This window comes from Aedes albopictus, chromosome 3 (genome assembly GCF_035046485.1).
Source record: "Aedes albopictus strain Foshan chromosome 3, AalbF5, whole genome shotgun sequence".
Taxonomy (NCBI): domain Eukaryota; kingdom Metazoa; phylum Arthropoda; class Insecta; order Diptera; family Culicidae; genus Aedes; species Aedes albopictus.
In genome coordinates, this window is record NC_085138.1 from 372,025,794 (window position 1) to 372,097,882 (window position 72,089).

Sequence of the window (72,089 nt, forward strand, 5' to 3'; positions counted from 1 at the left end):
CTTGCAATTCGGCAGCATCGGTTGGCGCGTAACATTGCATCATGGTAAGGTTTCGAACCCGTGTTCTGAATCTGGTTACAATTATCCTCTCAATAATAGGTTCCCATATCATGGGCGCAGCGTGGGCGATGGCGAGGAGCGTGTTCACCTCGTAGGCCAGAGTATAGCAGAATTTGACCCGACGCCAATCTGTGTTCTCCAATGGCCAACGGACCTCGCTCAGTCCTAGGATCTCAAGCTTCATACGGATACATGATTAAAATCAAATCAATCTACTTTAAAAAATACATTTTTCCGAATGTCCCATAATACCCAAACTTAAATGAGCTCGACTCAATGATTCCTCTGCTGACAAATATTTTCAACAGCATTCAGTTGTTTTTCCCCCATCTACGTCGGCAAATGAAACCAGATGCCCTTGGGCGCTCTCGCTCCACTGCCCAAACATTATGGACATTATCTGCAGAACCACGTGCCATAGGATCATCATCAACAACAGCGAAACCCAAAAAGCATCCCAGAAAATGGACGATTGTTTTGGTAAACATGTTGCAAACAACTAGGACGTACCTACCGACATTATACAGAGGAGCTCATCAGCCAGCAGACTCAGCAAATCATTCGGACATTTACCGGTCAGCGAGCATTATCGGAGCAGCAGCAGCAGCACAGAAACATTCTGCACTACTAGGTACTGACTGACTGTGCGGTGCGGTGGTACTGTTTTCGACCTTGGCCAAATATCTTGCATGCTGCTGTTTTGTACGCCCGAACGACGACGACGACGGCGACGTCCAAATTATTTTGCCGTAGAAAACAGCTCACTTTGCAGTAAGGTTTCCTTTTTCCACCCGCGCCGCGCCGTGCAGCAACCCCTGCTCCGGGTGCGATGCGGCACGGGCGGCGGCGTTAGGATGCCATGTGCTTGGTCAAATTCAGTTTTATTGAAAATAGCCATCATCGCCACGCCACGCCACGCCAGTTTCGAGCTATTCGTCCACCCTGTTTGCTCGACGTTTGGTAAATTGTGCTTTAGAAAAGTATAGAAATCATATGGTCCAGTGTCATAAGAAGAACTAAATAATTAAACATATTTTGTGATCTCGTAAGCAATGATTCATTAATTCCGATTCGATTATCGCTACTTAGAATCTCTTATGAAAGATGGTATTATTTTCTGTATGTACATTATATCTTATTATAGCTCTAGGACCATTTTGGTAGGCGGGGCTATTTCGTGTATTTTTCGCTTTAACTCAGTCAAATTCACCAATCCGCAGAAATTCAACTTTTCATCAATTTTGGAGTCCGAGAACCTATTCAAAAATCCATTGATTGCTTTTATGAAAGAGAGTTTTTGAATCACCCCTCGTCGGATTTATTACGGAAGTTGTTGAGAATTCAGTAGGTATCAACATGAAGTTCTAAAAATCGAACTTTGAATTGATCAACTATATGGTTTAATTTATAATTTTTCGACTACGTAGTCTTTTAAGAACTAACTACGATCTATCCCAAGTAACATTTTTAGTTTTGTTCGGCTCTATAAGAGATCTGCATGATCAATTTTATTAAACTCGCAATAAAACTGATTTATACATCAAAATCTCTTGATAACCTCATTAAGAGCATCTTCCGGCTAAGTGGACCACTATCGGAGAGGTTGTGCAAACCGCATTAAGAGTAGCAATAAAACCGTTTTAAAACCTAGTGGAAAGATTTTTCCATTCTCGATTGTTGTTGTTTTTTTTTTTCAACAAAAACTATGACAGCTCAAGATGCCGAGAAGCTTCTTCGATGGCACGTAAAGTTCAGGAGGATACATCATTCTTAAGTAAAAAAGCGGTAATTTCAAAGTAATATTTCAGTAGTTATTGTGTTGCTAGGCTTAGGCGCATTCAATTTTACCGTGAAGCAGAATCATAAAATTAATGCGCTTCAAAAATGGTGAAAATTATCATCTTGGAATGAAAGAAATCAATTGGATAATTTAGTAAAACTATCTCGAATCGCAAGAAAACTCAGCTAAGAGAGTTTATTTATGTGAGCATGTTATGGAAATGGCGGCAAACTATAAATATATTGCTAATTTGAGCAAAATTAACTATTTTTCATTCATGTCAGCTAATTCTTCAATATGGCGACGACCATAATTGGCGAAAATAAAACGAAAGCAAGTTTACTTTTATGATGACCGCAATAAACCTTGCAGTGTCGTAGTTTCTGCTTTTCACCAACAGATGTCGTTACTAATCGAACGGATCGCCATCTGTTGAGAGTTTGAACAGTTTTATTGTGGTAATAATGGTTACCAGAAGGTTTACACATCGGAGAGTTTAGTTTACTCTTAAAATCTGGCTTTATGGATATCTTCAAGTATACTACATTTTATCAATGGTTTTCATAAAAGTAGTCATACAACTGTGAGTTTCAATTATTGCTGTGACAACACCCTAATAAAAATCAAACAAAACCAATCAGCAATAGAATTGTTACTTGGGATATTCTCTCAACGTTTCGACGTTTGGTGTGAGTTTTAGTAAGTATGTAAATACTTGTGTCGTTATTTGTCTTATGCTTTATGAAGATTTTCGATAATCTGATTGAAGTTCTCTTTGAGTTACGGAGATTTTTTTCTTCTTTTGCTTGGATTTTCTTGGAAATTTGGGGAAAATGCTTTTCAAAACCTGGAGAGGATTCTTTTCGCAAAGATCCGGAGAGGATTTGACTCTGTAACCCACATAGTTTATCTTTCCTGAAATTCTAATCTACGTCTTGATTGTGGAGAGGCTTTTTTTTAAAACCTTGAGAACCTTTTTTTGAAATTCTGGGAAAATTCACCCAAAAAAGAGAAAAGCATTTCTTATGATATATTGAGTTAATTCTATTCCATTTTCCTCGATTTTCCTGTGGGAGAATTTAATCCGAAAGATATAATTTCAAAGAGAATCCGAAAAGAAATTACACGGAAATCTTGAGAGTGTTTCTGCGAAATCTGAAGAGAATTATGCTGCAAATTCTCATCATAAACTGGAGATGTAGCTTCCCTAAAATCTGGGGGGGAATTATCAGAGAGGATTTTATCCACAATCGCGATAAGATTTGTTCTGCAATCCGTAGAGAATTTTCCGCAAACTAAAGAAGTTTTTTTAAGGGCCCATATAGCTGAGGCGGTAAACGCACGGGTATTCAGCATGACCATGCTGAGGGTGACGGGTTCGATTCCCGGTCGGTCCAGGATCTTTTCGTAAAGGAAATTTCCTTGACTTCCTTGGGCATAGAGTATCTTCGTGCCTGCCACACGATATACACATGCAAAATGGTCATTGGCAGAGGAAGCTCTCAGTTAAAAACTGTGGAAGTGCTCATAGAACACTAAGCTGAGAAGCAGGCTTTGTCCCAGTGAGGACGTTACGCCAAGAAGAGAGAGAGAGAAAGAAGTTTTTTCTGAAATTTCGAAAGATCTGTATAAAGTTTTTGCTGAATTCCGGAAATAATTTACACTGATATCAGAGTAGGATATCACATGAAATACGCTGAGAATTCTTTCAAGAATCCAGAGAGATTTTCTTCGAAAATTGAAGACCTTTTTTTCGAAACCATGAGAGAATTTCTTTCTAGATACGGAGAGGATTCTTTTTGAACTCCAGAGATGATTTTCCAAGAGACTGAGAATCAAGAGACGAACATATTTGAAATCTGTTCTCGGAAATCCGAAGTGGATTTTTTCCCGAAATTCTTTCGTGATCTTTCAAAATGTTGGTTAAAAATAAATAACAATAACGATTATCGCTATAATCTGGATAGGATTTTCACCAGAATACACAGAAAATTTCTTACAAAATCTCGAGAGAATTTTCTCTTCAATTCGAAAATTATTTCCTCCACAATCTGTAAATGTTTTTTTTTTTTACAAAATCAAAGGAGTATTTTCTTCAAAATCTAAGGAGAGTTTTCTATTCATTCTGTGAAAGAATTTCTTTACAATTCGATGAGGCATTTATATGAAATCTGGAGGAGGACTCTCCGAATTCCGAAGAGGTTTCGCCCCGAATTTGGGTATGCTCGGAATGTGAAGAAGATTTTTTTACAAAAAGAATTTTTACATTTTCTTCGAAGTCAGAAGAGGATTCAGCTTAAGATCGAAAAAGGATTTTTTCTCTAAAATTCAAAACTTTTTCTCCGGAAAATGGATAATCCAGAGATAATTTCGCCTGAGTTCTGGAAAAAGCATTATCCGAAATTTGGAATAGATTCTTTCCGAAATCCGGAGAGTATTTCTTCGGAAATCGAGAAATCTTTTTTTCTTCAGAATTTTCTCAAAACATTATTGCTATGAAATGGTTTTTCATCCTGCATTTCTCAGTAATTCTAGAAAATATTTCTCTGGAAATTCAGGAAGATTGCTCTGAAAATCCAAGGAGGTTTTCGTCAAAAATTCAGGGAGAATTTCTCCTGGGTTCCAGGGGAAATTTTTCCTTAAATCCAGGGAAGATTGCTTCAAAAACCCAAGGAAGTTTTTTTTTTTTTGGAAATCCAAAGAGGTTTTGTTCGAAAATTCAGGGAGAATTTAACCGGAGTTCCAGGGATGATATTGCCGGAAGGATTGCTCCAGAAGTCCAGCGAGTGGTTAAGTTATGCTTCTGCAAGCCTGAGCGTCTGTTCTCCAGGAGGAACGGATCACAACAGCGTCTATTCCCCATGGTAGGATGATCAACGTCCGCGGGACAGCTCAAGTGTGCACAATGTGTATATGTACAACCTAGATCTAGAACGAGTAAAGCGACCAGATGTCGTCTCAGCATACACGCAAAGTATCGAGGCAGCGTTGCCAGAAAAAAGCGAGATCAATGTGACAAGAATGTTGGAGTACAGCTATAGCAGTCGTGAATGACGTAGCCGAGAGCACCGTCAAGTACGTGGAACGGAGTCGAAGGAACGAAAGGTTCGTTGGCAGTGATTCTGGAAAAGAATAGGTATGTTGCACCAAGGAACCCAATAGAGATCGTGCAACGATTTTGACAGAAACGAAAACCGCAGATCCGCCTCGACACGGATGTTCTACCAGAAACTCAATGCATCCCACAATGACTTCGATTCGTGCCGCGAATCTAAATGTATAAGGATAAGGACGTAAGCCCGTTCACGAACGGACGTGAGGTGGTTGAAAGGTGGAAGCAGCACCTGAACATCGCGGAAAACGCGGCATTAGTGACTAAGTTCATAAGTACCCTAAAGTATTCTAGGAACGGTCATCTGGAAAAGGTTTGGAGAGGATACCAGCTTCCTGAAGCTTCGATTTAACATGCCGTAACGAAATTGCTTTCTACACCGATGACGTGGCACCTGCACCTCAGATCGATACGCTTCTTCGAGGCGAAAAATCAATCTCCTTCGCCAAACATCGGACCACACTTCGATTGTTGCAGAAGATGGGATTCGTATAGCTCCAACTTGAACATCTCGTCAACGAATCCACGCCACCAGTCTACTTCTTGTGTTACCATATATCCTGTGTCATGACTTTATTTTGGACCACCAAGAAAACATATTTTGGCCCACCTTATTAAATTTTAATTGTATGATGAAATGACGGCACATCAGCAAAACTTTACACATAGTTAAAACTACGTGAGAATTCTAACTTTTTTTTCGCTTATTGAGGCAGGGAATGTTAAAAAATTACGTAACGTTAAAAAATGAAGACATTTTGTTGCAATCGGCAGTTTTTATTGTAGTATGATGTTTCATAAAAAAATGTTACGGTAAACGTGAATTCATTAACTATATGCAATAGCTACTGCATGACGTCAGTCACCATGCATAAATTACGGAACGTCAAAGTAAGTGTGAAATGCTAGTGATTTTGTTTAATATAAGGGCATTCCACACATATTGTAATGAGTGGGAAGGCTATGAAAAATAAAGAAATTTCAATGGTACGAAATTTGTCAAACATGCATTAGATAACACATTGTCTCAGTCATCAACTAATTGCCGAGAAGGATAACTGTTCTAAACTGGATGACGGAATACCTGAAATTTTTAACTTGACGAAAAGTTGTTAGAACTAATCGAACCCATAACAATCTACAATCTCATTGTAAAATGAACGTATAACAACCCAGATCACGGGAGGTCCCAACTTATTCTATCTATCTGTTTTCAGAATACATTGCATTGGTATGAGTATTTTCTCCATTTAGAAGGAACTAGAGAGATGGATCTCACAGGTGTTCCAAAATATGTCCACATCTGAATATGTTGACCACCATGGTCCACTGCACGAAGTTATGCTGGCCTGCTTACTCTCACAGAAAATTTGACGTTTGAGAGGTGTCGACACCGCTCAAACGTCAAATTTCGTGTGAGAGTAAGCAGGCCAGAATAAATTCGTGCAGTAATCCATTTTAGTAAATATTAACGCTCCACCGAGCTTAAGAACAGTTTATTTTGAGTTCTAACAAGGCCCTAACTACATTCACGTGAAATAAATGTTCATTTGTAAAATTTAATATCTCTTCGAAGCTGGCTACAAATTTGTCACCTTCTTTGTTTCCGGTGCTTTTCCGTGCGTTTCATTGGAAGTGAAAACATTTTCTCTATTTTTGATACTGAACAGCATATTTATCTGACATCCAAAATGAAGGTTATCACATAGTTGAATACTTTTCTTGTTACGATAAAAAATTACCAAGATTTAGTAGAGATTATGTGATAATTATCATAAAACTCTCTAGGTGGGCCAAAATACACCCTAGTTTTGGCACGGTAAAGGCTGGGTATGCTGCGCAATTCAGATCCCATTGTGATCCACTAGCCTCTGCCCAGCAACTCCTATCCCTACCTCCACGCGGCACCGGCCGGAAACTATGAGCAACCTTAGGGAAGATCGGGTAACCAACCCCGGTGGGAACTTTGGTCGTAGGCTGACAGGGAAGGGGGGGGGGTTTGCTTCGGCAAACCTGAGCGTCTGTTCTCCAGGAGGAGTGGCTCACAACAGCGTCTGATCCCCATGTTAGGGGCGGCTGATCTACGTCCGAGTGCCAGGGAAGGACTCTAAGCTCAACTGTGCACTATGGTCCTCCGGAAAGTAGGGGGTTGGTGTCAGGCCCTACGAGCAAGCCGTAAAAAAACCATAGTAACGGAAAATCAGCAACAGAATAATACGAACCGAGACCAACGGAAAGGACCCCAGCGAACAAAAAGAACTTGCGATTGGAAACTCGGTACGTGGAACTGCCGATCTCTCAACTTCATTGGGAGCACCCGCATACTCGCCGATCTACTGAAGGACCGCGGGTTTGGCATCGTAGCGCTGCAGGAGGTGTGTTGGACAGGATCCATGGTGCGAACGTTTAGAGGTAATCATACCATCTACCAGAGCTGCGGCAACACACGCGAGCTGGGAACAGCTTTCATCGTGATGGGTGATATGCAGAGGCGCGTGATCGGTTGGTGGCCGATCGACGAAAGAATGTGCAGGTTGAGGATCAAGGGCCGACGCGAGTACGATCGCTGCCCAAGCCACGACGTCAAGATCATCATAGGAGATTTGAACGCTCAGGTAGGCCAGGAGGAGGAATTCAGACCGACGATTGGTAAGTTCAGCGCCCACCAGCAGACGAACGAAAACGGCCTACGGCTCATTGATTTCGCCGCCTCCAAAAATATGGCCATACGTAGCACCTTTTACCAACACAGCCTCCCTTATCGTTACACCTGGAGATCAACACAGCAGACGGAATCTCAAATCGACCACGTTCTGATTGACGGACGGCACTTCTTCGACATCATCGACGTCAGGACCTATCGTGGCGCCAACATCGACTCCGACCACTATCTGGTGATGGTCAAACTGCGCCCAAAACTCTCCGTCATCAGCAATGTACGGTACCGGCGACAACCTAGAGCGACTGAAGCAACCGGATGTCGCCTCAGCATACGCGCAAAATCTCGAGGCCGCGTTGCCAGACGAGGGCGAGCTCGATGAGGCCCCTCTAGAGGGCTGCTGGAGTACAGTGAAAGCAGCCAACAACGACGCAGCCGAGAGCACCATCGGGTACGTGGAACGGAATCGACGGAACGAATGGTTCGACGAAGAGTGCAGAACGGTTTTGGAGGAGAAGAACGCAGCGAGGGCGGTAATGCTGCAGCAAGGGACTCGACAGAACGTGGAACGTTACAAACAGAAGCGGAAACAGCAGACCCGCCTCTTTCGGGAGAAAAAGCGCCGCCTGGAAGAAGCGGAGTGTGAAGAAATGGAACAGCTGTGCCGTTCCCAAGAAACACGGAAGTTCTATCAGAAGCTCAACGCATCCCGCAACGACTTCGTACCGCGTGCCGAAAAATGCAGGGATAAAGACGGAGGCCTCTTGACGGACTGACGTGAGGTTATCGAAAGGTGGAAGCAGCATTTCGATCAGCACCTGAACGGCGTGGAGAACGTAGGCACGGGAGACCGCGGCAACGGAGGAAACGACGACGCCAGTGCAGCGGAGAACGGAAATGATCCAACTCCCACGCTGAGGGAAGTTAAGGATGCCATTCACCAGCTCAAAACCAACAAAGCAGCTGGTAAGGATGGTATCGCAGCTGAACTCATCAAGATGGGCCCAGAAAAGTAGGCCACCTGTCTGCATCGGCTGATAGTCAGGATCTGGTAAACCGAACAGCTACCGGAGGAGTGGAAGGAAGGGGTAATCTGCCCCATTCACAAGAAAGGCGACCATTTGGAATGTGAGAACTTCAGGGCGATCACTATTTTGAATGCTGCCTACAAATTGCTATCCCAGATCATCTTCCGTCGTCTGTCATCTAAAACGAATGAGTTCGTGGGAAGTTATCAAGCCGGCTTCATCGACGGACGGTCGACCACGGACCAGATCTTTACCGTACGGCAAATCCTCCAGAAATGCCGTGAATACCAGGTCCCTGTTCATCGACTTCAAAGCGGCATACGACAGTATCGACCGCGCAGAGCTATGGAGAATCATGAACGAAAACGGCTTTCCTGGGCCTGATTAAAGCAACGATGGACGGAGTTAGAAACTGCGTAAGGGTTTCGGGTGAACTATCCAGTTCATTCGAATCTCGCCGGGGACTGCGACAAGGTGATGGACTCTCATGCCTACTCTTCAACATCGCTCTGGAAGGTGTGATGCGAAGAGCCGGGCTCAACAGCCGGGGAACGGTTTTCACAAAATCCGGTCAATTTGTGTGCTTTGCGGACGACATGGACATTATTGAAAGAACATTTGAAACAGTGGCAGAACTGTACACCCGCCTGAAACGCGAAACAGCAAAGGTCGGACTGGTGGTGAATGCCTTAAAAAACAAAGTACATGCTGGTAGGCGGAACCGAACACGACCGGATCCGTCTGGGTAGTAGTGTTACGATAGATGGGGATGCTTTTGAGGTGGTGGAGCAATTCGTCTACCTCAGGTCCTTACTGACGGCTGACAATAACGTGAGCCGTGAAATTCGGAGGCGCATCATCAGCGGAAGCCGGGCCTACTACGGGCTCCAGAAAAAACTGCGGTCGAAAAAGACTCACCCACGCACCAAATGCGCCATGTACAAAACGCTAATAAGACCGGTGGTCCTCTACGGGCACGAGACATGGACCATTTTTTTTTTCCTCATCTGTAGAGCCTTTTAACCACTGCGTCCATTATTTAGGAATATTGTGGTATGACCCATATTTAATTTGGTGCTAATCGATTATCCTGTCACAATTGAGCTGTGATGGACATTGGTTGATATAGCACTCGATCCCAACTAGGCACAACTCGTTTTATAATAGTAGTTTACGCAACAAGGTGCAGAATGAAGATTTTTACAGCACGAGTCGTACATTTATCCAACGAGGCTTGCCGAGTTGGATAATTACGACGAGTGCTGTAAAAATCGAGTTCTGCACCGAGTTGCGTACAACGTTTTTTGCAAGTTCAAAAAATACCACTTGAGGATAGTTTTTAACAAAACTTTTTCATCAGACTGCACACTGATGTTCATAGCCATGATTAAGGAAGTCTGATCATAGCAGCTTATACTGTGGAGTTGTCACTATTTTTCAAATCTGCGTCCAGAAAGTATCAATAAGTTGATCAAAACTGAAAACAGTGCTGTAATGGTTCATTACGCAACGCAAATCAGTGCTGTAATGAACCATTACAGCACTGTTAATTTGGTGTGGGAAAGTAGGCCTTTTCCTGTCAGATTTGCGGGAGGTAAAATGGCCTATTACGATGAGAAGTTGCAAAAAGTCTATTACCCTGTTAGGATTACTTTGCCAAACTTCCAAGGGCTCTAATAACCCTTTTCCAAATATTGACAACCTTTGATTGGATAGCTCTCCACAGCTGCAGAGTAAATGTTCAGCGGTTTCGTTTTCACCTTGACAAAAACGACACTCAGATGATTGGATTTTTCCAATCTTGTGTAGATGGTACCTACTGGGGCAGTGACCGGTCATCAGGCCCGTTATTACCCTCAGGTCTCTCTTGTTTAAATTTAGTATGGTCCTGGCTTTTGCTGCACTAGGTCTTATAAATCTTTTTGCTTGTCTGGATGTATCCGTGGCATTCCAATTGGTTTCTACCATAGACATTTCCCATATTTTTAGTTTCGTCCTAAGAGTACACTCAGGAACTCCACAGAATGGTTCAGGGCCTACGAAGCTCGATGCAGCACCCTGTCTGGCTAGATTGTCGGCGTTTTCATTTCCCTGAATTCCGCAATGGCCGGGCACCCAGTATAATGTTACTTCGTTCCTACTGGCCAACTGCTTCAGAGAAAGAATGCATTCCCACACTAGCTTGGACTGGCAAGTGAATGCCCTTAGCGCATTTAGAGCAGCTTGACTGTCTGAGAAGATGCAGATTTTTGCAAATCTGTAATTTCTCCTCAGGCAAGTATTAGCACACTCTAATATGGCTTGAATCTCTGCTTGAAACACAGTGGGACTACATCCCATTGGTATAGCTTTACTTATACCTGGGCCAAAAACTCCAACACCAGTATTTTCCCCCATCTTAGACCCATCAGTATAAAATACAATAGAACCTGGACGTAAGCTTGGCCCACCAGAATCCCAAATATTGCGGCTTGGTTTAACCACATTAAAGGGAACATCATAGTTGGTCTTCGTTATCATCCAATCCTCTACTGTTTTAATATCTGAGTTTAAATTGAAGTCTTTGACGATCTTCAAATGTCCTACTAGATCACCTTCTAGCAGTTTGTTGTGACGCAGAAACTGCAGGGCACTTTTTGCCGCTTGCAGTTGAACAAATTGGTGCAATGGTAACATATTGAGAAGGGCATCTAATGCAACCGATGGTGTGCTTTTCATTGCCCCTGTAATTGATATACATGCAAGTCTTTGAAGCTTGCTTAGCTTCTTTTGAGCGGTTACCTCGATTGTTTTAGGCCACCATACAAGTGAAGCATATGTAACTTTTGGCCGGACTATTGCTGCATAAATCCAGTTTGTCATGTTTGGTCTCAGCCCCCAGGTTTTCCCCAAGGCTTTATTGCAAACCCAAAGGGCATTTGTACCCTTAGTTAATACCTTGTTTAGATGAGAATTCCAATTCAATCTTTTGTCCAAAGTTACACCGAGATGTTTAACTTCTTCCGAGAACTGAATTTGAACTCCATCTAAAGAAGGTTGGGTAAGATGTAATTTCTTCCTTCTAGTAAAAGGAACGATAACAGTTTTAGAAGGGTTTACGCTTAACCCCTCTTTCCTACACCATTTGAGAGTAACATTCAGCGCATGTTGAAGCCGATTTGAAATCGTAGTATCATATTTCCCACGTACCAAAATGGCCACATCATCTGCGTATCCTATCACCTCAAAACCTTGATTTATTAGCTTTTTAAGGAGTTCGTCCACTACCAGAGACCACAGTAAGGGCGATAGTACTCCTCCTTGAGGACAGCCCTTTATAGATCTAACAGATAGCTGCGCACCTCCTAGATCAGTAGAAATTTCCCGATCTTCTAGCATAGATATTATCCATTCAATAATGCGTTTATCCAAGCCCCTTGCTTCCATTGCTGAACGCATGGAGCTGTAGGATGCATTGTCAAATGCTCCCTCAATGTCGAGAAAAGCAACCACGGCTACTTCCTTGGCTTGAAGCGACTTCTCAACTTTGCTAACTAACGACTGTAGCGCCGTTATCGTAGATTTACCCGATTGATAAGCATATTGAAATTTACAAAGAGGCATTTCCACTAAACTTGTTGACTTAATAAAGTCATCCATGATTTTTTCCATAGTCTTTAACAGAACACAAGAAAGGCTTATTGGTCTGAAGGCTTTTGGAGTTGTTTTGTCCCGTTTGCCAGCTTTTGGGATAAACACAACACGAACCTTACGCCACGCCTTAGGTATGTGAGTTAACGTAATACTGGCTCTGAATATTTCGGTTAAGAGCGGACAAAGCGCCTCTTTTCCCTGTTGAAGTAAAGCTGGGAAAATTCCATCTTTCCCGGCGGATTTGAAAGGTTGAAAAGAACTCAGTGCCCATTCGATCCTCGACGGCGTGAAGATATCACAAGCTTTTTGATAGGCATTGGTCGACCATGCATGTCTTACCTTATCTGAGTCCTGTTCTTCATCCGAACAAGGAATCGACCCTGGGAAGTGAGTTCTCATCATGATTTCCAATGTTTCAGAAGAGTCAACAGTAAAACTGCCATCTTCCTTTTTAAGACTGCCAAGTCCATTTGAATGGTCTTTCGAAAGGACTTTATGAAGCCTTGCAGCTGTAGGAGCGTTATTGATGTCTTCACATACCCGTCTCCAATCCTTCCGTTTGGCTAGCCTCAATTCTCTGTTGTATTCTGTAAGGGCTTGTTTATACTGAACCCAATCAGATGTAACTTTTGCTCTATTGAACAACCGTCTAGATTTCCTCCTCAGTTCTGCCAGCTTATCATTCCACCAAGGGACATCCCTGTTGGATGACCTCTGTCGGATTGGGCAGCTAGCATGATATGATGAGATCATTTTATCAATAATCTCATCAGAGGCATTTTCCAACTGTGAAACAGACAAGATCTGCTCACCCACATAAGAATTTTCATTCATTAAATAGAAGCGATAGAGGTCCCAATTAGTTTTCTTTGGGTTTCTATAGCTTTCAATTAAATTTGATCCGGCTTTATAATCGAACCTGATATGTTTGTGATCTGACAGTGATTCCTCATCAGAAACATGCCAGTTCACGATCTTATCTGATAGCAGATAACTGCAAAGCGTAAGATCTAAAACTTCTTGTCGAATAGCATTAATAAAAGTGGGCGATTCCCCTTTATTGCATATGTCTATATTATTAGCCGAAATGTAATTCAGGAGATCCTCACCTCTTTTATTAATATCAGTACTGCTCCATATGGTATGATGGGCATTTGCATCACACCCTATAACAAATTGGGCGTTTATTTTTTTGCAATAATTAACAAAATTTACGACCAAAGATGGAGGCACATCATCAACGTCTCCTGGAAAATATGCTGATGCAATACATACCTCAGTTTTTCCCTGGATTGTTGGGACCTCCATTTTAATCGCAACAATGTCTCTTGTTGCGTAAACTCAGTAATTGGGACAAATTTTGTTCTCCTGCTTACTAAAATGGCTGTTCTTGGATTAGATTGACTTTCGTCATACAAGATACTACAATTCTGCGAAGAGCAACCCATTACCCTTCCATTATTTACCCAGGGCTCTTGAATTAATCCCACGTCTAACTGTTCTCTAATAAATCTTCTGCTGAGCACAGCTGAAGCACCCTTCGCGTGGTGAAGATTTATTTGAATAATTTTTATGGTACTCATTTTTTTTATTTACTATTTTTTATTGATAATTTATTAAAAAAAGAACATAATATAATTGGCGGGGCACTTGACATGGACCATGCTCGAGGAGGACCTGCAAACACTCGAAGTTTTCGAGCGACTCGTGCTAAGAACGATCTTCGGCGGTGTGCAGGAGAACGGTGTGTGGCGGAGAAGAATGAACCACGAGCTCGCTGCACTTGGCGACCCCAGCATCCAGAAGGTGGCCAAAGCCGGAAGGATACGGTGGGGATGTTGCATGAATGCCGGACAACAACCCTGCAAAGCTGGTGGAGCACAGAGAGCATGATGGTCTGACCAGGTGGAGCGTGACCTGGCGAGCATTGGGCGCGACCGAGAATGGAGAACGGCAGCCACAAACCGAGTATTGTGGCGTACTATTGTTGATTATGTCTTGTCTTAAATGTGATGTTGAACAAATAAATGCTTGTAATGTATGTATGTATGTAGCCTAAACCACTAGGCTAACTGGAGACCCCAGCCAACATGGATATTATTGCTAGAACATTTGTAATGATGGCAGAACGTGAAGCAGCAAAGCACTGCCATTGTAGTGAACCGTGGAGCCGCAGTTTCGGGACGAACCGCGCTTATTTGATCCGGACTTCCAAATCGATGAAGTACGCGGAACCAATCGGCGACGCGTTGAGAGAGGAACTGGCTATTCAGCAACGGGACGACGGGAGGAGCGATCTCTTGATGGACTGACGGGGCCTTGGACAGATGGAGTTACACTGCCAGAATCAGGGACGAGGTGGCGAGAGGAACGATACCTGGACGGGCTGACGGAAGGCCTTGGGCTGCCAGAATCGGACGGGCTGCCGGGAACGGGACGACGGGATGCACGATATCTTGACGGACTGGCGGAAGGGCTTGCACTGCCCGAATTGGACGGACAATCGGGAACGGGTCCTCTTGATACACGGCACTTGAGTGGCAGAACGGGATTGTATTCTGATGATTCGGACGGGCTATCCGGGAAGGGTCCTCGGGGAGTACGCTCCTTTGATGGATCAGGGGGACGTCTAACGGATAATTCAAAATCCACCGAGGTCTGGTCGCTTTCGTAGAACATTTTTTAAACACGTCCGTTGGAGTTGAAATATCTCACTGATGGTGAACAAACCAAGTACATGCTGGCAGTCCGAATCGCGAACGACAGGACAAACATAGCCAGCAGTATTACGATAGACGGGGACACTTTCGAGATGGTGGAAGACTTCGTCAACCTCAGATTCTTATTAACGGCAGACAACTACATTAGCCGTGAACTACCAAGGCGTACCATCAGTTAAAGTCACTGTGGGCTCCACAAGAACCTGTGGTCGAAAAATGTTCACCCTGACATACCATGTACAAAAGCGCGAGACCTGGACTACGCTCAAGGAAGACATGCAAGCACTCGAAGTGTTCGAGCAGCGGGTGCTTAGGACCATCTTTGGCGATGTGCAGGAGAACGGTGTGTGGCGGCGAAGGCTGCACCATGAACTCACTGCACTCTACAGTGCCCGGAAAAGTTGGAAGGATACGATTGCCGATGTGAGAATGCCGAACAACAACCCTCACACTAAACGCTTTCAGCAATATTTTGCTGAATTTTGCCGAGCTGAAGGGTCCAGCAATATTTTTTGCTGAACTTTCAGCAAAGTTTGCTGAATTTCAGCAAAAAGTTACTGGTGATCAGCAGAGTTTACTGAACAAATCAGCAAAATTTTGCTGAAATTCAGCAAAAATTTTGCTGAAACCTTCAGCTCGGCAAAATTCAGCAAAATTTTGCTGAAACCCTCAATCGATTTTTGGTGTGCTCCAAAGCCTGATCCAGATGGTTCAAGACCTGGAGGGCAGCGTGCATGATTAAGGACTGCTGCTATGAACCAAATGTTTTGGCGAGAAATTGTTGATTCAGTTTGCTTATTAACGGAATGTAACGCTACAAATCTATATAAATTCAATGACCAAAATGATTGGAACATTCTTGATCACAGACTCAGTAAGAGAATCTCCTTTCTATGACCCTCTACGTAGATTACTCCTATTTATCCGTTTCGCTCCAGCACACACTGGAGTAACAGGGTCCAATTCATGGCCAAAAAGTTTTAACACGTTTTTATGGTGTATTATGTATGTACTAGCGATAAAATTGTGAATTTAGATATTGAGGAAGCATTTTGGATTATAAATAGCCATATTAATCCACTTAAAGGCTAGAAATGATTTCTTATAACCTCTCCAAGGACAACGTTTATTTTCACCCCCAAAAATCGCTTGAAGCGTCGAACATTTTTATTTGACAACAGAGAACTGAAAAATAATTATATTTCCATGAAAAATATTGTTTGGAAACAAGGGCCACCTCGTTTCATAGAAATTCTCCTAGAAGTGTAAGAGAAGTTCAATTATTTTATAAGTGTAGATAACGTGTTACGTGCACTCTTGCAGTCCGTCGATTTGTATGTTCGTCCAAGAGCACTGCGGAATAACGTGATGGTGCGACCTTGGCTACGGCCTCCTTTGCGTGGGACTGTGTACGGACAGCAGAGTGCCATTACTGGTTTGAAACGGGCGTTTAACAATGTAGCCTCTGTGTTCGACTTCAACCTTTCCAGGGAAACGATCAAGCGGAAGTTTAAGGCTGTATTTAGTTTTTCTTCATGACGAATAATGATATTATTTTTTCTTTGTGTGCGTGTTTTTGTATGTAATTTTATTATTTTACTTTTATTGTAACAACGATAGGGAAATAAGTTAGGTTAGGTTATTTAAACATCATTAGGACCTGTGTTGTCTGTTGATGTCATACAATAAATAAATAAATGTCTTCAGCAAAGTTGTAAGGAGTGTCATAATTGAGAAACTTGTTGAACAATTGTTCTATCTTCACATTTTTTGGGAATATGGGCCGTTTTTTTTGAACGGCCCCTTAAACTCAGTTTAAATGTTGTACCTTTTTCTAGATATTTTGGGAATCACATTTTCATTTTGGGGTAACTTTTATAGAGCCCTGGAAAACACATCAAAACTCAAAAATTAATCATGGATTGAACTTTTAGGAGTTTGAACATGATGATAGAAGCCGTGTGGAATATATCAGTTGGAATTTTCCTATTAACACATGGCATTTTAACACAACTTTAAACATACACTCCCGTTCAAAAGTTTGGGGTCACCCCCTCAAAAACATGTCATTTTTTTAGGCCTATATCTGCGCCAATTTACGTCCGATTTCAAAACCCTAGGTTTCATTCAAAAGATAATAAGTCAAAGCAACTTTGAACATGATTTAAAAGAAACTTTTTCAAAAAAATTTGTATGTAAACTTAACCCAAAGTTGCCACATTTTCTAAAAAATGAATATAAACTTACGACAGTGTCGCTGGAAGTTGGGTCGACCAAATTTTAAGATGAGAGTGGTAATATGACCCATTTTCTATTAGCTTTCAACTGCTTTTTACAGAACTTAGCTAAAGAATCTAGAAAAAAAGTTATTAAGTAAATTGATCCTTGATGTTATCGACCAAAAGTTTGGGGTCACCCCTCAAAATGCTGTATCGGCCAAAAGTTTGGGGTCACTATCGTAAAACATGGAAAAGTGATTTGTTGATATCTTTGTCATCTTTCATTCAATTTTAGTTCTTCTTGGCTTATTTGAAACAAAATGAATGATACTTACTGCATAGACATTGAACCACACATATTTGTTGAGATTTACATACTAAAACTTAACGTGAAGTTGCCTCATTTTTTGAAGCATGGTAAAATGTGCTAACTTTACATAACATTTTTATATACAAAAATCGTTAAATACGTTAAGTTGAAGACATCAATCGTAAATTTAGTTAGTTATCATTGAAATGAGCCAAAAATAATTAAAATTGAACTATAGATGACGAAGATATCACCAAATCACTTTTCCATGTTTTACGAAAGTGACCCCAAACTTTTGGCCGATACAGCATTTTGAGGGGTGACCCCAAACTTTTGGTCGATGACATCAAGGATTAATTTACTTAATAACTTTTTTCTAGATTGTTTAGCTAAGTTCTGTAAAAAGCAGTTGAAAGCTAATAGAAAATGGGTCATATTACCGCTCTCATCTTAAAATTTGATCGACCCAACTTCCAGCGACACTGCCGTAAGTTTATATTCATTTTTTAGAAAATTTGGCAACTTTGGGTTAAGTTTACATACAATTTTTTTTGAAAAAGTTTCTTTCAAATCATGTTCAAAGTTTCTTTGACCTATTATCTTTTGAATGAAACCTAGGGTTTTTTAAATCGGACGCACATTGGCGGAGATATGGGCCTAAAAAAATGACATGTTTTTGAGGGGGTGACCCCAAACTTTTGAACGGGAGTGTAAGTAAGTTCATGGAGTACTGAGTGAAAAACTCAATGAGTTTAGCTATAAAAAAATATATTTATCTGAACATATTTCCTTAACGGTGCATCAACATATGATTACATGCTACAAATAGTGAGCTCTTTATTTCAGTTGTTTTTGATTTGTTATAACAAATTTTGAACACAACAGTTCTAGCTACATTAGATTACTACTGCATTGCATACATTTAGGCGTTTATCGGTGTATGGAGATTTCTGCCCAAATTTACTAAATTAATTCCATTTGACACATTTTGATAAGAGATAGAAGACCAGATTTGAATTCTGCTATGATCTATCTATCGAGAATAAGTGGCCTTTCATTGAAAAAGTAGTCGAAACGAAGTTGCTTTTTCGAAATTAAACCTAAATTGTAACTAAAAACTAGTCTAAAAGGTGTGAATTTCAAAATGATTTATTTTTTCGTCTGGTACTTTCTGGTACCCGTTCTCTTGCAATTCACAGAGGATATGCCTTATATTTTATTGTAATTTTATCCAGATCGCGGAATGCTGCAGAATCTGATAACTTTTTAAATGCTGAAAATGGTTCAAAATTGAAAAAAAAATATGGATTTGAAAACTCTTCTGTAAGAGAGCAAAATAAATGAAACCAGGTGAAGTTTTTTGTTTAAATGATACACCCAGACGCGCCAACTTGGTCAAATTATTGGGGGGGCAAAGCCTGGCTTTTCTGATTTTTTGTATGGGAAAATCGAAAAATCGTCAAATATTGGGGGGGGGGGCAAAACCATGCTTGCCCCCCCTAAGTTGGCGCCTATGGATACACCCTTATCAGGAGAGCTGTGTTACATACTCAGTTATTTTTTCAATTTGGCAATATTTCGATAATTGACGCTCTTCCGATGAGTTATGATGCAAATGAAAAAAAAACAGTAGAGAAAATCGTTAAATTTCGGCATTTATTCTTAAAAAAAAATATGCATCCCAAAGTATTTTATTGATTGCCACATGATACAGCATTACTTCGTTTATCTTTAAAAAATATTAGACTCTGGAAAACCCTGAAAAAAAATTTTCGACTTATGGCCAGGAATTTGGCCCATTTACTCCTGTGTGGTCGTCCGGTGTTGAGGACGGACGCCAAGAAGTTAGGAAGGGAGACGTTAGAAGAGTAGGACGTCAAGAGGGAGGAGAATAACGTGTACACGAGGCCGACAATACAGGGAGTTTTCTTGATCGAAGCAATAAGTTTTCATTTCGCGGAGCGTCTTGCCGACCCTGAGGCTTGAAGACGGGTGTTTCATCCTTGCTGGATGTAACACTGCTCAGTTACAGTGTGGCCAGTAGGGTCAGCCATCTAGACGTTTCGTTAGCCTCAGAGTGTAGGTTCGATTCTCGCTCCAGTCGCGAGAAACTTTTCGTCAAACGGAATATTCTCCACTGGGACACTAGGTGTTACAAAAAGACACAACACCGTCTTAAACCAGAGGTTACAACGGACAACACACGAAACACCTAGTGGTGCAGTGGAAAGTTTTTCGTTTGATGAAAAGTTTTCACCGACAGTAGCGGGAATCAAGCCCACTCTACGAGGCTTACGAAACGCCTAAATGATATAGATGTCGCTAACCGCATTGCCACGAAGCTTAAGTTTGAGTGTTGTCCGTTGCATAATTTTAATTGCTTGTTCAGTCTGAACAACTTTTGGTTGAAGATGGTACAACTTGTTTTTTTTATTGATGAATCTCTTGAGGTACATCATGAAACCTGTATGGACCTTCTGGAAAAAGTTATAGTGGCACTAATTTGTCACCACTACCACGGGGGATACGGCAGATACGTACAGTGTATCAAACAATTGTCCGTACAGCAAATTTTTTGTTAAAATAATTTTTCATTCAAATGTTTATATCTTTTTCATGCGTCAATCAAAAACGCTAAAATTTTGAGCAATCATGAATCATATATTAAAGCTTCATTGGTAAAATTTTGAGCGAGATCGAATAAGTTTTCTGAAAGTTATAGAACTTTTAGTAAAACTAATAAGATTTTTGATCAAATTTTTAAATCATTATATCTCAATATGTACGCGATGATTTTTTTCAATTTTTTTTGTGTTACAACTTATATCTGAGACTTTCATATGCAGCTATGCTTGAGGTTTTATATTCACTACAAAAAAAATGGAAAATGTGCTTATGTAGTTGACGATGTTTAAAAATTTACCATATTTTGCCCATATAATCTGCCAAACGTTTTCCACCAATAAAAGTGCATTAACTGAACAAAAAATCCATAGGACCTACTCTTCGTGTGTAGTTTAGTAGGTCCTGTATAAAAATATTACATTAAGATAGTTTCAAAAAGTTGAAAACACTAGACACTTTTATTGATGAAAATATGATAAATTTCCAAATGATATTCTGAACATATACCGATTTTTCAGATTTTTTGTAGTGAATATAAAACCTCAAATGAAGCTGAATATAAAAGCTTTAGGTATAAGCTGTAACACAAAAAAATATGAAAAAGTTTCATTATGTACATATTGAGATATAATGTTTTAAAAAAGTGTTCAAAAATCTTTTAAGATTTACTAAAAGTTCTATAACTTCCATAAAACTTATTCGATCTCGCTCAAAATTTTACCAATGGAGCTTTAATATATGGGTTATAATTGGTCAAAATTTCAGCGTTTTTGATTGACGTATAAAAAAGTTATAAACATTTAAATGAAAAAATAATTCGAACAAAAAATTACTGTACGGACAATTGTTTGATACACTGTACTTGATCTTTGTGGTGTTAATCGTAAGTCCAATCCGTCAAGTGTCACACGAGTGAGTCTCTTCAGCTTCGCCGGAAAACCATGTTCGATCATTATCTGTCATAACTCGTTTCTCTTCATTGAATCGTAATCAGCCTTAAAATCAATAAACAGATAATGGATCTGCAAGTTGTACTTCTGAAATTTATCGAGGATCTGGAGCAAGGTGAAAATCTGTTCCATCGATGATCGGCCCTCACAAAAACCCGCCTGATATTCGTCGACGAAAAACTCCTCAATCGGTCTCAGCCTGTTTAAACAGAATTCCGGACAAATTTTTGTACGCTGAATTGAGAAGTGCTATTACTCTTTGATTCGCGGCTGAAATAGCCCTCCAATGATTATCTCAACCTCGTCTAACGTTGAAGGATCCACAGCCTGTCCGTCGTCGTTGATTCGAATTCTGTCTGTCACCATTCCATTCACAGCGTTCAACAATTCTTTGAAATGCTCTCCTCACCGGGAAGCCACCATTGTTTTGTCTGTCAACACGTTTTCATCACGTTCTCTGCATTGACAGTTTCGTAAAATTTCTGCATATCATTCTGTTCCATACTCTCTTGCGCATGAGCAATCATGTTCTGGTTTTCTTTTTGCGGTGCGTTCGTTTTTCGGCTACCCTTACTTCCCTTGTGTGCAAAACATCAAGTCAATAGGTTAAAAATTGACAACCGTGCAGAAAAAGGAATCGGGTGAGCAATTCTTTTATAATCAATTTCATTGCGTTGGTGTATAAAAGCAACACCTCAGATTGAAAAACGGGTTACGCCCTTGATAAAGGATCAACGCTCAAAGGCGAAAGCTGACAGATAGAAGTAGACCAAACCAAATCGTCTGTTATCAACTACAGTGGCTGATAGCTGACGGTTGAGAAAAAAGGAAGGAGTGGAATAAAAATGAGCTGCTTTAACTAATGCCTGAACATGGTTTTCTGGTTAAACTAATTAGACTAGCCATCCAGATATTCAATGACCGAATTGCTTGGAACATTCTTCATCACCGACTCAGCACTAGAATCTCCCATCTGTCGGACCATTACGTAGATTACTCCTGTTTATCCGTTTCTCTTCAGCATCAGCAGCATGCAATACCCATCTATGAATGATTGTTTCGTTGTTGGGTGGCAAAGAAAATCCAGGAGAACCCTGCAGTTCAGGAGTTTCGTTCGATGGACGGATTCTTTTGTCTTAGCTACTTGGAATCCTCGTTTTCGTCGTCGTCGTCGTCGTCGGTTGATCCAACCGAGGTCAAGGTTAACGGCCAATGCAAAGAACAACGACGACGACGACGAAAAAATGCTATGCTGATGCCGTTGCTTTCCATCATCATCATCGTCTTCGTCGTCGTCGTCATGTCGCTGAAGAAGAGAGATGTATTGCTGCATGCTGAGGCTCCGTGCAGAAGAAAAAGGTGATGGACCGACACATACGGCAAGGCGGAGATGGTGCAGATACTGAACACGGTAAAATCTCCAAGATTGAATGCTAAAAACAGAAAGGAGAGAGAGGAAAAAAGTGCAAAAGCAAACGACCAAGGGCCGGAGGTACCTACAGAAAAAAGCTGGATGGATGGAGATAATCTCTGTACGGTTTCGCTCGACATGAGTGAGAATGTCATACGGCGTATCATCATAATAACGTAATTGTTATCTTCGCTTTTACTTTATATGGGGCTTTCGTGGCGCTCGCTCGCTCGGCTCTCGGCCATAAAGGAGATGATGAACGAAGAACAGTGAGTTGAGTCCGGACCGCGGAGTAGCTATATACGGTCCATGGACCACCGAACGAACCCGCGGAGAAGGTGGAATGCGAAATCTTTGTTTTGGGGAAAAAATGCGGAAACAACGACTATCATTTAGCCGGTTTTATGACGAGAAATGTTGAACTCCTGAGTAATTAAACGTGACATGAAATTGATTAACGTATACTTTTAGCTGATTACATGTTGGCTTGGATGTCGGAGGGCACATACTGCGATATGGCGAACCCGATGGGAACTGGAAATTTAAAGTGCTTCAGATTTCGCAAATGTGAGACTTTTGTCACACACGGTACTTTCTCCGACCCGGTAGTAGGTCTTTGTCGGAGCTTGTTGTTTTCCCGGTCATATACCTCGTTTGAAATTGTGAATCACAATTGATGTTTATCGGACAACTGAAATTATGTTAGGAAACTTCTAAATATCAAAATGATCCTCATTTTTTTTTTCAAATTAGGAGCTAGTCACAATGAATCAATTATATTTATCTATAGTATAGAAGCTCAAGTATGCAAATATCTATGATTTTTAGAATTTCATCATTGGAACGTGAATTTTAAAAGTTCAAAGGCAAAATAAAACTAAAAAATGACATAGACTGCTTCTCAGAAATTCCACAAATTAAAAAAAGCTATCTTTGCCAATGATCAGCTATTAACCCTCCAATACCCAAATTATTGATTTTGATCTAAATATCATTTTGTTGTCATCGTGAATCGTTTTAAACATGTTTTGGAAGATGATTCTTTTTCATTCTCGATTTTGTGAATTTCGGTTTTTGGGTTTTCTATTTTTTGTTTTTGAACATCGACACACTTCTATATTTTTTCTGGAAGCCTATTTGGAATTCGGATTTTTTGAGATGAAAACATTTTGAGATTTTATGATTGTTGCTGAAATACCGTGATTTCGGGTGAAATTGATCACTTTTCACAGTTTTTGACTTCTATTTTTTGAATAGTTATCGATATGGTCAAACTCAATGCTTTAAAACAAGTACGACCACGAGTTTCATCACTCAACGAGGTTGAAACTTTTACTGCAAATCATTTTATTGCAATAAATATCATTTAAAATAAAAAATCGGAAATTTTAGTTTCGGGGTGAAATTGATCAGTCAGTGAAATGTCTTTGTAAGTGCTGAAAATCAATTTTCCGTCTGAATTAACCATTCCAGAATGCGAAAAGCTTTGTAAAACTTCTACAAGTTTAGTAAATTCTTAATTATTTAGGTTAAAAGTTTATTAAATCTAAAGAAAACGCCTTAAAGTATGCAATTTCCATACTAATCAAATCAGTATTTTAGCAAAAGTACAATTTTATGCATAAATATCAATATTTACAGAACTTTCGATGACGAAATCGGGTTTAGCGAACACTTGGCATCTAGAAGAAGTCATTCGAATATTAATTCCATGTGCGATACAGCTGCGGTAACAAAAGTTTGAAAGTATCCTTGAAATTCGCCAAACACGCAGTTTCGGAAAATATTAAATATAATACAGAAATGTGTGACTAATTAGTTGTAAAACATGTTATCTCATCATTCAATAACCCTTGAGCCAGATGATGGTCATTTTCCGCAAATTATTTTAAGTTCGAAGCTTTATTTTTGACAAATAAAAATTGTCCTCACGTCGATCAATTTCACCCCACTGATCAATTTCACCCGAAATCACGGTACTTTTATTTTAATTTTTTTCCATGGCATATTTTATATTCCGTGTGTTTTCGGAAAAAAAAATTAGAGCGTATTCTACTCCCTTAACATGCTAAATACCGACAGGCAAAAAACAACGTGGAACTATTTTTTTGCACATCCACATTTCAGTAGTTAGTGAACCAAATTTCATTCTTTTTGCGTTATCGGAATCCTACACTATCCTAGAAAGGTGTAGTGAAAACCGATTGGAATTTCATGCAGATTTCCATTCCAAATACATTAGTTCCATATTTTTCACTTCTTCCGGTTCCATTCTGTTCCCATTTTGGTTATGAGTACCATGTCTTTGTAACGAGTTCTCTTGGAATCTAAATGATATAGCCACATTCTGTCTTCGGTAAAGTTGTTCAGAACAACAACCACTTCCTGGTGATGGATTTCATAGTTCCGAATATCACCACTACGTGGCGCTTGTGTACAAATTTACTTCTGGTACAACTTTGGTGGGATATAGCACTAGATTGAAGCCAGATAGGAAGGTACGATCTTCGGCTAAGTTGTTCAGGACTATGAGTACTTCCAAGTCATGGAGAGCAAAGTTCCGAATTTCACCACCAAATTTACTTCTGGTATGACTTTGATGAAATATAGCACGAGATTGCCGCTTTTAGTTTACCGAAAGTAATTAGACCCGTATATATTAGGCCGTCCCTATTCATGCAAAAATTGGAAATGTTTAAAGTTCAATATTGCAAAACGATCGTTTTAGCTAAAACAACAATCAGGCCAAAATTTGGAGGTACTCACAAATTCTCACCATCAATAGAAAAGAGTACGATCTTTTCAATGCAATAAGGCGATTGAAAATTCATTTACTCCTTTTTGAGATATGACTTCAAAATAAGTGATTTTTCGAAGAAAAAAGCCAATATCTTTTCAACTATGAGAGATAGAACATTGAGCTCTTTGAAATATATGCGTCATTGATAGTTCTAAAAGTTCTCGGAACAAAGTTTTCACGAGAAACGAATGGATTAGAACATGGTTTCCCAAACTGTGGGTCGCGACCCCCCAGGGGGGTCGCCGGCCTTTATCCAGGGGGTCGCGAGGGTCAGTTGAATAATTTACTGTAACAGACAACAAATGAGGGAATTTTTATGGTGGGTCGCCGAAAGCACGTCAACTGGCAAAAGGGGGTCGTGCACCTTAAAAGTTTGGGAACCTATGGATTAGAAGTTATGGCAAGAAAACTGAATTTCATGGATCACCCTAAAATGATTCTTTCAACAAAAAATATAAGTTAGGAACCATACGAGATAGAATAATGGCTTCTTCGGCAAATTTGCTACAAATAAGTTCTTTTACAACTTTGTAGAACATTTTGTAAGCGTACATAAAACTATTAAAAAGCATTTGTTTGGATCAGCTTAACAAGAAGGACCACCCTAATTTCACATCGATGAGAAAAAAGGTCGAAGAATATAGAGAAACTTTAACAAAGACACCATGTATCTAAAACTTAAGGTTTAGGCACAAACATTTTTGTCTTCGTAAATACGGCTCTGGACCCATTGTGCGCTGTATTCAGAAGTTTTTTCAAAACAAAACAAAATTAAAATCGATCAACTCGTCCAAAAATTATGATTTCTTGATAATTTTTAGTTTTCAAAAAAAAAATAGATTTGTTTAGTCCATTCTATCGTAAAACAGGTCACCTCAAAGACGAAATAGAAATACGGATCTAATTGTTTTCGATTAACTCAAACCTACCAAGTATCACGACATTCGTAGTGGCACCACCGACGAACCGCCGTGACAGTGGTGATTCAAAAGTGTCCCCCAGTGTTGCCACAAAAATCTTTATAATCTGTATCACCATTTTTTGTCAAAAATCTGTATGAAATCTGTAATATTACGCGAAAAATCTGTTTGAAATTCTGTAAGTTTCTGAAAAATCTGTATAATCTGTATCATTTCCAAAAATCTGTACATCTGTACATACAGAATTCTGTATGAAAAGCTGCAAGAAAATCTGTATGATTACATAAAAATCTGTATATGTGGCAACCCTGGTGTCCCCCCCAAATTTAACGGTCGACCACCGAAGCGAGCGATCACTTCTGTCAAATCAGCGCAGACGCAAACCGTTTCCTATATGAACATACGGGGGTTCGGTGTCGAGCTATCAAATCATCGCGAGCCGTTATAGAGGTGGCGATAATGTTCGGCTATTTTTCATCATGGCGTCGGGGACAACAAATTTGAATTTGTTTGTTCTAGCTGTCACGTCGGTTCGTCGGTGGTGGCACTACATCGATTTTCTATGGCATTACTAAATTGCCGAGGAATATCTATAGAAAATTACAACATTTGTATAGCGCATTTAGTTCACCACTAGACTATCGCACTCGTTTTCACAAGTGCGAAAATGCAAATAAAAGTGCGCGATTGCATCCAATCGACTTGCCCGAATAAAATGATATTATACGACGGTGATTCAGGTTATCATTTTTCAATTATTCATGGTATCATAAGCAGGATCATAAATCTACGATACAACGAATCGTTTTGATGTTAGCAGTTATCATTTTCGTAGTTACAATGATAGAGCGAATGGGTTGTTAAGTATCGTTACCATTCAAAAATGCAATTTTTCTCGAACAAAAATATCAAGCAATGATTCAAGCTATCATTGCTTTATCATCTACTTGATCATACAGGGAATAATAAAAACAACACGGAAATATTTCACCAAATCTACTTTATCGACTCGAAAAAAGTGTACACCCCTGCGGGCATTTCTCGCGTTCTGTCAACTCCGTGAATGATAATGTGAATCGTTGTTTATTTTTAATCGTTAGTTTAGTGAAAACGGGAATTAAACTGTTGGTGCCATGATTCGCTGTTCCCCTCGAGGTTCTCCTATCGCGCTTTGTTCGGGGCCATATGAAACTAGTGCTCGCGGGACGTTCGAAAACATAAAAGTTCCGAAGATGGAAAACTTCGTGGATAAAGTGGAAAATTGTCCAACGAGCCGCTGCCCGAGGATCACAGTGGAAGTGCTGGAGCAAAGGTTTCGAACATGCCGTTCTTTCTTTGGACTGTATGAAATTTCCAACGCTTTCGTCTGGTTTAGCCATACAAGATAAATTGTGGAAGCTTCTAGGTAAGTTTGCAAGTGATATTTGGCTAATCCGACGATAATCAAAACCTGCCACTCCCAAGAGCTTTAAAGTGATGGCACGTAAAAATATCAAATATAAATGTTTATGTGGCATAATGTACGGCGCCACACAGTGTCAAGTGCATTCCATTAGTTTGTGAGTTCCTGCACACAAAAAGCTACAAACTGCGGTGCTAAATCCAGTTAGCATTACAGACTAACTTTATGACGTCCATATTCTACCATTAAATCCTTAAAATAGTGACAAAAATGAATTATGCCATTAAACTAATGGGGAGCTATATTATTAAAAATTATTCATAAATTATTGGATGTATCACTATTATAAGTTGTATGATACTTCAAAGGTTGTGAATGATAGAAATTTTCCAAACATTATCATTTTATCGTAAAATGATCATCACTTGTATGATTATTATTCCACCAATAAACATCGTATAATATCAACGATACCGTGCATCGTATTTTTCTATGCGGGTTATTCAGCATAGGGTATGTGTGCCATCAGTAATCTCATGTTCCCATTTTCATCCTATGTATTCGAAAAAAAAGCGATAAGGCATTTTATGAGACGTTTCAAATCAGCTGTTTTTTGAATGTTTACCAATTTTGAAGTCTAACCGGTGGGCCCATTTATTTACATTTTCGTTAGCATAACATGTGATACGGGCCCATCCAATAAACGGGGTTCATTTATCTGCAAAAATGCGTCGTACTATAATTAATATTCGTAGACCGTGGAAATGTTTTTTTCATCTGCTAGTGACATCGTACAGCTCCGGGGATTGATACATGCCGCATCAGAAACCGAAACATCTCTGCCAGCAAAAATCTGATTGGCGCTCACCACATGTTATGCTACTTTTTGTGAAAACGAAAACATCAAATGTAAACAATAACATTGAGCGGCCCACCGGTAGACCGTCTCGTAAAATAGCTTATTACGGCACCGATTGACTTCGTTCTTTTTGTTTTCATGGGTGTTCACTTCTAACAAAAAATACAAAAATAAGAAACAAAACAAACAGCGCTTCAATCCTTTGTTTTTCGTGGGATGAAAATGGGAGCCACATGCTTAATAAAGGAACCAATACCCTACACCGAAAAAATAGTGCGCCGAAGACATCAATTTGATTTGATGCAATCGAGCAGTTTTATTTACGTTTTCTCACTTATGAAGACTCAGTGCGCAGTCCAGTGATGAAGTAAATGCGGTATATTGTTTCAATAAATCCTCCATTCCGATGTATCAGGAGAACGTTGCAGTTAAACTTATTTGCCCGGAATGGAAGGGTGACTGTCCAAAATTCATGAAAAGGTGTACTAGAGTGTTGCATTGCATTGGAAATGAAACATGATGTGTTCCGGCAAAAGCGATCCCTCCTATCCATACGTACGAATGAAAAGTTGAGATAAAAGCGATAAAAGCTACACAGGGATAACTGTATGACGTGTTCTAAAGTTTCACCGCTATATGATGTTGCCATCTGCATGTCGTTTCCGCGTTTAGTACAAGTTGTATTTTATAGTTCGTTAAGATCGGTTGGTAGGATGCAGGAACATTTGGACAGGGAACTACACTCCCGATCAAAAGTTTGGGGTCACCCCTCAAAAACATGTCATTTTTTTAGGCCCATATCTCCGCCAATTTGCGTCCGATTTCAAAACCCTAGGCCTCATTCAAAAGATAATAAGCCAAACAAACTTTGAACATGATTTAAAAGAAACTTTTTCAAGAAAAATTGTATGTAAACTTAATCCAAAGTTGCCAAATTTTCTAAAAAATAAATATAAACTTACGACAGTGTCGCTGGAAATTGGGTCGTCCAAATTTTAAGATGAGAGCGGTAATATAACCTATTTTCTATTAGCTTTACTCTGCTTTTTACCGAACTTGCCTAAAAAATCTAGGAAAAAATGTTATGAAGTAAATTAACTCTTCATGTCATCGACCAAAAGTTTGGGGTCAACCCTCAATATGACCCAGGTAACCAATAAGCATTTAAACAAGCTGTATTTCAGCTATAAAACTGCATTATATCTGCTTGCTGCTGTATCATAGCAGTTCGACTGCTGAATTGCTCTGAATTAGAAATTCAAATGCTGCTGAAAATCTGACAGCGGTTGAGTAGCATTTGAAATGCACGATAATTTTTGGTTAATAAGCATCCTAACTGCTACTTTATTGCCATAAAACTGCTAAGAGAGATGAGCGATGCTAACACTGTTACACATTTCAACTTTACAATTCATGTACCACGACTATAGGATCCATTACCATTCAGATGTCCAATCATTTACTGGTAGTAACAAAGTAAATCAATGAGAGAACAAATATTTTCCAAATAAATCGCATGGAAACCAATTATGCCATCGTGTATTATGTGGATGGTTTAATTGTTATCAGCACTTGTCCGAGCCGTTGTCCGGGCACAGCAAAATAACTGCCGGTGTGGTACTCAAGCCTTTAATAGATCAAAAAATCAACGCACATTATCTGATCGTTTATAGCTCATCCTGAAATGACTGAAATGCGCAGGGGAAAATATTTTTGATAATGATCGATTTTTTGGGGATAGGAAAGATAAGCATTTAATCAGCCGTATATTAGGCCAAAACCTGCTTTTAACTAGCACTTATGGCGTATATACGGCATATTAGCATTTAATGACCTGCAGTAAAGGCGCATATAGTGCGGAATAAATGCAATATTTACTGCTTATTGGTTACCTGGGGATGTATCAGCCAAAAGTTTGGGGTCACTATCGTAAAACATGGAAAAGTGATTTGGTGTATCTTCGTCTTCAATAGTTCAATTTTAATTCTTTTTGGCTCATTTAAAAGGTTATTAACTAGATTTACGTTTGATGTCTTTAATTTAACGTATTGACCGTAATTTAACGTAGGTTAACGATTTTTGTATATAAAATGTTATGTAAAGTTAACACATTTCACTTTAACACAAAAAAATAAGGCAACTTTACGTTAAGTTTAAGTATGTAAATTTCAACAAATATGTGTGGTTCATTGTCTATGCAGTAAGTATCATTCATTTTGTTTCAAATAAGCCAAGAAGAATTGAGGGGGTTTGAAGCAAAGGGGTGTAAGTGACAAAATCCCACTTTCGAGTAAATGAGGTTTAAATTTTTTGACAATTTTTTCATCCCATACAAAATGTATGAAGCTTCAAAATCAACCCAATTTTCTATGATTTATTGTAATTTTTCCAATCATCGTAGAAACAATCTTAAAAAAAATCCTGATAGCTTGAACACTGAAGAATTTTATGATATGTTCATCTCAAAATCGGTAAATAATCACTTACACCCCTATGATTCTGGGCCTCTCAATTAAAATTGAATGAAGGATGACAAAGATATCAACAAATCACTTTTCCAAGTTTTACGATATTGACCCCAAACTTTTGGCCGATACACCTTTTTGAGGGGTGACCCCAAACTTTTGGTCGATGACATCAAGGGTTAATTTACCTAATAACTTTTTTCCTAGATATTTTAGCCAAGTTCGATAAAAAGCAGTTGAAAGGTATTAAAAAATAGGTCATATTACCGCTCTCATCTTAAAGTTTGGTCGACCCAATTTCCAGCGACACTGCCGTAAGTTTATATTAATTTTTTAGAAAATTTGGCAACTTTGGGTAAAGTTTACATACATTTTTTTCGAAAAAGTTTCTTTTAAATCATGTTCAAAGTTTTTTTTGACTTATTATCTTTTGAATTATGCCTAGAGTTTTGAAATCGGACGCAAATTGGCGGAGATATGGGCTTAAAAAAATGACATGTCTTTGTGGGGGTGACCCCAAACTTTTGATCGGTAGTGTATGTCGGAAAATTGCCGCTTATAATTCAGTCAATTTTATACTAATTGACTTTAACTTTTGTGTACTGCTGTACGTGTCTCACAATGCATAGTGGTCCAGGCCTAAGATTTTTGAGAAAAGACGCATTTAGCGCTTTCGAATGAATCTTAGACGATTATGGTCTTCTACGAAGTTGCTCATAATAATAAGGCCATCATTCGAATATACATTAATATTGGGGTGGTCCACATGATCCAAGAAATTAGAAGTCAAACTTTTAAATTCGCAAGAATAACTAGATACCTTTTTCGGTATCTGAAGCTTTAAAATTGAGCAATCTGAAGCTTATAAGTGCCTATAGAGCATTTGAAAACAGGGTAATTTTGTGTGCAGAGATTGTAACATTGTAAATAGAGAGTAACATTTTGAAGTCAAACATACTAGAATAGGGTTCTGAGAACCATCATTAAACCAAAATAAAAGATATTGTAATCTTGTACCGACTTTTCGAACCATCTAAGCAGAATACCCTCTTCGAATGAGTGTAATCAGTTTTGTACCTTTTAATTTCGCCCTATTTTGCTTATCCTTTGACAGATACGCGTATTTCGATTATTACTAGTAATCTTCCTCAGTATCAGTTATCCAGTTCTCCATTAGATAACTAACACTGAGGAAGATAACAAGTGGTAGTCGCGTATCTGTCAAAGGATAAGCAAAATAGGGCGAAATTAAGAGGTACAAAACTGATTACACTCATTTGAAAAAGGTATTGGTTTTATGACGGCTCTCATAACCTCTACAAGACTAATTTATCATTGTTACTTGAGGAGTAACAGGCAGTTTTATTTTTCAAACATCATGGTTTATTAAACTTCTAATACCGATGTGCGTAGAGCCTCCTTTGGTACGGACCGCAGATATTCGGGATGAGTGGGACAAACCTTAGAATGTGTGCTGTCTACTGTGTGGTTGACCGTAGAAAAAGGGCGAGTCAGGTCTGAGGATGTCCAATTGTCCACATGCTATGCCGCAGCGAATGTCTCCATTGAGATCTACGCATATACCGATTGGTATCTCCGAAGGGCCGTTCCTTATTGGTTTAGCCCAAGTTCATTGGTAACAAGGTATTGTACCACCCACAACCGAGAATTGCTAAATTTGGCGTACGTATTTCTTTTAGGCATTCAAAAACTAGATATTGTTACGAAACATTTAAAAAGATTATCGAGGTGTTTTTTTTGTAACTCAAGAAAAAACATAGAATTGAAAAATGTCAAAGAAAAACATCAATTTATTTTGAACGGTATGACATAGGGACAACCTCTGCGCACAAAAATCTGCGTTTTTCAAGCTGTAGATGTGGGTCGATTTTGAGCAGATATTTGAAAAAAAAAGAGATATGTCCCGTAACGTGGGTAGATCACCTTATAATGGTGCGTTACGGCGTAAGATCTATCATAACAAATTTTGATCTTGTATTTTTTTAGCTTTGTTAATTTAAATGCAGAAAAAATCCAAGATCACAATTTGCTCTACTTCTTTTACATGTTATGTTTTTCATTGTTAATAAACCATCTCTTTCAGGAGGATTCAGGTAATTTATAATTATGTTACTGTTGTGAGCCTATCACCATTTAAAAATCTATAATTTTACTTTTTATTTCAGATTTGGAATCGAACACCCAACAAGGAATTAGGAAAGGAACCAGACATCAACCAAAAATATTGCGTGCACCTGAACGTTGACCAAACGTTTCCTTTGAACTTTACCCTTCCACTAACATCCAAATTCCCGTGACGCCTAGGCCTGAAAGAATGTAGAGGTCTCTATGTACTTTCATAGGTGTCCAACTAATCTTCCTTTCCCATCCCTCAGCTGTCGCAAGGACGTGGCCAGGACAGCACTCGACCGTTGGAGGATTGCGTCAATCTTGTCTAAGAGTCAGAGATTAGTCCCAAATCTTTGTGATTTGATAACGGACAGGAAAGATGCAACCCTCATAAAAGCGATCCAGGGCTGTACCACCTACGAATTTGTGCGACTTGCTAAATGCTAATGCTAATGCTAATGCTAATATTTGAAAAAAAAAAGATATAGCGATAGAACTGTTTTGACCAGATCATTCATTCATGATTTTCATAAGGTGGCACTAGAGCAAACTGTTATTGTAACTCCTAATTCCACAATTCCAAAAAAATAAAATAAATAGAAGTTATTTTATAACTACGCTAAAATAGCTTGAATTGAGGCTGTTGTAGTCCAACAACAAATTAACATTTCCAGTTAATTTCCTTCAGAGTAATCTGGGGGTTTTCGGGAGTACGCTCAGATGTTTTGTAGTGGGATTGTCAGGCAACTTTCTAAAACAAAATAAAATTAAACATCCTATGGACCTTTTACTTTTAATTTTCAGAAATTGCAAGATAGATGCATGGTAGATTTCCACAGTGTAAAGTGCAGCCAAAACATTTTTCTCGAATATTTTCTAAAATAATAATACAAGAGCGTTTTTTTCACATATATATTTGTTAACCTATTATATTTAAATGAGTGTACTTTAAATTCTATTCACTAAGTGTAACAAATTATTTTTAAACTATAATATCAAAGTATGGAAAACACTCTGAAGTTTGATGTGGATTAAAAATAAGGATTAAGGTAAAACAAAAAAATATCACAACTTTGATCACAAAATCTCACTAAAATCTTCAATTATATCTAGATTGAGTTTAAATAAGGGCGAAAGTAACATGAGAGAGTTCTCTTCATCGACTCTCTCTTCTGCAAATTAAAGTGACAAGATTCAAATTCAATCGACCTTTTTTACACTTAGACGCTAGATTCCCAAGTAACACACTTGTCACCGAAGAGTCACGGCGGCGCAGGTTTTTGTTGCGCAGAAGTCACTGTGACTTACTTCTAGCAAGTAAGTGTTTATTTGTTAGAAATAAGTCACAGTGACTTCTGCGCAACAAAAACCTGCGCCGCCGTGACTCTTCGGTGACAAGTGTGTTACTTGGGTTGTATCGCAACCTAGCGATTTATGACAAAAAAGTGCAACCATACTTGCATCTATATTATAGATTGCGTATGTACACTTGAAGAATTTTAGGTGTTTACGAAACCCACTTAATCAAGAAGACTAGAAGCACTGCAGAAAATCGGAAGTCACTGTTAAAAGCGCACCCCACGGATGGAGCTGGAGCTATTTATGATAGAGCGAGTCAGGCCCGTGCGCAGAAGTGGGAGGGGGTTCGGTTATGCATCAGCCTCCCTTGTGAGCACGGCCATGGTGCGAATGAAGCGCATGAACAGAATCCTAAGTAAGGAAAAAAGTGTAACACTCGTAACGCCTCCCGTGAGAATGAAATTGAACTGTCGTTTTTCCGTGCGGAAAAATAGTCCGTGCTATTATCCCGGAAGGAAAAGTAACGTTTCTCCCCTTACTAGATCAGTTGTCAAAATTACTTGCGGAAAAAGGTGGAATTTTACCTGAGGGGTCTACTTGCACTACTCTCTACTATATGATAGGTATGTCTTCTATATGAATTCCCGAGCAAAGTAGAATAACAACAGGATAACATCACAATAACTTGTTTAGTTATCTTGATTTCTTTCTGTTATTTTGTGTTATCGAATAAATGTATTCGATGATAACTACTTTTGTTATCAATTGTTATCAATTATTATCGACGAAAAATGTAGTTTTTTTCAATTACAATGGTATTTATTTTCATCAGTGATACAACTAATTCCTATACTTTACACTTCTAATTAACTTGTGTGTTTGGCTTGCAAACCGAAATATAATTTACAGCGTTATTTCCTCTGCGTACCGAAACACTGACACAAGGTCGAATGTTATGTTTGATAGGTTTCAGGTGATGTTCAGCACTACTTCTGTATGAGTACATGTTGTTGTAAATTTGGATTGTAATTAGTTTCTTGCCAATGATATAAATGTTGTCTTTACGGTCAACTAACACTTTCTCAATTTGAAAAAAATCTTTATCATTTTTTATGAAAGAATCGTTGTAGCCTAGTTTCTCACAATATTCTCTAATACAATATTGAACACCATCAACAATGAAGTTCACATGGTGGCTGAATTCTCGCTCCAAAACTGTGTCGTCGATTTTTAACCCATTAGATAGCTCAAACAGCGATGAATTATCGAAATGTATACGGTGCATCGGCTTTGAACTCCATAACTGAGAGTGCCACGTTTTGATTGCGTCATTTCACGAATAGATCTGATTCAAAATGAATTTGTTAGTTATTTGAATAACTGGATGATTGTTACCAGTTCTCTAAACTTTAAAATCATACCGTTGCCGTTTTCATACGGATAGAGTGATGAGTTCCACAATGCTCCAAAATGTTTTGCACTTCCTGCTAGATGAGTCAACACGTGAACATTGAAAAACATGTTCTCTTCTCCATACAATATTTGGAACTTACGAACAAAATCCTTTAGTTGTTTCTCGACCTTTGCAATAGTATGTTGAGTCAAATGAATGTCAAGTAGTTCAAAAATACACGTAGAAAGCAACATGAAATGATCCAAATATTTCTTGGGAAGAATACCAACAACGCATGGATAAAAATAGTGAAACAACATGTTTTCCCAGTCGCTTGCCTTATTTTTCTTCATGTCCTCAATTTTTCCAGGATATCGAGAAAAAAAACTTGGAGTTCTGATGGTTATCATTCTTTTCTCGACTTCCGACATTTGCTGTCCAATGTAATACGGATTGGTGTGGTTGGACGATGCAGTGAAAAGCTCCCATAGCTGCTTTACGACGCCTAGGAGAACCGCATGCATATAATCCGGTGGGAATCCTTGAAATAAGTGTATTAAGTTAGTGACAGCCAATTTCAAATTCTAATATATTACCATTCACTATATTGAAATGTGGAATTGAGAGAAACGTCGATAGTCCTTTAATTCCTTTTATGGTCGATCCAGAACTGTGTGCCTTTATCATCAGACGACGTGTTTCGGAATGATGTCTGTTATCACTAGCTTTAAATGGGTATCGAATTTGATTTCCCTTAACGACTTTTCCTTCATGATAGCAAACTGAGCACCCGAATTTTCCATTAAATTGGGTTGAATTTTGGTCTAGCAACGGAATCCAAACAGTTCTGAACGACCAAAACGGTGTATGTGTCGGAATCAATGGCAACGCCATTACTTAGTTTTCCCATTTCCTTACAAAACTCCTTGAAGAACAGTGGCATATTTGGTTCACCTTTGTTCAGCCATATAGCAGCCATCAAAAGATTGTTCTTATCAAAGCGAATACGTGGTGGCAAGTTGTTGATGACGACAAATATGGGGTAGCATGGCTTGTTAATACTCCAACGATATGCTGCAGCTCCATCTGTGTTCACTGACAAAGTAATGATTCTGCCATTGATTTTTGTTTGAATTTCTTTAACCACATCTCCGCGATTTATATCACTTATGCCCTCACTGTCAACAAGTTTCTCGTAATCCGCTATTTCCTTGCGATATTTGATCATGGTTTCTCGCAACTGTTGTTCAATTGGAATGGTTTCAAAAAAATCAAAACTGTTCCCACCGCACTCAGGTATAGGACATATAGTTTGCTTAGCCGGGACCGATTGTCCAACTCCACATAGGCATTCAGTACAATAATACACTCTGGTGTATTTGTACGGATCAGGAAAAGAAGCTATGAAAGATTCAAAACATTCTGGAAATATTTTGCTGCCTGCCATCAAATTCATCATCTTGAGCAGATCCACCAAAGCCTTTTGTGTTAGGTGATGTTTAATGTAATAATTAAGGATCATATAACGAGCTTCTTGGGTGGACATGTCCGCGTCAAATTTCATTCTGTTCTCTTTGTCCAGAAATATCTGCAAACATTAAAAGTTTTACTAAGCATACTATGCCACACTGATCCATTATGCAACTGAAAGGAGTTGTATAAATTGAAAAATCATTGCACAAAGTTGTGTATGCAACTGTTTGCAAAAATCGTGTGCTTTACATCTTTTTGCAAATTGTTGCATAAACAACTAGGGATTCACAATTCATAATTTTAATGATACCTTAGTGAAGTCGAAACCTCCTCCTCCTAGACATTCTTTTGTGGCATTGTCTTCATAATTAGAATTTTCGGACGCTTCTGATAAACTCACAGAACTATCGCTTTCGTCGAGGTTAAATTCCACACTCATAGTATCTGGGGTCTCCGAGGAACAAGAATTTGACCGAATCTTCATACCAGAATTATTCGCCACAACACTTTCCTCCAGATCTACACCTTCTTGTTCAGAATCGATGTCAGCAGAAACTAATTCCGTAGGACGAAGGATGTCGGATGCATTCGATTGCTCGTAACAACTGAACTCAGGTTGTGGGACAAACTTTGCTTTGGGCTTTTTCCTCTAAAACATATAGTACATTAATTTCATACTCTTCTATATTCCTAAAAAACAAACCTTTTGCAAATATTTTTTGTTCTTGAACTCATTAGACATAAAATAATGTCGTTTATTGCGCCGATCGCTCATTTTGGAACAAAAAAAAATCAATTAAGTTCTACTTGACTTGTTTGATTTATGTTTCACTGGTATCGAATTGAAATTTGCTCCGAAATTTCCAGAAATAAATTTCATGAACTCATTTTTAAGGTAAAAATGATCATGGAGATTGAGCCTATTAAAAATATTGCAGAATAACACTACTTTACGTCTTTGAAAAAAAAAAACGAAACAATTTCAATTTTCCGGAATATTATTAAAACTTAAAGATTTTTTGTTTTTATTTATGAAATTTTCAGTCCGAAGCAGGTTCATCTAAAAAAAAAAATTGTAACTTTGTTTCAGTACAAAAGCTTCACTGTTGAGCTACCTACCAATTTTGTTCTGCATTCGTTTCACCTTAACATGTTATTTGTGTGACATTCAGATGCCTGTGTGCGGTGTACTGAATCTTATGCTTGGAAAAAATCAAATGCCATTATCCCGATATGCACAAGTTTTTAATGCGATGGAATCAATAATAATTTCTGAACAAGCATGATGCGAACAATTGATTGTTCAATATGCATACAACAATGCAACGACCGACATAAATGCAGACTACAAAATTTGCAATTTTTGTTCTGACCACCGATCTTACCAAAGTAACGCACTGTCCGCCAGTGATCGTGGATGCTTCGAAGTTGTCAAAAATCACTGTTGTTTTTTTTTCTCTCGGATAAGCACTATAGACACTATAGATTCCATAGACTCGCGGAGACATGGTTGAGCAATACGACTTTAGTGTGTTTTGCTGTGAATTTAGAGTGTACCGAGCGAATATGACGTCACGTTATCCATTGTCGCTATTGAAATCATGACGTCATGCTCGTTTGGCTACACGAACTGACAGTTCGTTTGGCTACAGTTGTCTTCGCCTCCGCGAGTCTATGGAATCTATAGTGTCTATAATAAGCACGCGTGTTTTATTTTTCATTGTTGCGGAATAATTAGCAGTGCGTCGCGTCGTATTGGTTGAAAATGGCTCGATAAAGGCTTAATGTTGCCAAAAAGCGCGTGTTGAAGAAGGCAGCGAGCAAAAATGCAAGTTTCGTGGTGCAGTCGCTTTCGGAATTAAAGGTAAATATTCCAGAAATACGCCGCTAGTTTGCGAACACATTTTAACCTCAAACCTCTTGTTTTTGTTGCAGGAAGAAATACCATCAACTTGGAATCCAATGCATCCGGCAAGGAAACGATGGCGGTTCCTTCCTATAACTTCGACCATCATTCTGATGACGAAGACGTCGATATGAGCGAAAAACCACCGTTACCGACATCGCAAATCACCCGCACTTACCGTCGAAAGAAATTCGTTGACCAACTGCTACAGGACTGGGAAACTACAACTGCCCCATGCGAACCCAGCTGCATTAATCCTGGACCCTCCATTCAGATTGTCCACATCGAGTCACTCTACGAACAGACCAATGAAGCTGCTGGATCAGCTGTTAATGAAGCGGCTGATATCGTCATTCTGAACCCTCAAACAGGTAATTATTTTCTTAAATTACATTGAAGTAGCATATGTAATTGAACTTTTTGTGTTTCATAGAATGCTCGTGTGGAAAATCTGAGGACGTTGATAAATACAAAGCATTGGCGGAGTCTCTGCAGAAGGATAAAGATGGTTTAATTTTGAAGAACGCCAAACTGGAGGCCCAAAATGCGAAGCTGCTGGATTCGTTGACATCAAAACTTCTACCGACGCCAGAGAAGCCGTTCAAAGAAGAGGAAGGTTTCATCGACGGTGATGCGCTGCAGCGAATGTCCCACGAAGCCGGCGACAAGGATTATTTGTTCCTGAAGTTCATCATGATGAAGCTTTTTCCAGAAGGACTCGTTGGGCGTTCAGTAACAGGACGTGCGTCGAATAACCCTTCCGGTCGCCCGAAGAAAATCGGAGATGGCATCTCTCATGACACCTGTGACCTACAGGCAACGAAACTCCGCGAGAAACATTCAAAGCTCCCTTGGATCCCGAGAAAGTTAAATGGATCAAAAGTAAGAAAACCATGTGTAAAGTAGTCATAGATTTTTATTGACATTTTTAATGTTATTTCAGGACGACTTTACGACCGCCGTTTGTTCCCAATGAGGTACAGATACAGGTGGCGCAGATAAACATTGCAAATCACTAGTTGTCTCTTTCGTTCTACCGCTGATCAAATGCAACTCAATTAGTGACGTCACTAATTGCGTTGCATTTGATCAGCGGTAGAACGAAAGAGACAACTAGTGGTTTGCAATGTTTATCTGCGCCGCCTGTATCTGTACCTCATTGGTTTGTTCCTCGGAGATGACGCTGCAACCGCAAACGCATGTTACCGCAGTGCAGGACGCTTGATGACTCGAATTATCGCCAACGCTTCTCGATAAACATACATCAAAATAGCGGATTCGATTTTATTCACGGATAATGATTTTAAACTGTTTAACTTGGCTGACAACTTTTGATTTTGAATTTGTTCTCTGATCGATGCAATTCAGATCAGAAAAACTCAATGATTGTTTTAGTTAAATGTTATACTAAATGTTACTAATAAAACGATTTTCAAACTATTTTTTCCTTTTTAAATTAAAAATTAACAAAAAAAAACAAAAAAAAAAGAAATATCTAGGAAGGTTGATAATATCAGCATGATAACTAAATTTGTTATCAAGTGAAGTCCAATACCTGTTATCATTGATCTTCGATTATATCTGATTGAAAACAAACTTAATTATCATATGGAAAAATTCGCATTACAAAACCAGTTAGGGGCTGTCCATAAACCACGTGGTCATTTTTTTGGGACTTCTCAAACAACCCCCCCCCCCCCCTCCCGCGTGGTCATTAGTACATACAAATTTTTTTATTCATCCATACAAAATGGTCATTGGCCGAACCCCCCCCCCCCCCCCCCCCTCATGACCACATGGTTTATGGACAGCCCCTTATCATGTTGATCATTACGATAACACGATGAGAATTTTTTGTGATATAAATGGAGACAATTTTTGTTATCAATTTTGTTATGTTGCCTGTTTATTCAACCATACTGAAAACAAATATCAGCAATCTGATAACTTCATAGCAAAAAGTGTTTTCAGTTTGCTAGCCAACTTTGATGGGGTTCGCGAGCGTGGGAAAATATGTTGATTCATGACTTGATGACAGCACGGTGGCACCCCTCCAGTAGGCCCTTTTGGGATCCTATAGGAATCACAGGAATTTTTCGTAAATTTTCCAAAAAAAAATATTTCAGCACTCCCGCAGGAGTTTCTTGAGGTATTTCCAAGGACATCTTGATGAAGTTCTTCTGGCGGTTTATTTAGATCCCCCTCTTCTTCCGAGATTCCTAATGAGGTTCCGTCTGGGATTCCCTCAAGAGCTCTTACCAGGATTACCCCAGGAAGTACATACGGGATTCTTCTAGAGATAATTTCCTGATTTGCTTGAGAAATACCTTCTGAGATTGCCTAGTCAGCACACGATCGCATCTCATAGAAATAAGAAAGATCTCACCCAATAATCAAACTTCCAGTATCCTTCCAGCAGTGGGCCTCGATATAGTTGAAAACGAAAACATAATCTCAAGATTAGACATCACGCCATGGCCAGTTTTCCGCTTTTCTTTGTTTAAGCAACGCTCTGAAGAAGATCCACATTACTAGGAACACCATTTCACCCATTAGCTCACTAGTTCATAAGCTTACAAATCTCCATCACTTTTCAAACATTTCACAGAAAATTAAGCCATTTAGTTAAACTTTCGTCGGCCAAACCGATGAAATGAGTCACTTTGAAGCGTGAAAATACGTGACCGTTTTCGATTGTAGCTTCCGGGCTAATTGCTGTTTTCTTCTCGTAATGCTAATCATACATTTCCAATGCACAGGAACTTGAAAGTAGGAGTTCAATGAAATTCACAACCGAAACTATAAGGCACCCACAATTTTCTTCTAAGGATGGCGTAGCATCGGCAATTATTTCACGATTCGGTCGTTCGAATACGCGGAATCGATCAAAAACGTGACAGCTCGCTTCAGAAATTCCTTTCAAAATTCCTACAAAAACTTCTTTCAAAATTCCGTCTCGAACTCCTTCTAGGAATTTTATGTGAGATAACTCGCGGGGTTTCTTCTGGGATTTCTTCAGGAATTCTTTCTGAGATCCTTCCAGGAATCCTACAAGATCTTCTTCTAGTATTCCTCCAAAAACTTCTCCTGGGATTCTTCCAGAAGCTCCTTCCAAAATTCTATAAGCCCCATTCCCAGAAGGGACTGCACGAACCTATTAGGAAACTCAGAAAGGACCCCTGAGGGAAGTTCTGAAGGAACCCCAGAACAATCTCAGTTGGAGCTTCCTGAGGATTGACAGAAGATAATCCTAGAGAAATCCTGGAATAAATTTGTGGAAAAAAACACGGAAGTAATTTGCGGAGGAATTTCAGGAAAAAATCTTGAACAAATCTCAGAAGGAAACGCTCGAGAAATCACGCATGAAAGTTCAGGAAGGAATTCCAGACGGAATAATCCTAGAAGAAATGCCTGGACGAATCTCGAAATTAATTTCTAGAGAAATTTTGGAATGATTTAGGAACTCTTGAAGCAATTACAGAAGGTATTTCTTTGAAAAAAAAAATCCATGAAAAAATCTCTCTATGAATCTCGGGAGTACTTTCTGGAGGAATCCTCAGAGCAAAAGCTCTTGAAGGAATCCCTTACGGAACCTCTTTGGGTTCGTCAGGAGAAACTCCGGGAAGAATCCCAGAGAGAACTTCTGAAGGAATCCTCAATAAACCCCAGAAAGAATCACATCAAGAACTCTCCGGGAAACAAAATCTTCGAAGACCAAATCGTAAACAACAAGGACACGAAACGTCAAAGACTAAGAAAAATTTATCAGTGGCCTATAATCGAGACACAGAAATACGGTTCTAACTTTACAATGAACATATTGTATGCATTGTATGTATTGTATTGTATCGTATGTTAGGCCGTTCGCAATGCTGTTTTATTTTGTATGACGAGTTTTAAAAATTTCAAAACTCGCCATACAAAATAAAACAGCATTGCGAACGGTCGTAAGGTGAAACATCAAAGAATACAAATAAAAAATTTCACACCACTCGTCTTCGGAATCCTCTCAAAATCAGATGAAATTGGCTATAAAGATTGAAAAGAGCCTAAGCTCTTTTAAATGTATAAGAAAGAAGCTTGAAAATGATTTTTTTTTTTTTTACTTATTCGTTTATTTGGAAGGCTCGGGCGCCACATGGGCATAACTGAGCCGAAATCTTTTGTTTTTTTTTTACAATGGTTATACATTTTACAATTTATTACTGCCTTAAAACTATGTTAGTTTGGGAAGCCGAAGTACTCGCGGCTGTTTCGAGGTTAAGGATTGAAGAAAAAAAATGGGAAGGACGGATTTATGGGTTTAAAACTAAATTATTTGCTAACTTATACTAAAACTTTGATGGGACAAATTGTCCATATCTGTAACGGAACCAAAAAGAAAGGACTTTATCGGTAGAAAACGACAAGAAGAGGACAAACGGAAGGGGGTGACGACAGACAGGGGCGAACAACAAAACCAAAAGGCGGACAACGAAAACAAGGAACGTACTACATCAAACTCTGACATCAACACGTTTCAAAAACTGGTAAATCAGGTTCATGTATTCCAAATCAAGCCCTGCCAACACTTCTCTAACGGGTTTCTGTTGTTTTCCTCGGACCCGGAGAATTTCATGTAGCTCAGATCTGACCTCTCGATACTCATTGCATCCCCACACGACATGTTCGATATCCTGGTAAGCCACGCCACAGACACAGAGATTGCTTTCTGAGAGCCCAACACGGAAGGTATGTGCGTTCAACAAATAGTGGTTGGACATCAACCGACACATTACATGAATGAAATCGCGGCTCAAATCCAACCCTTTGAACCATGGCTTCTTCGACACCTGTGGAATGATGGAGTGCAACCATCTACCCATCTCTCCATCTCTCCATTTGTGTTGCCAGCTGATCAAGGTCTCCTGACGGGCCAATGCAAAAAATTCGTCGAAGGCGATTTGACGCTCATAAATATCGCCTTCGCTAGCGCCCACCTTAGCCAGAGAGTCCACTTTCTCATTGCCCGGAATTGAGCAATGTGAAGGGACCCAAGCTATGGTGATGATGTATGAGCGTTTGGACAAAGCACTCAAGACTTGGCGTATTCCTTTCAGGAAGTACGCTGAGTGCTTCATCGGTTTCATTGACCGAACAGCCTCCAGAGAGCTTAGACTGTCGGTAAAAATGAAGTAGTGCTCAGGTGGGAGAGTGCGAATGTACTCTAAGGTGTAGTATATAGCCGCTAGCTCAGCAATATATACCGAACATGGCTTTTGAAGCATAAAGGTGGCGCTATGAAATTCGTTGTAGACACCGAATCCAGTCGAATCAACGGTTTTGGAACCATCTGTGAAGAACTGTCTGGCCCCGCTAACATGCCCGAACTTACTTGCAAAAATTTGTGGAATACCTATGGAACGAAAAGATTCCGGTATACCGGTGATCTCATCCTTCATAGAGAGATCAAAATCCACAGAGGAGCTGTCGAAGTCTGAGAAGTTGTCACGATTGGTGTTAACCGGAGATGGGCTTACCTCCAGCGTCATGTACCAGTAGTACACACTCATAAAACGAGTTTGGGGATTCTGTTCGAGCAGCTTTTCGAAGTTTTCTATGACCAACGGATTCACAACCTCGCATCGGATGAGGAACCGGAACGACAACTCCGCAAAGCGGTCTGTCAGAGGCTGTACACCAGCAAGTACCTCTAAACTCATTGTGTGAGTCGAGTTCATGCAACCTAACGCGATCCGAAGGCAACGGTACTGAACCCGTTGAAGCTTCAGCAAGTGTGTTTTCGCCGCGGATTGAAAACAGAAGCTACCGTATTCTAAAACCGATAGAATGGTTGTTTGGTACAGCCTGATCAGATCTTCCGGGTGTGCTCCCCACCATGTTCCGGTAATAGTTCGCATAAAGTTGATTCGTTTTTGGCATTTCTGTATCAGATACACAATGTGCTTCCCCCAGGTGCATTTGGAGTCGAACCAGACGCCGAGGTATTGTGAAGACATGCTATGAGTGATTGTCTTACCCATCAGAACGAGCGGAAACTTTGCCGGTTTGTGTTTTTTAGAAAAGACAACCATCTCAGTTTTCTCCGGAGAGAACTCGATACCCAGCTTGAGAGCCCAAGTAGACAAATTGTCCAAAGTATCCTGTAGTGGTCCTTGCAGATCGACTGCTATTGATTCCGTTACAGAGACAACACAGTCATCCGCAAGCTGCCTTAACGTGAGACAATCATCTATGTCTCTAACATAAAAGTTGTAAAGAAGGGGGCTTAGACATGAACCCTGGGGGAGGCCCATGTAGCTAATTCGTGAAACTGTCAAGTCACCATGAGCGAAACTCATCTGCTTCTCAAACAGCAAATTACACAAAAAGTTGTTAAGAATTGGGGAAAGGCCACAGTCGTGTAGTTTGTCGGAAAGAACATCGACACAAACTGAATCAAAAGCACCCTTAATATCCAAAAACACTGAGCCCATTTGCTGCTTTTGAGCAAAGGCAGGCTGAATTTCTGAAGAAAGCAACGCAAGACAGTCGTTCGTACCTTTGCCTCTGCGGAAACCAAACTGTGTGTCTGACAACATGCCATTCGATTCAACCCATTTGTCCAGTCGAAAGAGAATCATCTTCTCCAACAGCTTCCGTAGACAAGACAACATCGCGATTGGACGGTACGAATTATGATCCGACGCGGGTTTCCCGGGTTTTTGAACAGCTATCACCCTCACTTGTCTCCAATCATCCGGAACGATGTTGTTATCCAGGAACTGATTGAACAAGTTCAACAAGCGCCTCTTAGCGACGTCGGGGAGGTTTTTAAGCAAGTTGAACTTGATTCGATCCATTCCTGGAGCGGAATTGTTACATGAAAGAAGAGCAAGTGAGAATTCAATCATTGAAAACGGCCTATCCATGTCGTCCCTATCGTCGGAAACATCACGAATTATTCGCTCCACGGGCACGGAATCTGGACAAACTTTTTTTGCGAACTTGAGGATCCATCGAGGAGAGCTTTCTCGATCCTCGTTGACCGACGACGCGTTACGCATTCTTCTACCGACGTTCCAAAGAGTTCTCATCGAAGTCTCGCGCGACAAACCCTCGACGAACCGACGCCACACAGTGGGATCATTCTAAAAAAAGACGATCAAAACCTCTAAGAGCCGTTAGATGACATTTTAGCATATAGGTGTCTTTGGAAGATATGTTCAGAAAAATCTTCTCTATTTTTATGCATATTCGCTGTATGGTAAAACTGTAGGGTGAACCCGAGCAAAAAAATATTTTTTCAAAATATTTTTTTAGAGGGTAGATGTCTTCAGCAAAGTTGTAGAACAAGTAATTTCAAATAACTTTGCTGAAGACACCATATAGCTTGGACTTCATTTTTTGGGATAAAATATGAAAGTTTAAAAAACAACCTCAAAATCAGTTTTTTGAACTTCTCCATGATTATATCGTAAAATTTCAACGTGATATGTTCTACAAGTTTGTAGGTACTACTGAAATACACTATTTTGCCGAAGACACCAACTCTGTAAAATAGAAAATTGCTCCAGTAAACCAATTTTTTTGAATTTTTTTCACTATTTTTACTATTGAATATTTTTTGAATAGGCACTTTTTGGCAGCCGTGCTATCAAAATTTCAATGCTTTATCATGTCCAGAATAGACCAAAAGTGACTTAATAATCGGGTCTGATAAGGCACTTTGATTTCTGATGCTATTTTAATAGTCATTTTTAAAAGAAAATATTAACAAATTTCATACAAATCATTAAATACAAATTGAAAACTCAAGAAAACTTTCCGACATTAATATTTGTTAATCAAAATAGTATTCTTGTTGAAATAGTCTACATTTCTAACACTGTGGTTGACTTTACATAGAATACGCGACAAAAAATATCGCTTTTTAAATTTTTTAGATGATTTAAAAACTCACTATTGAATATTTTTTGAGTTGGCACTTTTTGGCAGCCGCGCTGTCAAAATTTCTATGGTTCATTTTGTCCAGAATAGACCAAAATTGACTTAACAGTCGGATCTGATAAGGCACTTTGATATCTGAAGCTATTTTAATAGTAATTTTCAAAGAAAATATTCACAAGTCTCATACAACCTTTCGATATTATTTTTGGCTCATCCAAGTTGTGACGGCGAACAACCCTAGCCTGTGCTTGACTGCCCTGTTGCATCTTTGTTTCGGATCTGCCTGTCGTATGTCCAACTGACAGGTTGACAGCTTGATGGTAGCAGAGCGTAGTTTACACGCGCACAGAATTCTATTGAAATCAATTGCATAAATAAATTAAAACTTGCAATTAGTTAAAATATCTCGTCTAGAGTTGAAAATTTGGACCTACAGTTTGAAACCTAACCTAAAATTATTAGCTACGAGAGGAATCTTAAAGAATTAAGGAAATACTGAAGATTTGTAAGTAGCTTTATTCATAATACTCTTATATGTAAATTTGACACCTAAATATATTACAGTTAAAGTTGCCCTGACACCGCAGAACTGTGGTCCCGCTTCTTGAAAATTCAGTTCGAACACAAGTAGTAATTCCGAATAAAAAAAAAACAAGTTAAATAAATGTAGACTATTGCAACTGTTAGTGTCATTTATTTTGAACTACAAATTTTGAAAGAGGGAAAAGCCTCTCTTTGAGTGATTTCCTCATCTACGAAATCTTTCTCAAAAAGGCACAAAACCTTATTATCTTTTCAAAAAATCGTTATAATATGTATAAACTTAAAACTAAAGGCTCCTCCAGAAAAGTATCCATAATCGAGCCGTGATCTTGATGCGGATTTGTCAAGGGATGAACCAAGGTGATATGTCTACGACGAAGGAATTTTGAAAATCATGGACAGGAATCGACCTAACGGACGCAGTTCTTGAAAACTGGAAAAAAAAGAGTATCAAACAGCATAACCAATTTCATTTAACCGAAGTTATAATGTTAACATAGCAAATGAAAAAAAAAAAATGTTATCATTGTTTTAGTTGATTGATTAATGTATGTATTTTAACATAAGCAAATGCATTGGGAATTACAATAAAAAATTAGATAAAAAAAAAACACTTTTTAAAATTGGTTAATTGGTATTAAAAACTCTTCTTAAAATTTAAAAAGCGATATTTTTTGTCATATATTCAATTAAAGTCAACCACAGTGTTAGAAATGTAGACTATTTCAACAAGAATACTATTTTGATTAACAAATATTAATGTCGAAAAGTTTTCGTGAGTTTTCAGTTTGTATTAATTCAGTGGCGTCGTGTAACCTCACTTTTTACCTGTGCACCAAGTATAAATTCTTGAATTTTTCAACAAATTTGCTTGTAATAATTACAAAATGACGAGAATAGCTGTTTTCACTCATTTCTATTTCGATTTTGATCATAAATCCCCTGCAATTACAAGTTTTAGGGTCGGTGCACAGGTAAAAAGTGAGGTTACGCGACGCCACTGTATTAATTGATTTGTATGAAATTTGTGAATATTTTATTTGAAAAATGACTATTAAAACAGCATCAGAAATCAAAGTGCCTTATCAGACCCGATTGTTAAATCACTTTTGGTCTATTCTGGACATGATAAAGCATTGAAATTTTGATAGCACGGCTGCCAAAAAGTGCCTATTCAAAAAATATTCAATAGTGAAAATAGTGAAAAAATTTCAAAAAAAATGGTTTACTGGAGCAATTTTCATATTTACAGAGTTGGTGTCTTCAGCAAGATAGTGTATTCCAGTAGTATGTACAAACTTGTAGAACATATCACGTTGAAATTTTACGATATAATCATGGAGAAGTTCAAAAAACTGATTTTGAGGTTGTTTTTTAAACTTTCATATTTTCTCCCAAAAAATGAAGTCCAAACTATATAGTGTCTTCAGCAAAGATACTTGAAATTACTTGTTCTACAACTTTGCCAAAGACATCTACCCTCTAAAAAATTTTTTTGAAAAAATATTTTTTGCTCGGGTTCACCCTACAGTTTTACCATACAGCGAATATGCATAAAAATAGAGAAGATTTTTCTGAACATATCTTCCAAAGACATCTATATGCTAAAATGTCATCTAACGGCTCTTAGAGGTTTTGATCGTCTTTTTTCAGAATGATCCCACTGTGCGCCAGTAACCGCTTTTCTTCGCCTTGATCAAGTTCTTGAACTTGCTTTCAAGGGAAGCGAACCGCTTGAAGTTTTCGACCGAACCGCGTTTCCGAAACTCTTTGAACGCCGCGGATTTCTCGCGATATATTTCTGTACACTCACTATCCCACCACGGATTGGGGGGTTTCCTGCGAACCGACGGACCTGGCACTGGTCGACGTTGTGCCTGACGCGCACTACTGATGATCAGTTCAGATAGAAACTGATACTCTTCCCGCGGTGGAAGGACTTCTACCGATTGTTCACCGTCGATAATTGCTTCTGCGTACTTCTCCCAGTCAATGTGCTTGGTGAGATCGTAGGCGATGTCGATAGATGGAGGTTGATGTGACCCATTGGAAATAGAAACAACAATCGGCAGATGATCACTACCATGAGGATCCTGGATAACCTTCCATGTACACTCCAGCGATAGTGAGCTCGAACAGATTGAGAGGTCTAATCGGCTGTTTCTAGGGCTGCCATCTTGAGCTGGAGGTGCCACTCGTGTAACTTCTCCGGTATTCAAAATTGTCATGTTGAAGTCGTCGCAGAGGTCATATATCAACGTTGAACGGCTGTCATCGTACAGTTCCCCCCAGCCTGTACCATGGGAGTTGAAATCTCCCATGAGCAGCCGAGGCTCGGGCATAACCGAGCAGATGTGGGCGAGATCCCTGCGAAATATTGCAGTTCTCGGTGGAAGATATATGGAGGCAACACTGAGGGTTTTACCTCGGATAGTCACCTCACATGCGACGGCTTCAATGCCTGTCATCGGATGAAAATCGACTCTGTAAAATGAGTGCTGCTTCTTGATCCCTAGAAGCACCCCTCCGTAAGAGTCGGATCGATCAAGGCGAATGATATTATAATCGGGAAAAGGTAAGGTTACATCAGGTGTCAGCCATGTTTCGGATAGTGCAAAAACATCGCATTGTAAATTGTAAACTAAAAATTTAAAAACGTCTAATTTCGGTGTAATACTACGACAGTTCCAGTGTAGAACCGAAATCGTATCTTCGACCTCGGTGGTTAAATTAGCCATCGAAAGATACGATTGTCGCAAGGAGGGGCATTTTAGAAGCCAACTGCTTCAAAAGAGGGGTCACGCAAGGAAGAAGTCCTTTTACAATGTTCTTCACGGAGTCTGAAGCATTGAAGAAGCTGAGGATGATGTCTACAATGCCAGAGAGCGTAAACAATGGCGCACCCTGAGGTTGCTCCTGGTGCTCCGAATGCTGTCTTTCCGGTTGAGAATTCGAAAAACGTGGGACATCTGGGATTTTAGATGTTCCCGGGAGTGATGGAAAGTCTCGTTCGTCCTGGATTTTGAATCCCGGAGGGGAACGTTTTGTGGCTTTCTTACCACTCTTGAAATTTGTCATGGTGGGTTGGGGGTCGCTGCTAGGCAGATTCCGCTGCTAGGCAGATTCCGCTTGCTAGGCAGATAACAAAGTACCCAGAAAGTTTCATCGGATTCTGAAAGGATGCTACCAATCACTGTATGAGTAGGCATGAAATTCGTCAAATAGGACTGCAATTGTGACTTGAATCACTAATTACGTTTTCAAGAGCATCAATTTTATTCTTTTTCTGTGTGTCTCTACGTTCCCAATGGAACTTGTCTGCTGTATCAATTATATATATTCTGTGACGCAAGCACAATGATACTCTATGCCAAGGGAAGTCGAGAAATTTTTGCGACGAGACTGAGAATCGTGCCCGTCGTCTTCGGATTGGCGATCCAAAGTTTTATCCACAAGGCTAACTGCAGACTCCCAACTGCAGGGATGCCAGATGATTTTCTTTGAAAAATCTATATCACTTTTTTCGAAAATTCTAGCACAAATGTTTGTGAATTGGAGTATGTATCTGCCTCTATTTACAATTCAAGACCAACAATTGAAAAGGCCTTATCAACATTGCGTAAACAAACACGTTTCTGTCGACTTAGAGCCTTCCGGGATCCATCAACGCATCTCACCATCATTAACAGAAAGCATCATGTTTGCGTTTTCTGTCAGTGGTGTTGAAATGTATGGGTGGAGCTCAGAAGGCCCTAAGTTGGCAGAAACAATTTTGTTTACAAAATGTTGATACGGCGTTTTCAATTGTTGGCTTTGTAGTAAACAAAGCCAGGACAAAATGCAACATGATTGGATCTTACGAACGATTTGTGCCTCTAAAGTTGCAAAATTCAAAATGAATTTCTTTACGTTCCATCTTAAGGGGTTCTTTCTAACAAGCGCCCATTAAGGCTGGTTTTCACCGAAATCATTTTCGTAGAAGCCAGTTTATTATTACTATTTTTGTCGACTTCTCAGAGTAAAGACAGAGAACTTGATACTGCTACATACCATTCTTGCAATTTTGAAATCACCAATTATGGTGAGACAAAACATCTCTTAGTTGATGCCGCACCAAAATCTGTTTCCTGAAAGCAATAAACTGCATAGCAAAAAGCATACAGTGTATGTATTAGCTATTAATTCATTTCCATTATTTTCACACAATAACCGTTAAAGTTTAAATGAAGCACTCGCCTCACCGTCGAACCGACGGAGAAAGCATGAAAAGAAATTTAAAAGGCTCCTAATTCTCCATTGTATCCATGTTTGTCCCTCTTAGGAACGGATTCAAAGGGTCTCTTGAAGAGGCTCGCCTGACTGCGGCTGACGTCTTCACAGTGCTTCGATGAACGTAAGCCTACACTCGGTGGAAGTTAGCTCAGCTGTTCTTTTTTTACCCTGGTCCAGGTCGTACCTTTCTGCCAAACAGCCAGCGGGAGGAAGAAGTTATTATACGAATTAATTGATGTGTAAATAGTTGGAAACGTAATACGGCCATGGGAATGTTTGACTAGGAGTCGAGCTGCCTGGCTGTGGAACCAGATTATTTGCGGAGTTCTCCGTTCTACTGTATCCTTTCTACCTGGGAACGTAAGTGGCCCGAGAAATTTGCTCGACTGCGGTCATAATTGATGAAGAACTCAATCAAAATGAGCAAACCCAGCTGAAATGATCAACCCTTCGGGTCGGTGGGTGATCCAATTGAACGCTGTCAATTTTAATTACCGACCGACCGACCGACCGAGCAACGTGGGGTTGATATTCTTTGAGTCCTTTGTTACGCTTCCCGCCATTATCCTCGTTATAAATTCAATTTTGCAGCGAATTAGTGACGGTGATTCGTTCGTAATAAATCACGTTTTTCTTCCTCCTTTCCAACGGGGTGGAACGATAGCCAATCCGCTACTTTTGCCATATCGAATGGTCCTAAGGGCAACCGTTCCCGTTTGATCCCTGGTCGGGAAACAATTCTCATTAAATTTCACTGCTCCGGTTCCGGGTCATTTGGCCGAACGCCATTTGGCCGAATGCCGTTTGGCCGAACGCCATTTGGCCGAAAGGGTCATTTGGCCGAATGCCATTTGGCCGAATGCCGTTTGGCCGAAAAATGAATGATGAAATCAACTGACCATACCACTGTTCCCCGTCCCAGTATACCTCGAAAGAACAGCCTATGATTCAAAGAAGGAAAAATCTTCGATGATATATTGACAGTTTCAACGCCAACTAATCCCTGAATATTAAAACTAGAAAGAATAGCCTATGATAAAAAGAAGGAAATACTTCTGATAATCATATTTGCAGTTAGAATGTCAAAAACTTCGTCTGAATTCTTTTGATCATGATTCGGCCAAACGGCATTCGGCCAAACGACCCTTTCGGCCAGATGGCATTCGGCCAAATGGCGTTCGGCCAAACGGCATTCGGCCAAACGGCATTCGGCCAAATGGCCGGACACCCACTGCTCCGTAGAGCACAGCGTACGTATTACAGGTAGGACAGGATAGATGGTCGGAAAAAGTTGCGATTTGGTAGTGCGTGAAAATTTCAAAGGAATCATTCAGTCGTGAGATATGAAAATCAGCATCATCCGAGCCGTGTGCAGCCAGCCAACCGTATTGGTAACGGAAAGAAAAATAACGATCATGGATGTTGGTGGATTGCACGGATTGTAGAAGTAATCGGCGTGAAGGAGAATTCAAAAATGACTGCGTAGCATTTGAATACCTTCTGATACACTCTGAATCGCCTTGAAACGCTTCTAAAAGCCCTCTAAAGCCCCCATGGAGCTGACCTGAAAGTCCATCTAGCCATTTTAAGCACCTTTTTTTTATTTAATCATATAGTTTAGGCGGATACGCCAACAGGCATAACGGAGCCGAATTCAGTTAAAACTCTTTATGTTTTATTTCATGTTTTTGATTTATAAACTATGCTAGTTTTGGGGAACCGTAAAACTCGCGGTTTGGTCGAGGTTATGAGGAACAGAAATATTTTTGGAACGGATAGATTGATTGATTTGTCTTTATTTAAGAGACTTTCAGCCCTTGACTGGTTCGTATCTCGGAACGGATAGGATGATGGGGGCTTTTCGTTGACACGTGATAGCATGTTGTGGCGTATTGCTGCTGGTCAACCGTAGAGTGGACTAACAACCCAAGTAACCAAAAGTTCAGATAAAAGGGTACTTTATAAGCTAAGCAGCTTGTTCGAGGTTGCTCATTAGCCTTCTAAGCAGCTTCATTTTTAAGTAATTTTGGAACTTGAAAGTTCACATAAGCACGCTGGATAGCCTTCTAATCAGCTTCTGACAGAACTTTGACAAAATTCATGCAGAAACAAAAATGTGTTTTCCAGAATCACAACTCTGTTGGTGGTTTGTAGATTCGTGTCTGGAAATTGCTTCTGATAATTATATTTTCACTCATGTCGCTTGCTATGTAGATTTGAACTGGATCCTCCTGCGTGATAGCCTACCGACTTACCGCTGCGCTGCTGAAGACACTTGACAAAGGCAAGCTAACTTCACTACTGTACAAATGTGCAAAACTAGCTGCCGACAGAAAATCGATTCAAGTCAGATTTTACCTGCTGCTCACTCAATCGCAACTGTAGTACTGTGGTAGAGCGCAGGGTTCTCACGCAGCGACTATCGGTTCGAATCCGATGGGCGGCAATTATTTTTTTTTTGCTCAAGCCTAATATTCATTAATTTGATAAACTCATATTTGTCTTTTATTCATATATGCTTTTACAGTTGTTTTCTGTAGAAGAAATAAATTTGATCTTCATTGAAACACAATGCTACTGAACTGAACTTCTATGAACTTGAAAGTTCCGACAAAGTTCCGAGTAGCATCTTAAGCAGCTTTAAAGTTCCGCGAAGTTCAGATAAAGGTCCGAATGGAACTTTCTGGCTGCTTAAGAGGCTAATAATGAGCCTTGCCGGAACTTGTGACCGAAGTTCCAGCAAGGCTCATCGTTAGCCTCTTAAGCAGCCAGAAAGTTCCATTTGGAACTTTATCTGAACTTCGCGGAACTTGAAAGTGCATTTTGTCATGGGAAGCGGAACTTTTGGTTACTTGGGAACCTGTAACGATACAAACAGACGATTTTCGAAGGGACATGAGGTGGACAAGCGAAACAACAAGACTGGGATATCAATCAAAGACACGAGGTAGATAAGTGGAAAAACAAGACGGGGATATCAGACGAAGACTTCGGCTTGTTTCAAAAAGTCGTACACAAGCTTCATGTAATCAAGATCAAGTTTACCCAACACATTTCTAACTATGAATTTCAAATAACTCAACGTACATATGTACAGATGGGTAAATTATTGGTTAAATTGGGAAAAAATCCACAGCTCAGGTGAGATTTGAACTCACGACCCTTATTCGCTAGACAAGTGCTTTACCAACTAAGCTACCGAGCCAATTAATGACCCGGCAACTTAGTTGTCATAAGGTTCAATTCTAATCTCATCGATCTATATCATCTTCCCCTAAACCACAAATATAACCATCTCTGTTGTACATATGTACGAAGAGCGAAAGCGATTTGTTTATTGTTTGAAACTGTCTATCGTACAGGCAACGCTTCCTCAACCACTTGTAGAGGAAGAACAATGCTACCTGGAAGGCGCTCTTCGTACATATGTACAACAGAGATGGTTATATTTGCGGTTTAGGGGAAGATGATATAGATCGATGAGATTAGAATTGAACCTTATGACAACTTAGTTGCCGGGTCATTAATTGGCTCGGTAGCTTAGTTGGTAAAGCACTTGTCCAGCGAATAAGGGTCGTGAGTTCAAATCTTACTTGAGCTGTGGATTTTTTCCCAATTTAACCAATAATTTACCCATCTGTACATATGTACGTTGAGTTATTTGAAATTCATAATTTGACCACACGGATTGGTATTACCGAAAATTTGCACTTCAAGTGAGACATTTCTAATGTCTTCCTTTTCTAGTTTCCCTCGGGCTCTGAGGGATGCACATAGATCAGATCTGACAATACCGTATTCGGGGCATTCCCACACAACATGATTGATATCTGATAGTCTGCACCACAGCTAAAGCGATTGCTATCTGTGGGCTCTTTTCGATAGAAATGCGAGCCGAGAGAGTAGTGATTGGATATAAGTCGACACATTATATCCAACTCCTTAAAGCCTAAACGCCTAAAATGCCTTGAAACACCTTGGAACACTTTTGAAATTCTTCAAAAACTACGATGACACCCCTCTGCAACGCTTCTTGCCCCTCTGCAACGCTACAAGTGCCCTTGTAGCCCATTAAAAACCCTCTGAAGCCTTATGAAACACTCAAATTTTGAAATCTTCCCTAAAAACCCCCACGGAAGTGACCTAAGTGCCTGCGCAGCGCAGCCCACTAAAACCCCTCTGAAACGTTCTGAAGTGCCAAGAAACGCTTCTAAAACTTCCCCTAAAATTTCCTTGGACATGAATGGAACGCCTGTATAACACACCTTGAAAACCCCGCGAAACTCTCTCAAACCTCTTAAAACTTCCTGAAATGCTTGAATTGCTTCTGAAACTTCCCTTGAAAGCCCGCTTAAACTCCGCCTGATCCCGTTTAAATCTAAAATAGATACTCGTCTTCTTTAAACTGCTTCGCATCGTAGAAACGCATTTATATAATAAACAGAATAAATTTAGGTTATGAATCCATTTAGGTAAAATTTCTCTGTAGACATTCCCGACTCATTATTAGCTTATAGGTGAATTTGACGGAAGCTATCATCACTCTTTTCTCTGGTGACAGGAATGAGAACCCTATGAAAAGAGTGACTCCTCTAAAATTTACCATTGCGCAGCATAGGCAAAGTGCACTTTTTTCACTTTTTCTTATCGAATTCCGCATCGTAGAGAAACAAACGAGCACTTTTTGGAAAAATATTTAATTCTTTTTCAGATGTGCTTAGATCCGATTGGTACTTATGAACAATTTATGTAATTAACTTGAAGAGCTCTTGCTATGCTTCCGGAGGGCGATCTTCTGGTTTTTTTTTTGTAAGCTGGCCAATCCGGTGTCTGTCGGAGTGGGCATCAAGAATGATGATAATGGAAGTCATTACCAATGCAAAATATCAACTACCAAGGCAAAATATTAGTTGATTTTGAGGACGAAAAATTGAATTTTTGATGTAAACAAACGATTTTCTCCTCATCTCACCTAGCGCCTCTGCAACACGGAGACAAATTTCGTTCGTTTGAAACAAAAATATTCATGTTTATGAGCATGAGCATGAGCATGATTGACCGCCCGCGGTTGCTCCTCTGTTATTGCAAGGACAACTGCATTTACACAAAGAACCAACAGATGATGCTTGGGATTAGCTATCTCTTCATTGTGTAAATGCTGGAATCCCAATACTTTTCAATAAGCAATACCAGCGCCGGCCGCGTCCGAATGCAGGTCAATTGAGGATAGGGAAGGAAGTGATGACGTGATTCTCGCTTAGGCCAATAACCGAGGAATTCTCTGCGTTACTACGAGAAAGCACTAGGAGTTTGGACAGGGGAAATGGATATGTGTTGAGGATTTTGTCGTGGTAAACGAATGTAATGTTTTAATTCGCGATTAATAATGCGCTCGCGAAGAAATACCCTTCTAAACCTTGGACGACGAACGCGATCTTTTGTGCCTCTTCTTCTTCTTGCTTCTGGGTGCTCTTTGTATTAACAAAGAGCGAAAAATGGCGCAGCGAACAAGCGCTATATTGCCAGTTAATTTTTGGTTTATACTCAGTTAGAGTTTACTTTCTGGTGAGCACGCCGCGAACACGACCGAGCGTGTCGATCGCTGCAGTCGTACTGCTTTTGTGCCTCGAAACTCACCCTACATGAGTTATTCATTCGCAACTAAGGAGAACACAAATGCTAAACACCGACGCATCTGTAGTTTGCGTTTCCGCGCGAGACAATGCTGAACGCGACCAATTCACAAGTATTAACAAAATAACACGTGATAAATAAATCAGAAAGATCTTACCGCATGGTTCGCCGTCTATCTTTTACCGACCCTCTCTTTTTCCAGAAATTCATGCAACTTTTATTTGAGTCAAAACTTTTATTCATTTGGACTAAAATATTACAAATGTCGACTCCGAAGATTACGAACCATTCAAATTTTTGTGTTCATGCAAAAAATGAAAGGAAATTATTTATTATCAACTAAGTGTGCATTTGGAACTAACGCCGACACATGACGTGACGAACTTTTCAATATTTGTTAGATAAATACACAAAATCCAGAGCAGAATTGTATAAATCCTTAAGCATTAATTATTATGATAAAATGGAAATAGCTCACCAATTAACATCCTTCGAAGTGTCCAGTGCGTATGTGCTACAGCATCTTCCACTAACTGCAACTGGCCTCTTCTCCGAAATCACACTGAACCGCTACAACTACACACGGGTACGACGATGTGAACATTCAAATTGACGACGACGACGACACAGCCGGTCCGAATAAAAAAAAGCGGCTTTTTCACTTTGCCTTAAAAATCACACTAAACCGCCCCGTACGAAGATGAGCACAGCCAAATCGGCGACGACGACGACGCGGCAAGCCCAAATGAAAGAAATGGCCTCTTCACTTTGCCTCCAAAATCACGAAGATAAGCACAGTCAAATAGACGACGACGACGACGGGCACGCGGACGACCCGATTAAAAAAGCGGACTGTACACTTTGCCTCCAAAAACTCACTCTGAAACAATATTATTCATGTTTATTCGATAAACTAATAAAATGTTCAAAACTAAAATTCTGGAGCTCGATTTGAATAGGTCGTATGTGCTTTTGTCGATATAAAATTCGATCAGTTTATTGTAGTCATTGTGGCAATATGGCAGATATTTTGCAAACTTTTAATGATGGAACAGAAAGCCTGTTTTGTGAGGATTCTGCTGTATGTATCAACTTTGCTCGATTTCAACGGTTTTCGCTATAATAAGCGAATCCAACTGATCGAATTTTTAATCGACAAAAGCACATACGACCTATTCAAATCGAGCTCCAGAATTGTAATTTTTAAAACTAACTCAATTACACATTTATCTCGACAATACCCATTGAGGAGCACCCCCCCCCCCCCCCCCCCCCCCGTTCCGCCGTCGAGAACAAAAACAAAACTCACAAGTTTCAGCTGCAACAAATCCCGTTGTTTTCGGGGGCGTATGTTATCTAATTGATGTATGAATGGTGCTGGCATTGAAAGTACAACACGGGAGGTGGGTTTTTCCAGCGAAGTAAGTGACTTTATAAATTTAATTGGAAAACAAATATTTCCGTAGGGCCGACCTGCCATAGAAAAACAAAAATATTTACATTTATTTCTAACATAATCTGTCAGAAGATGCGTTTTTGTTTCAAACATGGATTGAATTTGCTTCAAATGTGACGTTCGATTTGCTCCAAACAGTTATAAAAGTTATAGTTTTAAAAATTAAAATTTTAGTTTTAAACATTTTATTAGTTTATCGAATAAACATGAATATTTTTGTTCCAAACGAACGAAATTTGTCTCCGTGTGGCAACTGATTTTTTAATGATGTTTTTCCTTGCATTATTTTTAATCTAATTAAATGATTTTCACCACTTCAATCTTCATATTATATTAGGATATAGTAGCAAAAAATAAAGTTTTGCTGGTTCAGACCGCGAGTGCGGTCGAGCCCGAAAAAGTTTTTCAATTTTACCGTTACGTTAGCAATGGCTGTGGCCTTGCAAAATACAACAAAACTACTAAACAAGAGATTAACCTTTACGTACCCGACCCCCAACAACTCATTTTCAAAATGTAAACATTTCGTCAATTTTCATCCGAATATTTTTTTGAAATCGCCCATGTATCGCAATCAATCATAAATTGGTGCAAGTTTAATACACTCAAGTGGCCATATAATATCCGGAACCTCCGGGTACTCCGGATTGTACTGGAGGCAGGGGGTGGTTCTGTTTTGCCAAATGGCTAAAAGTGATTATTTCATGTATTATTGTTTTTGAGAGGCCCCCGCAGAACCTGTTCCAGGAGTTCCGGAGCGACCGTATCATCGTTGATACATACTTCAGCCTATTTTTACTCCCCATTCTGAAATCATGAAGACTGATACCAGCGGCGTCATGGTCGCGATTTTTTACGCAGTCAATTTCGCAGATTGTGATCAATCCTCGGTACCCACTTACGTAATTTATGTGTAGTCCTTTACTGTCAGAGCTTTCAGATCAGTGTAACACGCTAAATATAATTTACACGAAAGGCAATTTACACGGAAAAAATACACGGTTATGAATATTTATCGGGTTCCGGACTTGACACACAAAATTTGATATATTTCAGGTCAAACATTTCAATAGGTCCTATCTGCATTTGAGAGGCTCTCGTTGTTCACTTTCTTTTTCAATTATTGCAATGTAATGGTACAGTTTTCAACTACTTTTGCAGTACAAATCAAAAGACGATTGTTTTGACCAGCGTTCAATGCAAGGAGACAATCATAATACAAATAAACAGCTGAGATATTAACGAAAGAGAGGGAAACCAAAGAGAGCCTCTCTTCTGCAGATAAGGCCTTTAGACATGTTTGGCCTGATTCCTTTGATACATCGAGGTCTTGAAATTAGTCTATGCTCATACGTCGCACGGCGTGTTTAGGTTGAAAACCAGAAGTGCCCCCAGTGATTCCCCGCGGGACCCACGGGGATCCGGATGGCCAACTCGTTCAAATTTGGTTATCGCAGTTGTTTTTCATTGTTCGCTACAAAAATTTCGCTGAAAATCGATGGTTCAAAAACAATAACACATGAAAACTCACGTTTTAGCCATTTTGGCAACCCCTGACACAAACACCATCCTTAACATCCCCGGAATGGTTCCGGATATTGCATGGCCACTTTAGTATAATAAACTAGCAATTGTGCTGTTGAGCAATAACAGTTTTACGTATTTTTTTCATCTGCTTAGTCTTTGTTTTATGTGATGTAAACCGTTTCAATTACACAGCGCTACATTTTTTTGTCTCAAGAGCAAACTTATGTGTCTCTGACAGATTTTGGGCCGCTGAATCCGAATACGGGCTCAGATTTGCTCCAGCACGTCACAATTTTGAGCTATACCTCAATTTATAGGGCAAAATATGTGATTTTGGGCTTTTTTGACTGCAAACCATTAAGCATGGAAATATTTTTTTTAAGGCAATCAAAAGGTAAATTGGTCAATTAACATCTAAATTAACGATTCATGCAAAATATTTCGTTTTACCAAATCAAATTTAATAGATTTAACCATTTTATGTTAGTATGTAAACTTGTATGCAACTTTTGGAGGGTGACTTGTATAAGAAAAAGCGTACCTAACATAAATCGATTAAACAATCAAATTTGGTTTGATAAAACGAAATATTTTGCATGAGTCGTTAATTTAGATGTTTATTGACCTATTTACCTTTTGATTGCTTAAAAAAATATTTCCATGCTTAATGGTTTGCAGTCAAAAAAGCCCAAAATCGCATATTTTGCCCTATAAAATGAGGTATAGCTCAAAATTGTGACATGCTGGAGCTAAGCCCGGATTCGGATTCAGCTGCCCAAAATCTGTCAGAGACACATAAGTTTGCTCCTGAGACAGACCAAAAGTTAGTTTTTGTTACGCTGTGTTATTCATTTGAACTATAAAGAATAGCCCACGCTTTAAAAAATGGAAATATTAATGATGATCATTGTCGACAGCAAGATTGGTAGCTTGAATGTCATAAAGTTGCTAATAATTAAGTCTAAAAACAGCCTACGATTTGGCTTTTGTAAAATTCCTTCGGTAAACTATTTGAGAATTCCAGAAATCCTTCCCTTTGTGAATTCTTCCAGTTTTTATTTAATTTCTTAGGAAACTCTTCTTTTAACTCCATGAGCCATTAATAGTAATAGTAATAGTATTTTATTGAAAACGGTAGCCTGTTAGTATACATAACTTTTGATCAGGTCAAGGAAGCATATTAATGCATGCATTAATAGACTGGCCCACATTTGTATGGCGAGAAAGAAAAGTTGGGAAAATTCACGGGGCACCCTCTAGAATCATTCCTTTTGATGGGAAGAACAATCTGTGAAAGATTCAGCTCAATCGGTTTAAAACTGAGCTGGCGCAAATTAGTTGAAGGTTTGTATGGGATTTTCAGTCCAAATATATGCGAAAATGGATGACCTACAGTCTCTCACTCAGTACGCCGGTTCAACGAGTTCGATTTAGCTCATAATTGAAAGAATGGTAGTCGATACCCTAAGGAACAACTTTGTAGAAGGCCATATCATGATAAAACTTAATTTAATAGCGGTTTCAGCTAACGAAAGCAGGATGAGGACATCTTTCCCCGTTTAATCTCGGTTGTTACATGCAGCACGTGTGTGTCGGTCGAAGCTTGCGCGCTGCATCATATGCAGCTATGTAATTCTTCATTGTTTCGATACTTGCCCTCGTGCGTGAGCAATAGAAATGAAGGACAACATAGCCGCCTACGATGTAGAGCGCAAATTTCGAACAGCAAACATGTGCTGCATGTAAAAACCGAGAGTAAACAGGGGAAGATGTCCTCATCCTGCTTTCGTTAACTGATACCGCAACTAAATTAAGTTTTATCATGATATGATCTTCTACAAAGTTGTTCCATAGGGTATCAACTATTATTTTTTCAATTATGAGCCAAATCGAACTCCTTCAACCAGCGTGCTGAATGAGAGCCTGCAGGTCATCCACTCCTCTTCTTGGCGTAACGTCCTCATTGGGACAAAGCCTGCTTATCAGCTTAGTGTTCTATGAGCACTTCCACAGTTATTAACTGAGAGCTTCCTCTGCCAATGACCATTTTGCATACGTATATCGTGTGGCAGGCACGAAGATACTCTATGCCCAAGGAAGTCAAGGAAATTTCCTTTACGAAAAGATCCTGGACCGACCGGGAATCGAACCCGTCACCCTCAGCATGGTCATGCTGAATACCCGTGCGTTTACCGCCTCGGCTATATGGGCCCACAGGTCATCCAATTTCCCATATATTTGGACTGAAGATCCCATACAAACCTTCGACTCATTTGCGCCAGCTCAGTTTTAAACCGATTGGGCTGAATCATTCACAGATTGCTCTTCTCATCTAAAGGCACGATTCTAGAGGGTGGCCCGTGGAATTTTTCGACATTTTTGTATTTGGGCCAGTCTAATGCATTAATGCAAGGAAGCATAATAAGTTTGATCGATTCAGTATGATTTAGGACTTCCTCGATTCTAAGTACCAAGTAACTCTTTTCAAAGACTTAAGTTTTTCCAATCAAAGCTCCAGCCAACTCCTTTCGCATTCGAAGGCTTGGGTAATAGGAGGGATCAGAAAAACATTAAGCTTCTCAAAGTGCTTGGTAAGAAGGATTTCGAGTAGCAAGTAAATGAGCGTTCTGTAGCTTGTGACGTACAAGGCAAAACTGCTACTGTCTTTATTGTTCGATCGCCTTTTATACTCTCGTCCAGTCATTATTCGCACCCTCTTTTTACATGTTTTTCCCTGATTCCTACGTAAAGCATATTAATTATATGTGTATCATCCAGAAACTATGCTCACCCTCTTTACATCATTAATTAACTCATGATTCATCAAAATTCTAACTTGTATACATACAATCCTACAATGAATCTTTCAAACAAGTTTTGCTAACAAATAATTAATCCCTGATCAAAACCTTTTCTGGTACTTTGACCATTACAATACATTGGGGTTATGTTCTTGGCTTTACGTTAGTTGTGAGCATAGATAATTGATTACAATTTTATATCCTATCGGTGCATGTCTGAAACTAACAATTACAAATGGCGTAGCTTGTATTCTAGTTTAATGAATTTCACAATATTGCGTAATTATATATCATGCTTACGTGTAAGTGGTTAGTTCTATCCGATTGCGCAACATTAAATCCGATGGTGAAATTCCATACCGCGCTTGCACATATACGCTGTGAAACCGTGAACACACTTGAATATGATATCGTTTCTAATATGAATTAGAATGATTCATCCCCATGTGTGCTATGAGAATGCGTTCTGGGCTAATCGATTACTACGCACGCGCGGTTTGTTCCGTTCTTGATCGGCCATCCTCGATGTTGCGCTATCTTAGCATATCGCAGACAACGTTGCGTGAAAGTGATTGATTTTGCATATTGCAATTTACACTGGTTTTCATGAATATGTGACCAACACGATTCACAAAACGTTACCTTTACAATTATTATCCAAACTTTTGTGTTAGATTATTACAAGCGATTTGCTTAATGCTAGATGTAGGAAATGATTGGAATTAGTGTGCTCTAGTTGTTAGAAATTAATGTACTTCACGCGTCGCGTTCGTAACATCAGCATTGTAGCCAATTGGTTACTCATGCTGACTTTGATTCTGACCATCTTCCTGTAACATTTCAAATTTCCCATGATACGATTTTTAATCCCATCAGCTCTACTTTCAATTATCACAGAGCTGACTGGGATACATATAAAACACACATTGATAGCCATTTAGATGTTAATGTTTCATTGGAAACACATTTTGATATTGACAATGCCCTTGAAACTTTGACTAGTACTATAGTCGAAGCTAGAAGCGCATCAATACCAAAGTGTGAAGTCAAATTCGACTCAGTTATTATTGATGACGATCTGAAACTTCTGATCCGTCTTAAAAACGTGAGAAGAAGACAATTCCAACGAACTCGAGATCCTGCTTTGAAAGTAATCTGGCAGGATCTTCAGTAGGAAATTAAAAAACGTTTTACCGAATTGAGAAACAAAAATTTTGCAAATAAAGTTTCTCAAATCAACCCCGGCTGTAAGCCGTTTTGGAAATTGACAAAAAAATTGAAAAAGCCTCAGAAGCCTATTCCTGCGCTGAAAGAGGATAACAAAATATTATTAACTAATTCTGAAAAAGCACAAAAACTTGCCAAACAGTTTGAAAGTGCGCATAATTTCAGTATAGGTCTCACTAGTCCAATAGAACATCAGGTTGCCCGCGAATTCGAAATCATTCTCAATTATGAGAACATCTTCGACAATTCATTGGGCACTGATTTGGACGAAGTGAGATCTATTATAAAGAAGTTTAAGAATATGAAAGCTCCGGGTGATGTCGGAATTTTCTATATTCTCATCAAAAAACTTCCAGAAAGTTGCTTATCCTTTTTGGTTAATATATTTAACAAATGTTTTCAGTTAGCATATTTTCCTGAAATATGGAAAAATGCTAAAGCTGTTCCAATTTTGAAGCCTGACAAAAATCCTGTCGAAGCTTCTAGTTATCGTCCAATTAGCTTACTGTCATCTATCAGTAAGCTTTTTGAAAAGCTTATTTTAAATAGAATGACGATTCATATTCATGAAAATTCTAGTTTTGCCAATGAGCAGTTCGGATTCCGCCATGGACATTCGACTACTCATCAACTTTTACGGGTAACGAATTTCATTCGTTCCAATAAATCTGAAGGTTACTGCACTGGTGTAGCACTTCTTGACAAAGAAAAAGCATTCGATGGTGTTTGGCACGAAGGCTTGATCGTGAAATTGAAACATTTTAATTTTCCACTATATATTATTAAAATTATTCAAAACTATTTATCGGATCGAACACTTCAGGTAGACTATCAAAATTCCAAGTCAGATAGATTACCTGTAAGAGCTGGGGCTCCACAAGGCAGCATACTGGGACCAATCTTATCCAATATTTTTACCTCCGACTTACCTGATTTGCCACATGGATGTCAAAAATCGTTACTTGCAGATGACACAGGTATCTCAGCCAAGGGGCGAAGTTTGCGTGTCATTTGTAGTAGATTGCAAAAAAGTTTAGATATTTTTTCTTCTTATTTGCATAAATGGAACATTTCTCCACATGCTTCCAAAACTCAACTTATCATACTCCCACATAAGCCAAGAGCTCTTTATTTCAAACCCTCAAATAGACATGTTGTCACTATGAGGGGAACTCCAATAAATTGGTCGGAAGAAGTTAGGTATCTAGGACTCTTACTAGATAAAAACTTAACTTTTTAAAATCACATATAAAGTATTCAAACTAAGCGCAATAAATACATTAGAGGTATTCACTAAACAGCGCAAACCGATTAAATTGATTAAACGTCACCAAGGCACGGCATAAATATCACAAGGCAGAATAGTAACCTATGTGAACATCTATTTTGGATGTAAACATGTGACGTCGTTCTTATCGTTTTCACATTGATCAAATTGGTGTGGAGTACTAGATCACATATGAACGATTTGAATTACACACTTAAATCCAATTCTCGAGCTCGGCAAACAAAAATGCCGAGCAAGAACGGCAACATGGAAAATTGCTGATATTTCAGTATTCAAAAGTGCCGTTACCGAGATTCAGCGAATTTTTTTACTGAGAATCTGTAACAACACCTCAGATAACCGAACTTCGTCAAACAAAATTACTGTACTTTTCGGTAATAAGCAGTTGTACCGGAATCAGCGATTGCGTTTGCCGAGATTTCGGCATATCCACGATATTTTGCTGGGATACAGTAATGCAGCTGTCAGTTAAAGCTGCATTCGCATTTTCATCGGCGCCATGTTCGTTTCAAGTGTACAAAGTTACATTTTAGAGATTTCTCACAAACAGCAAACAAAATGTTGACGATGGTAAGCTAAATTCTAACGGTAGATCGTGTCTGAGTACAGAAGACGTACGGCTATGGGCAGCTTCGTAAGTATTATCATAAATATTTTTATTTCTCTTGTAGACGGATTTACGTTTTGGAATTTTCGCTGGTGACGGCGACTCAGCAAGCTTGACCGGCACAATTGTAACCAGGTGCATTTGCTAGCTGATTTAATCGGAAAACTATGAATAATGTATGCTCATTGCTCATGCCTCAATAAAATGTTTTCCCTGCCTAAATCGGTGTTGAATTTTGTGAAAAAAAAAACTACGAAAAAATGTGGGTGGAAGCAGGAGAAAGTTAACAAGTTGCTGACTTTTCGGCAATTCATGCTTAATTTCAATTAACTGATTAATCGGCAATCTACGGTATGTTTACATTATTTTTGACGAGAAAACAGCAAAAATTTTGCCGAGATAATCAGCATTATTTGACGTTTTGCCATAAACTGGATTGCCGAAGCGCTCAGTAACTTGAATTTTTGCCGAGGTGATTGCTGAGCACTCGGCTGTGCAAACCTCGGCATTTTTTTGCCGAGATTCGGCAATAAAATCTAAGTGTGTACGTCATCAAAAAGCTGTCAGATTTCGGGAATATACCACCTTCTTCTGTACACCGTGCACCAAGACAATCTTTGATTATTTCATTCGAAAATCATGAAACATTTCAAATAATCAGAAAATCATGGCTTACGCAGCAATTTAATCTGTTTAGTGAGTACCCCTATTAAGTGTTTATACCCACTTATTAACCCTCTAATACCCAATACCGCCTTTAGACGGGGTATAGTTTGAGCATTTCTGTAATTTTGGTTTCGAGGAAAATCAAACTTTTTATATTTTTGGCTGATATTTAGGGCTGTTCTGTATATCTCAAAATGGTTTTTGGTGTATTTTGAAGCGTATTTACATTTTTTTTAAATCATTGAAAAATTGATGTTTTAGTCACATTTTAGAAGTCATTGTTTATTTTCTATTAAATCGCTACAATTGACATATTTTAAATTTTTCCCAAATCATTCTATCCTGGTTTAATAGTTTAAGGGAATCACTCTAAATTATTTTCCTTAAATACACTCTAAAATTATTTTCCTTAAAATTACACGGAAAATAAAATTTTCTGTGAAAAAAAATTAAAATAATAATATTTCAACAGTAATCATAAAATCTCAAAATGTTTTCATCTCAAAAAATCCGTTCCCCAAATTGGCTTCCAGGAAAAATATAAAAGTGTGGGGATGTTCAAAAATAAAAATTAGAAAAATCAAAAACTGAAATTGACGAAATCGAGAATTAAAAAGAATCATCTTCCAAAACATGTTTAAATCGATTTTAGATGACGAAAAATGATATTTAGATCAAAATCAAAAATTTGGGTATTAGAGGGTTAATAGAAAATCAAAACTTTGTCGCAAAAACAAATTTTTGATTTATAAACAAATTTTCAGACCGGCCATGTTGTACGCTGTCCCAATATGGTCGAGCTGTTGCAATACCAGAAAGAAGCTACTTCAGAGGATTCAAAATAAAATTTTGAAAATGATACTGAAGTTGCCTCCCTGTCCCTGGTATAGCACTAATGAGTTGCATCGAATTTCTAATATTGAAACATTGGAACAGATGTCAACTAAAATCATTGCCAACTTTCGTCAAAAATCGTTGCAGTCTTCTATTGCTACGATTAGTTCTTTGTATAATTAGTTTAAGTTAATTTAGGGTTAGGATAAGTTTAAAAAAAAATGTATTTCTGATACGCAAGTGAAAAATAAAGCCTGCAAAAAATCTTAACTGCTACAGCAAATGGAAAGTAATATGTTATCAATTAGTATTGTTTGTTTGTTTGTTTGTTAATGTATTTACGACACTTTACACCTGAAGGGTGCATTCGTGTCGGGCCAAATTCCTTTTGCAACAGATTTTATCCTATTTCACATATTAGTTTACAAATTTTCGTATAACCTAGTTTCATGTAGGAATTTCAATAATTTTTTGACAACTTCTTCTTCGTTATTCAATGCATCTTGTAAACTTGTTTCACTTATGCTATTTTCTCGTCTTTCCTTCTCATATTTTCGGCAATCAAGGATCAGATGTCGCACATCCAAAGTTGTTCCGCACGTTTCGCAAGTCGGTGGGGGTTCCTTCTTTAATAGAAAGGAATGTGTTATTCTTGTATGGCCGATCCTTAATCGTGTTAGTATACGCTGATCAGCTGGGTTTTCGTGGTCCTTCCATTTATGCGTGTGGTGTTTTACTACCCGTAGTTTCGCGTCTCTATTGTTGTACCACTTGTTATCCCACGTAAGGTGAATACTTTGTTTGACTGCTCGTAAAGCATCTTCGCCGGGTATGGAAACATCAATGGTAGGTAGTGCCCTAGCCTCGTTGGCCAAACGGTCAGCTTCAACATTTCCACTGATACCGGCATGCCCCGGATCAATTAGTATTGATAATAGCTTAAATTTATTTTACCAAATTAGGATGATAGTGTGTTATAATACACTGTTCGGTATCACCGTAAATGAATTAATCCTACCTGAATTAGTTGTACAGGGGATGGCCAAAATGTTTGGGATAGGCAACTTTTTTTCTCCCACAAAAAAATTCAACATGCTGTAACTTTTCATAGAGTGCATCAAAAAATCTCAAATTTTGACTGTTTGTCAACCTATTATATGTGCATCATTGGTACAAATTTGGGCTCGATTGATTCATTTTTCGCGAAGTTAGAACCGTTCGGGTAAAACACTATTATTTAGACAACTGATTTTTGAACTGTCGTATCTCGGAAACCAGTGAACCGAATTGAATGAATTTTTTAACGTTTATCAACAATATATTGATACTCAATACGACGTTATAAAATGTAATATTTTCTCACGGCGAATTAAGTTATACCGTATTGATATTTTAACTCATATAGAGGAAAATAAGTCAAATTTACAGTATCACACAAAAATTATTAAATGTGTTCTTCCTTCAATCTAAATAGGCTCTAATATATCTGATTAGAGATAATTTGAGAACAGAAGTGGAAAATCTTTGGATATCAACACGAAAATTTATTGACATTGATGTAAACAAATTCCATTTTTTTCGAGAAAACTCCAAAAAGTGTCAATCTATGATAACTTTTTTCAACGTTTAAGAAGTACCTTTGTTTTAATAGTTTGTGAAGCATTTACATATTGTTAGTGTACGTTCAAAATTTAATTCAATTCGGTTCACTGGTTTCCGAGATATGACACCTCAAAAATGAGTTGTCTGAAAAATAGTGTTTTACGCGAACGGTTCTAACTTTGCGAAATATTAATCAATCGAGCCCAAATTTGTACCAATGATGCACACATAATAGGTTGACAAGCAGTCAAAATTTGAGATTTTTTGATGCGCTCTATGAAAAGTTATAGCTTGTTGAAATTTTTTGAGAGAGAAAAAAAATTGCCTATCCCAAACATTTTGGCCATCCCCTGTACATATTGTAAATAATGCTAACCTTAGTCTATAGAATTATTTGAAATTGAATTAACCCTATTAGAATTTGAACTAGCCTAATGTTAATATTACATATGAACACTCTCAATAATCCTCTCCTGAGAGACTGAAGGAGAGCAATGATCAGTAATGACTGATAATGACCAAGCTGACCACGATGCATAGCACAACAATTTATAATGATCAGTTGAAAATATAGCCCCAAAGAAACAACAGTGCGGTCGATCGTTTATTGTATCTTCGTTTCAATCAGTCGGTGTGAAATAAAGTGGTACGACAAAGCGAAACACAAAACGCATTACTCTGTATCCGAAACGTGTGTGATACTCCGTGGTGGCCAATTAGATATAGCAAGGCAGCTAAACTTTATCGTCGGTCGTTCGGTAGTGCGTGCGTGAAACTCACAGTTGTGTATGATAAGATCATAGCAAAGAGTGTGATCGGTGGCAACCAGTGAGATCGTTCTACCTTCGGTGAAGAAGGTGAAGACTCAGTGACCGTGATAAGTGCCAATCTGGATCCAGTGATTCCTGTGCGCCGTTCGTAGTACGAACGGGAAGCAACCACCTTCAATCCCGGCAAATTACGAGTCCCGGCTCGTTCATTAATTCATTTACGGTGATACCGAACATATACAGAACACCTAGATTAAGTTGAAGAATGTAAAAAATGATTGAGATACTAATAAAGATTATTAAAAAAAATGCGGGTGTTACCCTGTAGAAATCTCCGGAAAAGTGAGCTGGTAGAGTCTTGTACTATTTGGGCAGGTGTACCTATTTTGGGCACTTGCAGCTATAACTAAGTCAATTTCAAACCAATTGGTTTGTTTTTTTGTATAGAGTTAGATACTGTACGTGCCTAACTCTAATAAAAAATCAAATCAATCCGCTTGAAATTGACTTAGTTATAGCAACAAGTGCCCAAAATAGGTACACCTGCCCAAATAGTACAAGACCCTATATTAACTAATATGAATGTCACCTAGTATGATGCATCTGAATCAGAATTGTATTCGTCATATGGTTTTATTTACTTGAGCGGTATTATAGACATTTATTATCTTCTCACATACCGTAAGCCAAGATATCAATCCAAACAGTTATTTTCACCTCAGTGTTAACTTCAAAATTACAAGAAGAGAAGCCATCATTGAATATCGTCTGTTTTGGCACGAAAAAAAAATCAAATCTCTCCCAAGAATAAATGCTTCTTTCACCCTTTCACCGTACCGCGAGGTTATTGATCCCCTAAGCCATATTAAATTTCCGATTCACTTTCTCCCGTCACACAATGGACTTAGGATAAAAAAAAATCTTTCACCTATAAAAATATTATCCTTCGCTTGGCATTCCCATTTTTTTTACTTTTGCTGTCGGTCGCCCGCGTCGCATACCCATTTTCTGCATATATTTGCCAATATTTAAAATAGGCTCGCCCAACCATTTACCCATCCCGGGAAAAGGAATGGAAGAAAAAACACGCCAAGTCAAGCAAAACCACTCCCAGAGTGAAGGAACCGCATTAGAATCGTGGTATTTTCGACAGAGTCGCTCTAAAAGCCCAAAGAGGCTTATGACTCTTTTAGGAATAACGTTTCGTGTTTTTTTTTCTGGAGCGAGAATGTTTTATGCGTCATTGTTGTGATTTGATTTTGTATGCAAAAAAGTCGATTTCTTGCTCCTGTTAGGAAAGGAAAGTTTAGATTATGCTGCTATCAAACTGTTTGAATAAGATTTTATGTGATACATTTTTCATAGATATTACTGTTGAGGATTTCGCTCAATAGACCTTTTCAGATTAGGAAATCTCCAGGGTCCCCAGTTAGCCTAGTGGTGAGGGCTATGGATCGCCAATCCGGGGACGCCGGGTTCGATTCCCGTTCCGGTGGGGAATATTTTCTCGTCTCCCTGGGCATAATGTATCATTGTACTTGCCTCACAATGTGCAAATTCATGCAATGGCAGGCAAAGAAAGCCCTCCAACTAATAACTGCGGAAGTGCTCAAAAGAACACTAAGTTGGAGAGAGGTAGGCCAAGTTCCAGTGGGCACGTAGAGCCATACAAAAGAAAGAAAGATTAGAAAATCAATGAGAGAATCAAATAGATTCAGGTAGCTCAATTGATAAATGCGCTGCTATTCATGAGAACCAGGCTAAGTGTTCGATTCCAGG

The 72,089-nt window shown here is 39.1% G+C and overlaps 1 protein-coding gene across 1 annotated transcript; it reads left to right on the forward strand.

The window, feature by feature from the left end:
• The first annotated feature begins 5,115 nt into the window (after positions 1–5,115).
• Positions 5,116–40,411, forward strand: LOC109414943 (uncharacterized). The gene is given in 8 exon segments (XM_062858161.1): positions 5,116–5,265; positions 14,449–14,928; positions 14,974–15,157; positions 39,184–39,525; positions 39,588–39,955; positions 39,958–40,036; positions 40,098–40,115; positions 40,317–40,411. Coding segments are annotated over 8 exon segments (1,716 nt in total).
• Positions 40,412–72,089: the final 31,678 nt, after the last annotated feature.